Here is a 72,089-nt window from a genome sequence, read left to right on the forward strand (position 1 = left end):
AATTGTCCCTGTCTCTAGCCTCCCCCCTCCAACTTCCTCCACCCAGACCCAATCCCCTGTACCTCTGCCTATCCCAGACACACCTACAGACCAGCCTGCACACACCTCAACACCCAAGGGAAGCTCATCCAGACATAAACACCACACATCACACAAGCATTCACACAAGCAACACCACATTCAGACACACCAACACCCACTGCCTCCACTGGTTCCCCTCCTCCTCGTCTCCCTCCTCCCTCCCTGTGACATCTCCACTCACACTTGCATGCACAACATCTTCAGCCACTACGTCCATCACCAGAACACTCCGCACACGTGCAGTCACCACCCCAACTACCATTTACACGTCCCCTGTGTCCTCTCCCAGTGTGTCTGTCAACCCCTTTTCCAAACCACACAAACGCAGGCAGCCACCCACCCAACAGCCATCCACCTCACGACACCCTCCAGCCCAATCACCTGCACCCAAAGACACCAGACTTCACACTCCTACAACCACATCCTTTTCCTCCACTCCCATACCCACTACACCTAGCCGTCCCTATCTTTCCTAATTGATTTTCCTTTCCAAACTTGACCTCTTTCCAACAACTACCCCACCCCGTCCATCTCATAAGACTGCAATCAGCACCTCAGCCACCACCAAATCAGGACCTATCAAGACTGTTGTCCAAGGACTGTGGAGTCCCCCACCCTCAAGGGCAACTAGTTCTGCTAGGAGCCAAGGCACGGCCAGCCCACCCCCAGAAAAACACCCAAAGATTACCAGTGCCCGGCGCGAGAGGCCAAGGACACAAGGGACCAAAATCCCTACCCTGGCTCCGGCTGGAAGTGGTGTGCCACCTGGCACACCGCCAAAGGTGGGAAAGGGCCACAGACGACCAGGGAAGGGTGGGAAGGGCAGCACGCCCGACAAGTCCGGCAGCAGGCCAGCTGCCCAGGAGGGCCCCACCAGCCCCATCCCAGGTGTGCAGGAGGACACCCAGAGGCCCGGTACGGCAGCCCAGGAGGGCCCCGCAAGCCAACAGACAGATGGGCAGGAAGGCCCCGCCAGCCACATGTCAGGTGGCGAGTGACATCCATGCCTGGGCCAGAACCGCTGCACTGGACATTCATCTCAAGCACCGCTGAACTGGGCCCTTTCACTCAAGCACCACTCCGCTGGGCACTGCCGTGTCAAGCACTGCTGAACAGGGCACCGCCGTCTCAAGCACTGCTGAACAGGGCACCGCTGTCTCAAGCACCGCTGAACTGGGCCCTTCATCTCAAGCACCGCTGAACAGGGCACCGCCGTCTCAAGCACCGCTGAACAGGGCACCGCCGTCTCAAGCACCGCTGAACAGGGCCCTTCATCTCAAGCACCGCTGAACAGGGCACCGCCTTCTCAAGCACCGCTGAACTGGGCCCTTCATCTCAAGCACCGCTCTGCTGGGCACCGCCGTCTCAAGCACCGCTGAACTGGGCCCTTCATCTCAAGCACCGCTCCGCTGGGCACCGCCGTCTCAAGCATCGCTGAACTGGGCCCTTCATCTCAAGCACCGCTGAACAAGGCACCGCCGTCTCAAGCACCGCTGAACTGGGCCCTTGATCTCAAGCACCGCTGAACAGGGCACCGCCGTCTCAAGCACCGCTGAACTGGGCCCTTCATCTCAAGCACCGCTGAACAGGGCACCGCCGTCTCAAGCACCGCTGAACTGGGCCCTACATCTCAAGCACCGCTGAACTGGGCCCTTCATCTCAAGCACCGCTGAACAGGGCACCGCCGTCTCAAGCACCGCTGAACTGGGCCCTTCATCTCAAGCACCGCTGGCCCATTGGCGGAAGGGACAGTGCCGCATCTGTGTCGGGCAGGGCTGCACGAAGCACTCTGGGCACCAGTCCCCCTCCAGAACCAGTGGAGACATGCATCCACTTGAGAGACTGTGGCTGTGCACTCCCCAGGATGGTACAGTGGGCAAGCCACCAACTGTATGGACTTGAGAGACTGTGGCTTTGCACTCCCCAGGATGGTACAGTGGGCAAGCCACCCACTGTATGGACTTGAGAGACTGTGGCTTTCAACTCCCCAGGATGGTACAGTGGGCAAACCATCCACTGTATGGACTTGAGAGACTGTGGCTTTGCACTCCCCAGGATGGGACAGTGGCCATGGAGGCCCCTCGTGGATCTGGCGTTGTGTACTCATGTGGCTGAGGTGCCCCCCCTTCCCTTCCCCCTGAGGTGCCTGTAGTTTTTCTATCTGATGCCCCTGCAGTGTTCTCTCCGTTGGTGTCAGGTATCCTGTGTGGGCCTTGCCCATGTGATTTGGGCCCAGTGGTCCACGGACAATGACTGCTAAAAGTATCGGACTTTTAATATTTTTGTATATATTAGTTTTAAATGTGTGATAATTTTATATGCCAATAATACAATATATTCGACTGTTTATGATCATTTCATTTTGTCTTTGCATTATTCTGGGGGCTTTGGGGGTTGTAACAGTGATGTATTGCTATGCATTGATGTGTGTGTTGTAGTGGGTGAGGGTGGTGGTGGATGTGTAGCGTATGTGTGCCCGTAATATTTTCTCCTCCCCCTTCCCCTGTGTCGTAGATGCAGTACTCACCGTAGTCTTCTGCGCCGGTGTTCGTGCTCCTGGTAGAGGAGCAGGAATACAATAGCTGGTAGGATGTGTAGTTCGGGTTCCATGCTGTCCAGATTCCTTGTGGGTGTATGGAGGTGAGCGTTTTCCGTTTGAAATGTCTGTTTCCGCCATGTTTTTATCGGCGGGGCAACCGCCCCGGAAAAGGTGGCGGATTGGTGGGTTGTGATAGGGTGGGCGGTACATTGACTCCCGCCTGTCTGTTGGCGGTGACCGCCGCGCTGTTTGTTTGTCCCGCCGTGGCGGTCGGAGTGTTAATGTGGCGGTCTCTGTTGGAATGACCCCCTAAGTCTCCCACATCAATGCAAGATACTACCAGTCATACAAATGCAGAACCAGTTGAATGAGGCAGGTGAGAAAACGTGACTTAACTTTGGTCCCAAGACATTACATTTAAAACTGGAAAAGGACTATTACCAAGAGACAAATCAAGATCACTGGTAAAAACATGGACATGCCATATGTCAATTTTTATGCATGTCTCTGCAGATTTGTAATGCAGATTTTTCTTTATCGTTATTTTTTTTTTTTTTTTTTACAATTCAATTTATTTTTATAAATTATTTCTATCTCTCTTATCTTCTTTGTTTTCCCAAACTTTTCTCCTCATAATGCTGATCCTTTTTGAATAACATTTTGGCTAAATTCAGCCCTTAAAATGTGTTCACTGTATTTTATACTTTTTTTTTTTTTTTTTTCTTTTTTCTTTTTCCTCTTTCCTTCACTTTTTCTATTTTTTCTTGTTTATTGTAAAACAATATTTTTGTGTTTTCCTTATAATTTGGTCCAGACAAATAATGTTTTAGCTTTTTGATATAACTATTATAAAATTTGTTATTATGTGATGATCATATTACTGTTGGCCTTGCTGACCTCTACACCACCTTTCATTACACGCTTCCTCCCAGCTCAAAGTTTAATAGTTTAAGTTTTTTAAAAGCTACTTTTGGTTGTCTGAACATTTTTTGTGGGACGCATACTTGGTCATTTCTCATAACTTTGTAGCTTTTACTCTTTTTAGAACAATTCTCTTGAAGGTACCTAATAGTATTATATTTTGCAATCTAGACTTATTGTCTGATACTCATAATATTGTAATCTGCTACATTATCATTTTTTTATTATATACTTATTGACTAAGATTATCATCTTTTCTTAAATCTCTTACTTCAAATAATCAACAACCCACTTTAAACTGTTAGAAATCATATCTTTGTATGTACATGGATTGACACACTTCATTAAAAGAAAAAATACTCCACTTCATTAGTCATAATAAACCGGATATTGCTTGGCTACTAGAAACACATCTTACTCCACAAGAATGTGGAAAACTTGAACGGGATTGGGTTGGTCAGGTGCTTTAAGCCAGTGTAATGCTATCTGTATCTAACCACTGACGCCATCTAGACCACTGACTCCCTTTTGTGCTTAGCTTAGTCTTCAAATGCGATCACAATGGTGGCACAGGTATTTTTCCATCTTGTTAACATATTTTTGCTTTTCCCACCAGGGAATTGAACATAACGTGGTGGATGCAATATTGATAAAAATCTACAAGGCTGAGGCCACAGGTAAAGTTCCTGGAGAGGATGGGTTCCACATTGAATTTTATAAGATTAACAAAAACAATACTGTCCCAATCTTAATATCTGTTGTTTACCATCTGAATTTCTAAGGGCCCGTATTAAGGTCATACCGAAACCTGGTAAGGACTTAATGGAGTGTTTTAGTTACAGACCAATTATTTTAATAAACACAGATGATAAAATCCGAGCCAAAGTTCTAGCCAACCATCTTAGGGCCTCATAATGAGTTAGGCAGTTAAACCGCCACAACTCCATTACGGCGAGGGTAAAGCTGTCTTCAAGCCGGGGGCCTCACCCCTGTCATATCACGATGTTTCTATCTGTCAGCCCGTGGAAAAAGTGTGGCGACATAGGCCAATGCTGTTGCACACAGCACCCTTACAATGCAATAACAGACAGTGCATATTCCAAGAGTGCTAGCAGCGGGGTCCCTGCACTGCCCACGACATGAAGACTTTTGATAGTGAAATGAAGTTACTTATTTCATACCATGGAGAGAATTTGTTTTGGCAAAGATTTCATTATCCTCACTAGTGGTGTGTACCATTCACCTATGACGGTTGTTACCTGTGGGGATTCACATTTTCATACTTTAACATCCATCGTGGTACTAGACAAGGTGGTCCATTATCAACATTACTGTTTCTCTTAGCTTTAGAACCGTTAGCTATTGCTATAAGGTCTAGTACAGATATGAATGGATTTACACATCTGCTGTGGAAATCAAAGCATTTTACTACACTAATGATATTTTTCTGACACGCTTCCATTCTAATTCATCTGCAACCCGTTTAATCTATTTGTCAAATATATTTTCAAATTCATCTGGTTATAAAATTATCTGGACTAAATAGGAAGCCCTACCAATGACTCCAACTACTACTGTTGTTTCCATCAATGGTCTCCCTTTTAATTTGTTACATGTGTGTTGGAAAATGGGTTATTGGTAAGGGCAGGTAAGTACCTACACTTAGCAATAGGCCACTAACCTCCACTTAGGTCCGGTTAGGTCTCAGTAAATTAAACCCAGCTCAACCCTTGGTAGCTTGGCAACGAGCGACAAGGCTTAACTTAGGAAACAGAGTGTAAAGCATTCAAATATCATAAAACAGTAATTAAATAAAACACAGGAAACAGTTTAAAAATCCAAAACCAATTTATAGAAATAGATTATATTTTTATCTTTAAAAATGACACAAAAACAAATAAATTCTGATAAGGGGAACCGGAGATATGAATTTTTAAAGAATTAATGCTTTCTAGCGCATAGAAGCAACTAGCGCTCAAAGGGGTAACAAAAGGTCACACTGGAAAGGAACAAAGTCCAGAGTTCAGGCCACCCACGAGGTAACACTGTCACACTTACTTTCAGAAGTGTTTGATTCAGGAAAGTGGTCCACAGCACCAGCCAAGGGTTCAGAGGCTCTGGTGTGCCTCTCGGGGTCTGGGACTACAACTCCTACAATGCACCTTTTCAATTTTTGGAGTTGTTCCAAATGTCTCCAAACTTCTGGATCTTCTTCCAGAGGTCCTTTTTGTGCCCTTGAAGTGTCCACAACCTGATCCAAGGTTCCAGAAACTCTGAGTTGCTCCTTGGGAGTTGGGACTACAATTCCCAGAATGACCTGGTCAGAATCCTCAAATGGCCCCTGAACACTGGTCAGCTGGGCTCTGCTTGCAGGACTTGATACAGGGGACTCTGGGTAGCTCCTTTGTACCTGTAGCAAACAGGGAGTCCCTTCTTGAACCAGTAGAAGACAAGTAAAGTCCTTTTAGTGGTGAAGCCCAAGTGTGCAGCTGGTGCAGTCCTCTAGAGTGCAGTATCCAGGTGCAGGTCAGGGGTCCAGTAGGGCAGTCCTTTTTCTCCTGTAGTTCTTCCTTGTTGGAATCTGATAGGGATCTGAGGTGTGGGTGCAGGTCTGCCAGTTTTATCCCTGCTCCTGGGTGAAAAACAGGGGGGTCCTGGTTCTCCAATCAGGTACAGGGTTCTTCCCCCTGTGATGACCACTTCCTGGGAAGTGTGGCAAAAATCAATCCCAGGGGGCAACATTCCTCAAAAATCCATCATGTCTGAAAGTGATTTTTGGAGGTTACATCTGGCTGAGCCCACCCACTTGTGTGGCTAAAAATCCTAAGCACACCCCTCTCCTGCCTTCTCCTAATCTAATCAAGGGGGCACCTAAATGTCTGGGTTTGCAGGATGTGGGGATGTTGCTGGGTTGCTCCAAATGTCGTTCTCTGCCTTTGAAGACCAGTTTGGCAGCCCTCCCCCTTCCTGCCTAACCATCTGCTGAGGGGAGATCTCTACCACAGGCACATCTCTTTGTGTGAAGCCAGACCACTTCACACCTCATCAAGCAGCCTGGCCAGGCTGCCAGAGGCTGGCCAATCAGAGCACAGCAGCAAAAACACTGCATGGCTGAAGTTGGCAACTTTTCAGGTAAAGTTTAAAACTCTTTACCTGAACAAGTTATATTAAATCCAACAACTGGAAGTTGTGGGATTTATTATAACAATTAATTTGATACCAAACCCTTGGTATCTGTTACTTAAGGGGACTTTTTAAAATTAAAATAAAGTCTCCCCATTCTAGCCTATGGAGGCCATTTACTACAATGAGGGAAAAACAAATTTGGCTGTTTTTATCTCACCAGGGCTTATAAAACTATTTTAATAAGGTCCCTGTTTATAGTTACATGGCACCCAGCCCTAGGGGCACATAGGGCACACCTTAGGGGTGATATATGTAAAAATAAGGTAGTTTAAAACTTTGGAGATCACCTCGTCCTGCTAGGGACACCCGGGGGGAGCGCTAGCGCTCCCCCTGATGGCCAGGCACACCCCTCCCCTAGGCAGGGATGGAAGGGGAATCGCTTCCCCTTCCACCCCCACCCCCACACCCCCGTGGCGTCTGATGAAGTCAGTGCGCTTTTGCGCACTGACCTCATCAGAGGCCTTCCCTCTGGTGCTGGAAGCTCAGCAAATGCAAAGCATTTCTCCTCCAATCATGTGGAGGGGGTCAGTGAAGTCTGAAAGGAGAGGAAAGGACTTTCTGATGCGATCGGGCAGCAGAAATGCCACTAGACACCAGGGATTTGTTTTTGTTTTGTTACATGATAAGGAGAGTGGCCCCTTGGGCAAGGGCCACTCTCTGGGGGGGCAATTTGTTTTTTGGCTGGTTCTGCCCCCCCGGGGGCAGATCAGCCTAAACTTATTAGCCCGATCTGCCCCCATTTATTGTTTTTGTTTGTTTTTTTAATGTTTGGGGAGCGACCCCTTGGGCAGGGTCGCTCCGGGGGGTGGGGGAGGAATTATTATTAGGTTAATAAGCCATTTCTGCCCCCCGGGGGCATACCAGCCTCGCGATCTTGCAGAAATCCACTATACAACAGGGATTCTTTTTTTTGTTTACTTATTTTTTTTATGTTTAGGGAGCGACCCCTTAGGCAAAGGTCGCTCCCGGGGGGAGGGGGGAAATTATTCTTAGGCCATTTTGGCCATCTCCGGGGGCAGATCGATCTGCCCCCAGGTGGGCAGAAACCACAAGACACCAGGGAATTTGTATTTTTTTTATACTAACGCATAAGGGGAGCGGCCTCTTTCACAAGGGCCACTCCCCGGGGGGAGGGACAAAATATTTTTAGGCCTTTTCTGCCTAATTAATATAATTAGGTGGATCTGCCCCCGGGGATATGTATATTTTTTATTTTTTATGTATGGGGAGCGACCCCTTAGACAAGGGTTGCTCCCCTGGGGGGCAAATTGAATTTAGGCCATTTCTGCCGGGGCAGATCAGCCTATTTTTGTTAGGCCAAACCTCTAGACACCGTGGATTGGTGTGTGTGTATTTGTATGTTTTCTTTGAAGGGGGCAGCCGCATGGGCTAGGGTCTCTCCCCATGGGGGCACATTACTGTTTGCCATAACTGTCCCCCTATTTCAGAAGGCCCGTCTGCCCCCAAGGGGGGCAGAATGCCCACCAGAGACCAGGGAAGAATTTTTGTCCAAAATCAGAGGTTGGGGGGTATGGCCATACCCCCACCCGAAATAAATGGGGCCAAAGTTGTTTTGCCCACCAGTGGGCAGATTGGGCAATTACCCCCGATCCACACCCCGGGGGGACAGAAAGTCTACTAAATGCCAGGGAATAAAAAAATAAAAGAAAATAGAAAATAGTGGGGTGGTGGCTACCAACCAGTGTAGGCCTGGTTATGCCCCCACCCGAACTGAAGGGGCTAACAGTCTTTCAGCTCTCCCCCGCACACTAAAACATCTTATCTCAGATTCCAGAACTCTGTCACCAAAATGTGAGGAAAAAGTATTTTTGTTAGCCACATTTTTAGGTTTTTAAAGGATTCTGGGTAACAGAACCTGGTGAGAGCCCCACAAGTCAACCCATCCTGGATTTCCCTAGGTCTCTCGTTTTCAAAAGTGCACAGGTTTGGTAGGTCTCCTGAAGGGTAGTCCAAACCACACCGGTAAGTTGAACTTCTTTTATTCAGTTAGGAAGAATACGACAGCTTCAATACCTCCGTCCTCCTTCAGTCTCCCCCGGTACCAACCGCCCACTCGGTTTCCAAGACAAACCCCCACACCTAACATTCCATTCCACGATTCCGCACACTCTGGTTCCACTGCACGAGGAACAAAGCAGAGCACGAGAAACCCAACACATCTCTTCCCTTACAATGCAAAAACATAAAAATTACAAATACATTAATGTATAACCACCAATCAATACATGGTAATTCACAAAATATTAAATACAGAACATTAAAATGTGTAATCATCAAGTTTCTTAGGTGATTTGACAGTTCTAGTTGAACGTCTGCACGACTGCGCAGATGGAACAGGTGGAACAACAGCCTGATTACCCGAACGTTCAAGGTGCTCCGTTCTGTTTCCATTACCATTACCACTATTGACATCTTCCACAATAACAGTTTTAGTTAGAGATATTTTATCCTTGTTCCACCATTTGCCGTCTTCCAGTTTAACAGCACTGTCACCAACCTGAACAATTTTCTTCCCACAACCAAATTTGGACAAACTTTTGACCATTGTTCTCGGTGACTTCACCCGCACAACATCTCCTACCTTCCACTTAAATTTACGTTGGTGAATTTCTGAATTCTGTACATACCTTTGTTGCGCTAACCCATGTTTTTCCATGACACTCTCAACCTTGTACCACGGCACGTCAAAATGACCCATCCATTCCCTGGTTAGTTTTGAGGACGGAACGCGTCCCCGTCATAAAACAAAAGGTGATACATGTGTATCAGAATTGTTGGTCGTTCGCACGGCCCACAGCAATTTTTCCAATTCACATTTACAATGCAATCCACTTGCTTTTGCCAATTGAATATTGTCCTTAAGAACCCTATTAAACCTTTCCACTAGTCCATTACTTCTAGGATGGTACAGGGAAGTTTTTGAATGTTTGATTCCCAATAAATTCACAAATTTTCCAAACTGTCCAGAAGTAAATTGGGACCCATTGTCAGTCAAAATTTCGTCCGGAATACCTTCCCTGGCAAAAATTCCTTCTAACCATTGGATAACATTGTTCGAGTCAGGAATTTTCACAAACTTTACTTCAGGCCACCTGCTGTAAAAATCCATAAGTACTAATCCGTATTCCAAGGATCCATAGGATAAACTCACTGGCCCTATTATATCAATCGCCAGCTTGCCCCAGGGTTGCCCCATATTGAATGTACTTACAGAGTAGCTTTATTTATTACAATCTGTATTTTATGTTATTTTGATCTTCACTATGCAACAGTCTATTTCCCCACCTCCTCCTTTTGTACCTAATCCAGCTTCTCCTGACGCGGATTGGGAACAATGGAAGGAGGCATTTGAAGCATATTTGGACGCTCTTGAGGGTGAAACATTCACTCACAAGAGAAAATTTGCGATTTTGAGACACTGCCTAGGAAATGAAGGGCGGAAAATTTTGAAATATATTCCCAAGGTAACTGTTGTAACTGCAGTGGGTGAAGGTGATAGTGTTGAAGATGACTACGAAACAGCAATCAAGTCTTTGGACACAAGGTTCAAGAGGTGTAGAAATGTCACCTTGGAAAGACATCAGTTCTACAAAAGGGTTCAAGCTGAAGGCGAATCTGCGTCTGGTTATGTTGGTGCCTTGAGACTATTAGCGGTTTCATGTGATTATAAGGAATTCGAAGAAGAAATGATCAAGGATCAACTCGTAGAGAAAACTAATAATAAAAAAGTGCAAGAGGCCCTGTTATCTACACCTAATTTAACCCTACAGAAAGCATTGGAGATTGCCACCAGAATCGAAAGTACTGTATCATTCATGGAACAAATGTCAATTTCTGACAAAAGTGGTCATGTTCCAAAATCTGATGTACTTGTGGTCAAATCAAAACATAAAAAAGGATACAAAGGAACTGTACCACAATTTACAGGTGGAAAGTCTGACAAAAAATGTACAAGTTCCTTAGAGTGCTATAGATGTGGTAGTCCTGCGCATTTGGGTAATGCTAAATTTTGTCCAGCTATTGAAAAGATATGTGCCAAGTGTTATAAAAAGGGGCATTTTGCAAGAGTATGTAAAGCAAATAAGTTTAACAAAGTGGATAAATCTGTATCTTACAGAGTTAACAATGTTGCCACGAATGAATCCCCTTCATCGTGCAGTGATGGAGAGGAAGTATTCGTGGTCAATAGTGATTCCGTGAGAGGTGAATTAAGGCACTCCTATGCAAAAATACCTTTTTGTTTGGTAGAAGTAAACGGAGTCCAGGTGCAGATGATGGCTGACTCTGGATCACCCTTTACTCTTTTGAGTGAATCCAAATGGAGTGACCTGTTCAAAAATCACAGAATCACCTTAAACCAATCACTTATCCAGCCTGTTGGTTACGGTGGAAAATCTATTGATGTAATTGGTGAATTCCAGGCTGATCTCAGGTTTAAGAACAACTCAACCTTTGCTACCATATATGTGGCAAAGGATAATGCTTGTCTTTTGGGGTGGTTTGACCAAGGCAAATTGGAACTAGTTTTGGATCCGAATAACCCAGAACAAGTTATAACAAGAAAGGAATTCATGCATGTATCTTCCATTATGTGTGATAAGTGGGAGTCGTGTTATCCTGAAATTTTCAAGAAAGAGGTTGGGTTATACAAGGGTTTTTCTCACAAGATCAAAATTAACGATAATGCCCAACCAAAGGTGCACAAGGTACGGAAGGTTCCTCTCACTTTGAGGGATGATTTCAAGAAGGAATTAGACAAACTGTGTACTCTTGACATAATAGAACCAATTGAGTCCTCAGATTGGGTGGCGCCTGTGGTTTTAGCTCGTAAGGCGAATGGCACGATTAGGATGTGTGTGGACTTACGTGACCTTAATGACCAAATTTGGATCGATCAATATCCCTTACCCAACATTTCAGAAATGTTGTCTTCTGTTAAGGGAGGGAAAATATTTTCTTTGCTTGACATGACGTCTGCATATCATCAAATTAGTCTGCACCCTAGTTCAAGACATTACACTGCCTTTATCACTCCTTTTGGGTTATTTCAGTTTAAACGGATGCCATTCGGATTGGCATCTGCATCCGCTGTCTTTCAGAGGACAGTAGAAAGTATGTTTCAAGGTATGCGTGGAGTGATGGCATTTCAGGATGACATTCTGGTTTATGGAAAAGACATGCAAGAACATGATGAGAGATTGAACAAGGTGTTGGAGGTTTTGAAGTGCAAGGGCATTACCCTCAGTTCCAATAAGTGTCGCTTTGGTGTACCTACAGTGGATTACTTGGGTTTTGAGTTGTCAGCGGATGGTATCAAACCCAAGGTAAATTTAGTGAAAGCCATCCAAGAGTTTGGTTGTCCTGAGAACAAAGACCAGTTAAGGTCCTTTATGGGCTTAATAGAATTCTATGCTAAATTTGTACCCAAATGTTCAGAAAAAATGTACAATTTAAGAATGCTTCTGAAAAAGGATGCTAAATTTATGTGGGACGTTGACTGCAACCGTGAATTTAGTAATATTAAGCAAGAGATCTCCCAGGCAATTCCCTTGAAACCTTTTGACACTAGAGATCACACAATTGTAATGACCAATGCCAGTCAAAAAGGTTTAGGTGCTGTTCTGTTGCAAAAAAGAGATGGAAGGGAGGAAGTAGTTGCATTCGCTTCGAGGAGTTTGAAGGGTGCTGAAGCGACATATTCTGTGATAGAACGCGAAGCTTTGGCATGTTGGTGGGCTATCAACCATTTCAAACAGTATGTATGGGGATCAAGGTTTAGGGTTAGGACTGATCATAAGCCCTTAGTTCAACTGTTCACTGCCAAGGGTGCAGAGAAAGCTACTCCACGTATTGCTAAGTGGCAGTACAAGTTGTATGAACACAATTTCAGGTTAGAGTATGTTCCTGGCAAGAAAAATATATTAGCAGATTGTTTGTCTAGATTGTCGAGCTCTGATTCTTCGGAAGGTTTATCAATGGATTTGGGTGCCAAAGACTAAGATCGTGAAATTTTGGTTTGTTCAGTAGATGAACAATTTAATGGGGCATTAGGTGAACAAGAGTGGAGGGAAGCTTGCGATGAGGACCAGGACATGAAGGCAATTGTGGAAGGTGTTGCGTCAGGGTGGTCACAGTGGTCGCCTGATGGTGACCTAAAGATAAGTACAAACATGTTTTTAGCGAGTTGTCACTAATCAATGGTCTATTATTTAGGTCAAAGTTGTTGGTAGTACCTAAAGGCATGAGGAATAGAGTTTTGAGCCTTACGCATGAGGGCCATATTGGTATGCGTGCCATGAAAAGAAGAGTCCTTCGTCCAATACAAATATAAATGTTCAAATAGCGCAATTTAAAACGGCAGTGACGTAGGTGTGCGTGTCACCGTGACGCGCAAATTCCTGTTTGGTTAATGGAAGCTTAATAAACGCGCTCTAGATACAGAACACGTTGCAGCCACCAAAATAGCCGCCGATGGTGTGCGTGTCACCGTGACACGCAAATGCTTTAATCTAATATGGCTGCAATGCAATGACGTGCAATTGTGTCCTAAAATGGCAGCGGATGGTGTGCGTGTCACCGTGACACGCAAAAGCATACATCCAAAATGGCCGCCGGAAGAAGAAACGCACTAGTTGTCGAACACAGTACACACTCGATGCGCCAGGATTCAAGCGTACTTATCGAAAGTCTTCAAGGACTCAATGTATGCGGAAGATGAAGCTGTCAGTTGCTCACGATCGGTTGACCACGACGTAATCAGGAAAAACCTTTGCGTAATGAAGTGGAAAGATCAGTTGTTATACGCGATGATAGATGAAGAATCACTCGTCGCCACTGAAGGGTAGTCCAAACCACACCGGTAAGTTGAACTTCTTTTATTCAGTTAGGAAGAATACGACAGCTTCAATACCTCCGTCCTCCTTCAGTCTCCCCCGCTACCAACCGCCCACTCGGTTTCCAAGACAAACCCCCACACCTAACATTCCATTCCACGATTCCGCACACTCTGGTTCCACTGCGCGAGGAACAAAGCAGAGCACGAGAAACCCAACATTTCCCTAGGTGGCGGCTGAGCTAGAGGCCAAAATCCACAGGTAGGCACTTTGCAAAAAACACCTCTGTTTTCTGTAGGAAGATTTGATGTGTCCACGTTGTGTTTTGGGGCATTTACTGTTGCGGTCACTAGGCCTACCCAAACAAGTGAGGTACCATTTTTATCAGGAGACTTGGGGGAACATAGAATAGCAAAACAAGTGTTATTGCCCCTTGTCTTTCTCTACATTATTTCCTTCCAAATATAGTACAGTGTGTAAAAAAGACGTCTATTTGAGAAATGCCCTGTAATTCACATGCTAGTATGGGCACCCCAGAATTCAGAGATGTGCAAATAACCACTGATCCTCAACACCTTATCTTGTGCCCATTTTGGAAATACAAAGGTTTTCTTGATACCTATTTTTGACTCTTTATATTTCAGCTAATGTATTGCTGTATACCCGGTATAGAATGAAAACCCACTGCAAGGTGCAACTCATTTATTGGCTCTGGGTGCCTAGGGTTCTTGATGAACCTATATATCTCAGCAACCAGAAGAGTCCTTTGGTGTAACAGTATATTGCTTTCAAAAATCTGACATTGCAGAAAAAAGTTACAGAGTAAAACGTAGAGAAAAATGACTGTTTTTTTACCTCAATTTCAATATTTTTTTATTTCAGTTGTTATTTTCTGCAGGAAACCCTTGTAGGATCTACACAAATTACCCATTGCTGAATTTAGAATTTTGTCCCCCTTTCAGAAATGTTTAGGTTTCTGGGATCCAGCATTGGTTTCACACCCATTTCTGTCACTGACTGGAAGGAGGTTGAAAGCACAACAAACCGTAAAAATGGAGTATGTCCCAGTAAAATGACAAAATTATGTTGAAAAATTGGGTTTTCTCATTCACGTCTGCCTGTTCCTGAAAGCTGGGAAGCTGTTGATTTTAGCACTGCAAACCCTTAGTTGATTCCATTTTCAGGGGAAAAACCACAAGCCTTTTTCTGGAGCCCTTTTTTCCAATTTAAAATAAAAAAAATCACTGTATTTTGGCTAATTTCTTTATCTCCTTCAGGGAAACCCACAAAGTCTGGGTACCTCTAGAATCCCTAGGATGTTGGAAAAAAAAGACTCAAATCTGGCGTGGGTAGCTTATGTGGACAAAAAGTTATTAGGGCCTAAACGAGAACTATTCCAAATAGGCAAAAAAAGGCCTGGCACAGGAGGGGGAAAAGGCCTGGCAGTGAAGGGGTTAAAATGACACTGGGCACCTCAGCAGTGCACCTATGGGTGCACTACCTATACTGGGGTCCCTAAACCTACATGCCCTATCATATACTAGGGACTTATAGGTAGGTTGACTTAGCCAATTATAATTAGCCTAATTTGCATACTGATTTTACTCAGAGCACAGGCCCTGGAACTGGTTAGCAGGACCAAGGGCACCATCAGAGTCAAGAAAACACCAGCAAAAAGTGGAAAATGGGGGCAAAAAGTTAGGGGGCCTCTGCAATCAGTCCTGTTCTCTGACAATGTGAGATTATAATACTGAGGGATATATCTCAATAGTGGTCTGAAAGATATGATTACAGACAATTTCAATCCAATAGTTGAACAGACCAAAAGATATTTTCAACATTGGTCCTTTTTGAAATTGTCATTATGGGGCAGAGTACAGATTATAAAGATGAACAGGCTCCCCAAATGGAACTATATTTCTGGAATGATTCCATTCTCCATTCCTAAATGATTCTTTCAATCTATGACATCCAATATATCCCAGTTTATCTGGAGTGGTTATAAAAGATGCTTAAGTAGTTCAAAATTACACTCATTTTCAACTAAAGGTGGATTACAGCTTCTTTGTTTAGAGAACTGTTGGATCGTACAACAATTAGCCCACCCTATCTACATATTGCCTACCCACAGGAACACTTCACTTTGGATTAAACTCAAATAAACCCAACTCCATTCTACCATGGATTTAGGTATATGTTATACTAAAAGTCCACCATTTTCAAATTCCACAAACCCTATTATTCACTCTTCACAGTTAGCTTGGTAGAAAGCACACACCATCAGGAAATCTTATGTTTATTTACATTCTCAAGCACTACTCTGGAATAATGCTGTTATTGCATATAAAGGAACTGAACTGCACTCGACCAGTTGGATTAATCTTAAAACTCATCATATTACAGATGTGTTTACATAGCAACACTCTAAAACATTCACAGACCTATAGCAGGAATTTAATCTTCCCTCCTCACAAATTAATAGATATTCTCAACTTTAATCTGCCCTTGCTTTATGCATGACAAAAACTCATGAGATCACTTCCCAGTGCTAAATTGTTCATTATATACACCCTTGGAAATACTTCAAAGGTATTGGTTCAGGTCTTTATGTGATTTTGATACATTATTATTTTTCCTCAAAGACTTCACAAAATTTACGATTGTTGTGATCATCATGTTTAAATATAGAATTTACAGATAAAGATTGAATAGTTTACTTGAAAACTATAACAGACGTCTCAGAGATTCTCATCTAAAATATGACTACTTCATGATTCTTCATTGTTGGCACTTGTCCCCAGCTAAATTACACACAGTAAAACTAGTCCTGCTTCCCTTTATTGGAGATATAAAACACCAGACAATGACATTGTTCATATATTATGGGACTGTCCAAATATCCACATTTTTTGGCATCAGATTGAAGCTTATTTAAAAGGCCACTCCTCCATTAATCTTTCAAAGAGACTATCACTTTTACATGACACATCTGAATTACCACTCATGTCTGCTCATATATTTAAATGGCTCTCTACAGCCCTTAGTTTAGCTAAGGTTAACACATTTTTGGAAAAGCAATGTTATTCCGACTATTCACTCTTGGCTTGAAGATATGTTTGAAGTGGCTAAATCTGAAAAAGTGAATGGTAATTTTTTTACCAATTTGATCACATTTGGGGCCCCTTTTTAGGTTCTTGGTTGATTACTTTTTGGTTATGCTTTTATTATCGTTGAGTGATAATTACAACCATCATCAGTTTCCAGCTTAAGGTTAAAAAAATAACTGTTTTCTCTTTATTATTATCACCACATGTTTTGCATATCTTTGCACATATCTGAGATAATTGATAGCTTATGTATATATGAAATTGTGGTACAGTGATAGAAGGTTTCTCTTTTACTATTCTCTTCTTTTTTGATTATTACTCTGTATAAATTATTTTTTATAATACCATCATTCTGAATTTATCTGTTTCATGAGTATTAATACTTCTTGTTTATCTATGAATATGAAAAAAACAATAAAAAGTGTGACAAAACAGAAATTCATGAAGTTTTATTGAAAATGAACGATAATGCAAGAAACAAAAGACAAGGAGTCAGTCAGTCATTTGTCATATAAAGCATGAAGCAAGTAAAGAAGTAATAAATTAGAGGTTGAAGTGTTGCATTTTGTACATCAGGGGAGAGTAAGCCTACAACCTTCAGGATGTGGCCTCATAAATAGGAAACTACACAAAGAATCTTACATTTGGTATGAATGCACAGAGGTTGCATAGTCCCATCCAATCATATTAGAAAATAATAATTTTTAAAATCACATTTGTCACTACTATCCACTGATTCATATAATGCTGTTCCCATAGCCTATGCGCCTGATACACCTCAAGAGTTAGTAAAAACATCACCATAAATCAATGTTAAGACTCATGAGAATCACAGCATAGGAACCACATCATGGGCCCAATCAGTGAGGACTTAAAACAATTCACTTTGCTACCAAAGCATGACAAAAAAGCTTAAGAATGAAGCATAATGTTGTACATGAGAAAGGGGCATTGTGCATCATACATTGGGGGTTATTCTAACTTTGGAGGAGTGTTAATCCGTCCCAAAAGTGACGGTAAAGTGACGGATATACCACCAGCCGTATTACGAGTTCCATAGGATATAATGGACTCGTAATACGGCTGGTGGTAAATCCGTCACTTTTCCGTCACTTTTGGGACGGATTAACACCTCCTCCAAAGTTAGAATAACCCCCATTGTGTACAGAATAACTACTGTGTGCTGAGTGCATAGTGGGAAAAGGAAAGATATACTTTTGCATACAGGCAAAGATGGCTACTGATGGCAAAAACCATTTTAAAATTGAGGTATATATTTTCAATGTTAAAATAAGCACAGTTTTGCAACAACATTTCTCAAATTCATTATGTGTGAATTACATTGTGTTGATACAATTATGTGTTTTAATAAAACTCCTTTTCCCAAAGCATTAGAACTATACAGATGTTACCTAGGAAAACAATTAAAAGTGTGACAGAATCACATTTATTTTTTCCACTTTATCATTTCAGATCTTTCACCTATCTTTTTATTTACTCCAAATCACTTCCCTTTATCAAGTCCGACTGAAACTCTCTGCTACCAACATCAGAACTGATGACAGAAGGAATTGGGCATAACAGAGAATCGTGGCAGTACTGTGGACAGTGGAAACTATGATGTCATCTGATCTTTTCTCAGTCATATTTGAATGATCATTTACAAGTTCCTTGAAAGATATTGGCCCTCATTATAACTCTGGCAGTCAGAGATAAAGTGGTGGTAAGACCGCAAACAGGCTGGCGGACAAACAATTGGGATCATGACCACAGCGGAAACCGCCATCATAGACAGACACTTTAACACTCCGAACCCCAGGGCGGTAGCAACAAACACCGCGGCGCTCACCGCCAACAGACAGGCGGAAGACAATGTACCACCCACTGTATTATGACAGGCAAATCCACCAGCTTTTCCGGGGCAGTACCAACCACATCAAAAGCACGGCGGAAACAGTACACTGAAGGGGAACTACTCCCCTTTCGACACTCAACAAAGAACCAGGACGCCATGGAGCCCGAACTGCAAATCCTCCCCATGCTGGTATATCTACTAATACACCAGGAATTTGAAAGAAGGCGGCAGCGATGACGAAGGTGAGTACTGCACCTAGCACACAGGAGAGGGGGGGAAGAGAGTGACACACACACGCAACACCCCCACCCCAACCCTCACCCACAACACCATACACACAAATATATGCATCAACATTACATATACACCCCGAAACTCTCTGGAAGAATGCAAAGACAAAAGGAATTAAGTCAAATCCTTCATATATTAGAAATAGGCAGATAAAGTAAAAGATTTGAAAAAACAGTATATACAAATATTTACAATATGTACAGAACCGTACACTGTCCTTTGCAAATGTCCATGGCCCAGTGGGCAAATAAATCATGGGTGAGGCCCACACTTGACTCAAAACAGAGAGAACACTGCAGGGACATCAGGTCGAAAACACACAGGCACCTGAAGGGGAGGGGGGCACCTTAGCCGAAAGATGGTACTATGCCACTGCTCCTCGAGGAGGCAACATGCCCACAGCGATGTCCTGGGGAGTGCAAAGCCACAGTCTCTCAAGGGGGTGACATGCTCCACTGGTTCTGGAGGGGGCCTTGTGCCCAGTCTGCTTCATCCTGCCAAGGATAGGGTGAGTGGATGCATTTTTCCACTGGTTCTGGAGGGGGCATTGTGCCCAGTCTGCTTCATCCTGCCAAGGATAGGGTGAGTGGATGTATTTCTCCACTGGTTCTGGAGGGGGCCTTTGGCCCAGTCTGCTTCATCCTGCCAAGGATAGGGTGAGGGTTCTGCTTCATCCTGCCAAGGATGAGGTGAGTGGATGCATTTCTTCACTGGTTCTGGAGGGGGCCTGGTGCCCAGTGATGCTGCACCTGGTGTGTGACAGTTCACATTCCCTCACCTGGGTGTTTGAGGCACAAGATGTGTAGGGAACAGGTAGCATGATACTCCATGGCGGCAGAGCCACACTCCATCCTGCGGCAACTTAGGCTGCAAACTGCTGGCAGTGCTGGTGGTGGTGCCTCAAGTGGTGGGTGCAGGGTTCAGGACGTCTCCTGCAACCTCGGACAGATGCTCACTGGGGATGCTGCTGATGTCCAATGTAGTGGCACTGGCTGGGTATGTGGTGGTGCAAATGGCAGTGCAGGTGAGGGTGCCTTGGGTGGTGTCTGTGGCGAAGATGCTGCCGGTGCTGCCCGTGGTGCAGGTGCTTGCAATAGTGGCTGGAGACACCAGGATATCTCTAGCAGCCTCGGATGGCTGCCACCGGGGATGATGATGGTGACTGTCATTGTGGCAGCGGCGGTGCAGGGGGCGGTGCATATGCCGGGGCAGGTGGCAGTCGTTGCGGTGGTGCTCACCGTGGTACAGGTTGCTGGCCTGTCAGGACTAATGGTGGTCACCAGTCCCTCAGCTGGAGGCTCTGAGCTCTTAGGTGACTTGTTCTTGCCTTTGTGTCCCTTCCCCACCTTGGTAAACGCTGCTGGGACCTTGGCACTGTCCTCTTTGGTTTTGGATGAGGCCTTGCTGGGTGGGTGGTGCGTCTTGTCCATACTGCATGATGGCCCCTTCTTAACCTTGGCAGGTGGCGGAATCGGGTGGTCTTTAGCATCTCTATGTGGCACACTGCCAGGCCTGATGGGTACCCCCTTCAATCCTCTCGGACTTGCAGGGACCACAGTGGAAGCTGAGTTGGTGGCTGAGGTGCTGGCCTGGGATCTAGACATCCTGGCCCTAGGGGAAGGATGGAGGGGGGCCATAGGGAAGAGGTCAATGTTAGCCAGGAAAATATTTTTTGACACACTGGGATGGGAAGATGGAGGGGGTGTGGGAGTGAAGGAAGAGGTAGTGGTTGTAGGAGGTGTATGTCTGCTGAGTTTGGGTGAAGGTGCATGGGCTGGAGGCTGTTGTGAGGTGGATGGCTGTTGAGTGGGTGTGTGCATGTGTTTCTGTACTTTGGGAGGAGGGCTCACAGACACACTGGGAGAGAACACAGGGGTCGTGTGCATGGTTGTGGGGGTGGTGATTGCTCGTGAGGGGTGTGTTGTGATAGGTGTGCTAGTGATGGATATAGTGGCTGATGATGTAGTGCATGCAGTTGTGAATGGAGACGCTACTGGGAGGGAGGTGGACAAAGAGGAGGAGGGGGACACCGTGGAGGAAGTGGATGTTGGTATGTGTGCATGGGTATGGTGCTTGTGTGAGTGCCTGTGTGATGATGTGTGATGCTTATGTTTTCCTGAGCCAGTTTTGTGTGTTGATGTGTGTGCATGCTGTCTGAAGGTGTGATTGGGATAGGCTGAGGTAGAGGGGATTGGGGTAGGGTAATGGAAGTTGGAGGGGGACGCTGGACCCAGGGACAATGGCTGCCATCAGTGCTGAGGCCAGAGCCTGAAATGCTCTCTATTGGGCCGCCACGCCAGAATGAATGCCCTTCAGGTATGCATTTGTTTGTTTCAAAATGCCTCTCGACACCCTGAAAGGCATTCAGAATGGTTGACTGCCCAACAGTGAGGGATTTCAGGAGGTCAATAGCCTCCTCACTGAGGGCAGCAGGGCTGACTGGGGCAGGGCCTGAGGTGCCTGGGGTGAAGGAGATGCCTATTCTCCTGGGTGAGCAGGCACAGGAAACAAGCTGAGGGGCTGCTGGGAGGTCAGTGCTGGTAGGAGGGGTGGCGGATGTACCTATTGTTGGGGTGGGCACAGAGGTGTCCCTCACCACCAGGGAGCTTCCATTGGAGGAGAAGTTGTTGTCACTGGCATCCCTTCCTGTCCCCGTCGTGGAGCTCCCCTCGCCCTCCGTCCCACTGGTGCCTTCACCCTCAGTGGATTCGCCCTCATGGGCCATGTGGAATGCAGCTCCCTCTGTCGCTGGTGCCTCGGCTCCTCCGCCAGATGATGCTACTGCACACAAGGACAGAGTGACAAAACAAGAAGGGGGGGAAGAGACAGAGGATACACATGGTCAATGTCAGCAACAACACTACTGTTGGCATACACAACACACACTGAGCTGCCCTATGCACTAGGCCATGCCCAACCACTCACTAAGGTAGTCACCAGCCCATGGGGTAAAATGCCTAACACCAGCATCTGCACACATGACACTCACAGGACCCTGCCCAATAGGATTTGGCCACTTGTACCATAGGGGTAGGGGTGCTTCAGAGCCTGCATAATAAGGGACCTACCCTGCCATGATCACCCTGGCCTAGGGGTACCCACAGCCCACAGCCCCCACCCAGCGAGTTCCTAAAGTGTGCAAAGTCAGCTTTCTGAAATTGTACTCACCTCCTTGTGGCTGCTGCGATGCCCTCAAGCTCCCATCCGCCTCAGATAGGCCACCGCCAGGATGCGGAACATCATGGGGGTCATGGTGCGACGGGCACCCCTTCCACGTTTAGAGGCCAGCCCAAGCTGGGCCTCTGCCATCTTCTTGGTCTAGAAGCGCAGATCCTCCCATCTCTTGCAGAAGTGGGTGCACCGCATGTGATAGACCACAGGGTCCGCACCTCCTTGGCGATGGTACGCCAAATACCCTTCTTCTGGTGGGCGCTGACCTAGAGGGAAAAGACAGCGGAAATTGTAATTACTCACCTGTCTGGACCGTCATACTCATTGCCCACCAGTTCCCACCCATGCCCTGAGGCACATACAGTGACCACCTCTCATGCAGCATTCATGCCAGGACACCTTAGTACCCCCCAACACGTGGCTTACATCCACACCACTCCTAGCAGGCATTGTCCACACATCATGGTCACCGTTTACTCTCCTGTTTGTCTGAAGGACCGTAGAGTAACGTGTACTGGGGGAGGACCCCATCCACCAGTTTCTCCAACTCCTCGGCAGTGAAGGCAGGGGCCCTTTCCCCAGACACTCTAGCCATTGTCGCTTCCAGACTCAGGTAACAGCAACACTTGCAGTGTCGGTCCTCTCCTGTTGAAGGTCAGTTAGCAAGTGAGTGAATAGGTAGAAAATTGCGGTGACGTCCACGGCAGTGCATACCGTCACCGACGGTGTACATCGCCATTGGCTCCTGGGACCCATAGGGCCCAAGGATAACCAATGCTGAGTTGCATGGCGGTCATCGACCGCCTACCGTGACGCAGCACAACGCCAGCGCACTTACCTCATTTCCCCTTGCCCTCCTCACAGGTCAGGCAGCCACCATTTCAGGGGGGCACATGGCATGGCACCTAACTGCGTCAAATCACATATTGGCACATATACTGACTTTTGAATTCAAACACTCCTCCTGTGACATTAATTCTAACACAGTTGTGCTATCCATGTGGAAATACGACCTTCTGCTCACTTTTCTCCTCCATAGGCTACAACCGCCGAGGCAGATGATGAGATGGCGGCATTCTCCGGTGTACAGACCCCTGGTGGACCTGTCGACAATGGAGGGCAGACACATTATCATCACATACAGACTTGATCATGCCACAATCCAAGAACTGTGTGCCCAATTGGAGCCAGACCTGGTGTCAGCTATCCGCCAGCCCACAGGAATACTGCCTCTAGTGCAGATCCTGTCAGTGCTCCGTTTCCTGGCAACTTGCTCCTTTCAAACCACAGTGGCCATGGCATTAGGGATGTCTCAGCCAATGTTCTCCAACGTGTTAACCAGAGTGTTGTCTGCCCTGCTGAAACACATGCGCAGCTACATTGTGTTTCCCCAGGTGGATGATTTGGCCACAGTGAAAGCTGACTTCTATGCCCTTGGAGATATCCCCAACATCATTGGCGCCATTGATGGTACACATGTGGCATTTGTTCCCCTCGCAGAAATGAACAGGTGTACAGGAATAGAAAAAGCTATCATTTGATGAATGTGCAAATGGTGTGTTTGGCGGACCAGTACATCTCCCATGTGAATGCCAAATATCCTGGACCAGTGCATGACGCCTATTTACTGAGGAATAGCAGTATCCTTTATGTGATGGGCCAACTCCAGAGGCACCAGGTTTGGCTAATAGGTGAGACCAAGGTCCCCACACAGTATAAGTAGGTGTCTGGGCATGGGGTTGTCCCTAATGGTTAGTGTGTGTCTAAAGGTTGTCCCTCGATATTTGCAGGTTACTCTTATTACTCTTATTACCCCAACCTCTCCTGGCTACTGACTCCAGTGAGTAATCCCAGGACAAGGGTGGAGGAACGTTACAATGAGGCACATGGGCGAACAAGGAGGATTATGAGAGGACCATCTGCCTCCTAAAGGCCAGGTTCCGATGCCTCCATCTGACTGATGGATCTCTATACTACTCACCCAAGAAGGTATGCCAGATCATCATGGCATGCTGTATGTTGTACAACCTGGCCTTGAGACGCCAGGTGCCTTTTCTGCTGGAGGATGAGCCTGGTGATGGTCTTGTGGCAGCGGTGGAGCCTGTGGACAGTGAGAAAGAGGAGGCCAATGAAGAAGATGTGGACAACGGAACAAACATTATCCAGCAGTACTTCCAGTGACATACAGGTAAGAGACTGAAACGCCTCTTCACATTTCAGTATACTCTTGGACATTGTACATGGCAGCCTCTTACCCTCTGTCTATTGCCACTGACTGTTCCCTTTGGATTCCCTTTTTTCAGATCTGTGTACCCCATTATGGCTCCTGCTATGTGTACAGCTGCCCACCACCTCTCATACATTGGTATAATTCAATGAACATAGACATTGCAATGCTTTGAGAATGTTGTAAGAATACATCTGTACAATCATTACACTGACTCCAGTATGGTTTATATTTAAATGGTGTTTATTTTTTGTGCTAAATAGTACGGGGGTACAGGCAAGGGGCTGGGGTGATGGTGGAGGAATGTCCATGATAGAGTCGAGTCTCTTGGTATCACAGGTGCATTGTCCAATGGGGCATAGGAAGGGGAGTAATGGCAGTTCAAGTTGTACAGGGTGACATAGTGGGAAAGAAGAATCTTATTTCCTGGTGGGGGTCTTGGCAATGTTCTATGTCTTCTGCCTGGATCGCAGGGACCGTTTTTGGGGTGGTTCTCCTTCTACTGGGGGTGGGGTGCTGGTGGCCTGTTGGTCCTGTGGCAGTGCGTCCTGTACACTCGTGCCGGCGGAGGTTCCTCGGTATGGCTAGTGTCACGGACCCTTGGTTGTGCCACTGCCTCCCTCATGGTCTTGCCCATGTCAGCCAGCACCCCTGCTATAGTGACCAGGATGGAGTAGATTTTTGTGAGGTCCTCCCTAATCCCCAGCTACTGTCCCTCCTGCAGCCGCTGGGTCTCCTGTAACTTGGCCAGTACCGTGCCCATGGTCTCCTTGGAATGATGGTATGCTCCCATGATGTTGGAGAGTGCCTTGTGGAGGGTCAGTTCCCTGAGCCTGTCCTATCCCTGTCGCACAGCAGTCCTCCCAGCTTCCCTGTTGTCTTGTGCCTCTGTCCCCTGAACCGTGTGCACACTGCCACTGACCCCAGCTCCCTGATCGTCCTGTGTTTGTGGGGCTGCCTGGGGTCCCTGTAGTGGTGGACACACTGCTGATTGACGTGTGCTGGGGACAGTGGTATGGGCCCGCTGCTGCTTGGCGTGTGCTGTGCTGGTGTTTCCTGAGGGGGAGGGCTCTGTGGTGGGTTGGGACTGTGGCAGGGGAATCGACTGTCCAGGGGTCCCTGATGGGCCGGGTTGGTCATCGTAATCCAGGCGTGCAGAGCTGCTGTCATCACTGTGGGCCTCTTCTGTGGGGGGGGACTGGATGTTGGTGGCACCTCCTCTCCAGTGACATTGGGTAGGGGTCCTGTTAGGAAGCAAATGCATTGTTATTGTATCTGTGTGTGCCATCTTGTGCAATCGGTGTGTTTCCCTGTATAATTATGCTTTTCCTGTCGCCTTGGCCTTGTGTGATTGTTAATTGTGTGGGCTGGGTGATTCTCTTTCTACTGGGCATGCTGTGGTGATGGGTGTCCATGCAGGGCTGGGATGGGTGTCCATGCATTGTTGTTGCATGCAGGGCTTGGTATTGGAATGGGTGGGTTGTGATTGTGGGTTATATGTGAGGTGGTGGAGGGATGGGGGTGAGGGTAGGGGTAGGAGTTTGTGATGGCATCAGGTAGGGTGGGGGGTGATATAGTAGTAAAGATTTGCCTTACCAGAGTCCAGTCCTCCTGCTACTCCTGCTAGGCCCTCAGGATGCATGATCGCCAAGACTTGCTCTTCCCATGTTGTTAGTTGTGTGGGAGGAGGTGGGGGTCCACCGCCAGTCCTCTGTACAGCAATCTGGTGTATTGAGATCACGGAACGCACCTTCCCCCGTAGGTCGTTCCACCTCTTCCTGATGTCATCCCTGGGTCTTGGATGCTGTCCCACGGCGTTGACCCTGTCCACGATTCTCCGCCATAGCTCCATCTTCTTTGCAATGGACGTCTGCTGCACCTGTGATCCGAATAGCTGTGGCCCTACCCGGATGATTTCCTCCACCATGACCCTTAGCTCCTCTGCAGAAAACCTGGGGTGTCATTGGGGTGCCATGGATGTGGTGTGAGTGATATGTGTGGGGTGATGTGTTGGGGTGTATACTGGGATGTGCGTGGATGGTGTACGTGTGATGGTGTTCTGTGTCTCTGAGTGTGTGCTCTTTGCTTGTTTCTCTGTGCTTGGTCTCTCTTTTTTTTGTTGCAAACGGTTGTGGGTAGTGTGTGTGTGTTTTATAGTGGTGTGAGTGTGTGGGTGTGGTGGGTGTATGTGTGTCAGGTGTGTGTAGTTTGAATTGTCCAATGTGGTGTAATTTTGTAAGTGTGTGTGTATTTTGAGCACAGCGGTGTGTACCGCCAATGGTTTACAGCGGTTGAAAGACTGCTGCATTGATTCGTGGGTCGTGATACTGTTGGTGTATTCCTGGCGTGACGGTGTGGGTTTTGCTATCACCATTTTATCACTGACCTTTGGTGTGGCGGATTTGTGTGGGTGTCTGTATTGTGGTGATATTCTCCCTGTGGGTCATAATACCCATGGCGGATTACCTCCGCGGTCACAGTATTTTGGCAGCTGTCGGCACGGCGGTAAGCAGCATTTACCGCCAGGGTTGTAATGAGGGACATTGTTCCCCATAGTAAATAGTCTTCTGGATGCCCAAGAGTGTTTTTGAATGCTAGGGGTTCTGCTAGAAGAATGATTATGCTCTTGTTCTCCGTTAATTCTGAAACAGCTGTGTGTGGTAGGGTCCGGAGCTTTGCCTGTGAGTAATGTAATTTAGGAAAAAATGTCCACTTACCATACAAGTTCTCAAAAGAAGATCTCAAAGAGAACATCCTGGGCCTGATATACTATTTCCATTCGCAAACCAGGGGTGTGCAATTTCACACTAACTGGTTTGCAGGTCACATCAGAAATTATACTTTCAAGCTATTCTAAAAATAGCCTGTGTCCATTAAAGGGACTGGTGCTGCTATATTTCCAATAAATAAATAAAGTTGCCAATTTAGGATGGCATAGAAATGAGCAAGCAGTAGTCTCTGTCAATATTATCGAAGGGGGAGATGTACTATGAAGGCAGCTTCCCTCTTCTAAATCGGATACCACCCCATTTGTGCTAAATTCCATGTCACAAACCATTGCTCTGCTCTCCAAATTGCAGAAAGGAGATGGTCATCACGTTTACACCACATCATATTTGTGATTATGAAAGGGTCACAACACCCCATTTCTGAGTGGGAAAGGCTTTTCTGGCTCATAAAAGGGCTTTGGAAATAGTAAAAAGGTATTTTTCTGTTTCAAATCCTGTGATACTAATTGTGGTCTTGCAACTGTAAAATACCTTATTACATCAGGCCCCATGTCTCACTTTCTAGGCAGAATGGGGCTAACATCAACAATAAATATTATTCTGAAACAGTGAATGTGATGCCTACTATTACCAATGCCAGTGAAGGCATGTTCACTGCAAGTCAGAAAATGGCCATAGCCCAGTGCCTATATGGAAACAACCACCTTAGGGGTCAACAACAGGTTGCTAATACACTCATTATGAGCAGGCCATTGTGGTATTTCCTACGTTTGCTGCTGTTTACAGGCCTGAATTATTGAGTCCACAAACTCTGGCCGAAATAAATTTGGGACCACCGACAGTTCCCCCAGACATGACAGTGCAGTTGAAGTAACTCTGAGCAGATTGTGTGAGCAGCCCATACCTACACTTTAACTGTGAATAAAGAGAAGCAAATGTTTTCCATCACCTATTCTACCTTTCAAGTGCCTACCTCCTGATGCCACCCACAGAATGAGCCTAATAACATATTTATCACAAGTAGTTGAGGTTCTGTGTGAATCGACCTTTGAAGCTCTGTACAGAATTCCAATTAATTTAATTATAACACAGCCAAACACAGACTGATACTTGTATCATGATGTGGCCCTGGACAGGGCAGTGCACTGGTGATGATACTGGCACAAGTTGGTACTTGGGTGATGATAGCGCCATGCACAGGCTACCACTCTGGTCATGATGTGGCCATGCACAGGCCAAAATGCTGGTGCAGGGTCTGGTGGCTCAGTGGATTAATGGGCCTATGTTCAACCTCATTGCCACAGGTTCAAATTCCTGCAGGTCCACTCAGCCTTTAATCTTTCCGAAGTCAATAAAATGAGTATCATTGAGTTGGGTAACAATAAACATCTGCTATTCAGTACCTTGAGACCCCCAGGTGATATGTGCACTTTACAAATACATGTGATGTTATGGTGCAGCCAAACACCTGTTGATTCTTAGATGATGATTTGTGTAAACAATCATTTGACTCATAATGACAACTCAGACAGGGCCTCAGCAATGACTGTCTCAATCTTCATTGTTCCTACCCAGAACCACCTTTGAGAGCCTGCAGGACCACAGACACAGATCAACCCTCATCACTTTCTTTACTCTTCAACTTCTGGGTTTCCCAAAGACAAAAGAGGCATACTGCATCCCCACTCCTCCTGGACAGTCACTCCCCTTGAAGAGTTGCCAGACTTCTTCTTTTGCTAAACAGGCAGGCTTCAAGGCACTTCAGGACAGCAAGATGTCAGAGTCTGATGTTGTCCTCTCACATCTGAGAAGCTGGTTGTCCGGCAAACACAGATCTGGGTACACATCAATCAACTGAATGTTCTACAAAATACTCCATTCCTTGGCACGAGAGGAGTTGGAACTGGAAGAACAATTGGGATAGGAAAGTCTCACTTTATGCAACAAAATCAAACAGGAGCTATGTATCCACTGTCTGCATCTTCTGAATCAGTTTGGGGTGCTTCGTCTTGGAGTGTCTTTTCCAAACTTCTCCACAGACTCGGCCTTTGGGCACAGTAATGCTTCTTCTAGTCTTGTAATCTCCAGACTAGAGCATCCACCACAGGAGCACACAGAGGTGTGAGGTTTCTGTACCTTCATTATCCAACTTAAAGAGAATTCAGGAAAAAAGGCTGTCCCTCGTCTAAAGGTTCCCTTCACCTTGCACAAAAGAATAGTCATCCCTACGATCTACCAATTAGAATGCCTAATCACATTTCTGAAGAAGCTCTGTCACCACACTTCTTACCTTAGTGCCTAGATTTCAACACTCCAGCTACAGTTATGTCAGCAATACAGTTACACACTCGGGGAAAGCAACTTTACCTCCATCTTATGCAAAGTCAAGGCCTGGGGTAATCAAAATGGATACCACAATTCTCTAGTACTGTAGGTCTCCCCCCCCATACCGCACAGCCATGCAGGCTACACGCACAAACCTATATAAAATTACACTTGGGATGCTAACGCTAGGAGTTATTTAAGCACATAGCAGTGGATTTTACTTAAAATGGCCCACTGGGTCAGTAACCGAGGTAAAAATGTCTAGTCACAACTATGGATTCACAAAATACATTACGCTGCCAACACTGCTCTGTGTACTAAATCCATGACAGTGACAATAGTTCACTGTCAATAAGGGTATGGTTGGTGCACCCATCCAGGTGACGGAATACGTCCATGACAACACTCGTGAAATATGGACAAGTCTAGGCCACTGTGCACTTGCTAAGTTAGTGTGCCACTAGGACTAGCATTCAAAAGTCAGGGTAATAGCTAGACGCAGTTGGGCACTCAGGGCAGGGAAACACAACTGTACTCATTTCAGTGGGTATTTCCATCCCAACAGTTAAAGCAGAGGTTCACATCTTAGCACGTCTTCTAGCTTCACTTATGAAAGTCCAGACAGCTACAGAAGTAATATAACCCCCTTATTGAGCCAAAAAGGAAAAAAGTCGCAAATGAATTGCATTTATTATTTAGAAGCAGCGTTTTCCCATAATGTAGGAACATTCAGGAGGTTAGAGTTAAGAGTTACTTCAGTAGCCAAAATTAAAAAATAAATAATTCTCTTTCAAGGACCCAACAAATGAAAATGACTTTGTTAGGCTCAATTATGATTACATGTAAAATATTCAAGGAATCCAAAGACTCCTGCCTCCTGCTGCTAGAACACCTATCTCAAATCGGCTTCGATATCTTTGAAGAGCAGTAAGTCAATATAAACAAAATCTATAATTAAAATAACCGTCGTGAAAAAAATGTTTTTATTTTTTATTGAGCAGAAATGAAATACAAATAGAATAAGAATAACTTAAAAATATCCCGGAACCAAAGTCAGACTTTTGACAAACTTCATCAGCGCAGCATAATTTGAGAATAAAAAAAAATATATCTCGCAGCAATGTTTTCTTCTAGATTCCTAAAATACAATAACATCAAACAAACAGATGATGCCCTAAAACCCTGAATCATAAAATCCCACAGTTGAATAAAAGTGAACATGTGCTAAAGTGACCGAGTGCTTTCGTAAACATGTTCGAGTGCTAGATAAACCAATTGTAAAGTGCTGGTGTGCTAGAAAAAAAGTGGAGACCTAATACCACCTTAAAAGCAGAGACAGCCAGGACAAGAAGGATACAATCACATAAAGGATTGTACTGTCACTGTACTACTAAAGTGAACCTGTGTAAAAGTGGCAATAAGATAAAAGAGGATAACACTGTTGTGCCAAGGTTATACTATTCCACCACCACTCCGATAGCTCAGGCAATTAATACAGCACCATGCCCACAATTTACAAAAGATTGAAATGGTGCCGGGATGACCAAAATCTCTTAATCCCCACCATCCTTTTAGCACATGCCTCCTCAAACCTTCTTGTTCTGGACATTTTTTTAACCAGTCTTTAAATGGGACCCGTTCTGTAAGCCAAAACTGAAGAATCAGCTTCCGGGCCACAAAAGGTGCAATTGACAAAATAATTTGTGTGGGTTTGTCAAACAAAACCAAATAAAACCAGTGATGGTTCCCCCTCTATGCCTACTCCCAGAGCCCAGCTAAAGGCCAAAGGAAGATAATGCCAAAATGGCACCAGTTTTGGGCAGGAGTAAAAAATATGAAACCATGCACGAGTGCCCTCCTACTTACACCAAAAACAAAAGTACCAAACCCCTAAAGAGATTCTGTGGAGGGCCGCAAGGGTATAATATTCCATCCACTGAGATAAAAATGGCGTTTTCTTAAAGTTAGCCGCCCTTAAGACTTTGTGGCCTAAAGAAAGAGATCACTTTCCGGTCATCTTAAAAACGGCATTGTGTGGCTTAACCAGTCTTCTCTAGGGCAGCCATTGAGCACATCTGTGCTTCTTGATTGCATACCAGCCTATACCAGTTCTTATACCAAAAAGGCTTGTGTGTTCTTAAGTGGGAATCCAAATAACAGGATCTCAAAAAGTGATCAATCTGCATAACTGACCTCATAGAGATTCAAAAGTGTGAAACCTGATAATATTTAATTAGAATGATAAAATAATGACAAACGGGCACCCGAGCCCTGTATTAGCTTATATCTTGGATTTTTTGTATTTACGGGACCTTAGTGAAGACAAGAAGCCATGTGCCGGCCTCCCGCATCATAACGTCCATAGAAAAATAAAATGTGTCCAGCATTGGTCCCCTGCCATTGTTCTGTCCAGAATATCTAAAAGAGCTGCCTCATAGTAGGTCTGCCTTTAATCGCACTGAACAAATCAGTCAAAAAACAGTAAAAAATCTTTGGCAAAAAAATGTTAAAATTTGGCTGGAAGGCCACTGATGCTCCAGCAGCCTTCCCATTTGGAATAGCAGAGACAGCTTCCTGTATTTCCCTAAGGGACATGGTGGTGAAAAGTTTTTCGGCCTCAGAGCTGGTCATTCAGGGAAGGCTAACTGATTGAAAATAATCAGATCGCTGAGTCTGGGTAGTCTGATAGCCAGACTCATACAGTGCTTTGTAGTGCTGCAAAAATAGTTCACCAGTGGTCGGTTAGAAATAGGGTCTCTGGCTGGCGGTCAGTTGGCACTCTTTCAAAGCAGGGATCCTCATTCTAGTCAGAGTATGGGGATACACACCTAGGATAACCCCTGCTCACCCTCTTGGTAGCTTGGCACAAGCAGTCAGGCTTATCTCGGAGGCAATGTGTGAAGTATGTGTACAAACACACACAGTAACACAGTAAAAACACCACAAAAGGACTCCACACCAGTTTAGAAAACTAGCCAAAATGTATCTAAATCTAACATGACCAAAACAAAAAACAAATCCAACATACACAAGCAAATATATGAATGTTTGAAGTAAAATGAGTCTTAATCTATAGAAATAAATGGGTGCATTGTTTTAGCATGAAGTAGATGGTATAATAAAAAAATAAAGCTGCATGGTGAGCGTGCATTGGAAAAGCATACTCGCAAGTGAGGCCATGGGTTGAATCTTTCTCCACCGGGCACGTGATAATTCTTTCCTCACAGGGAAGAGATGCGTTGATTTCCGGAAACGCAGCCTCAGGTCAGTATGGTGATGATGGAGGTTTTGACACCCAGGGAGGATTTCTGGAAAATCTGAATGCACGGCAGTGATGAATCTGCACTGAGCTGGCAATGCATCGATTTTGCAAGTGATGCATCAATTTTTCTGCCTCAGTGCAAGCACTGCATCAATTTGCCTGGCGCTCGGTTATGGTGCATGGGTTTTCACCTTGGGTTCAACAGTTTCCCCTTTCAGGGGCCCAGGGACTGGACGTGGCACCACTTGACAGGGTAGGGGTCTCAACAAAGGATCCCGGGTACTGGCAGATGAAGTCTTTGATGGTCCTGAGACTTAAGAACAGGGAGCAAGCTCACTCCAAGCATTTGGAGAATCTTCACAAACAGGATACACTGCAAAGTCCAGTCTTTCTCCTCTTTCAGGCAGGAGCAGCAACTGCAGGCCAACCCAGCAATGCACACACAGCAAAGGAGCAGTTCTTATTCCAACTCTTCAGCACTTCTCCTGGGCAGAGGTTCCTCTTGATCCAAAAGTATTCTCTAACGGTCAGGAGTTTTAGCTCCACTACTTATACTCATTTCTACCTTTCAAGAAGGCAAACTTCAAAGGAAAGTCTCTGCTGTTCACAAGATCCTGCCTTGCCCAGGCCTACCCCCCCCCACACACACACACACACACTAGAAGGTTGGAGACTGCATTGTGTGAGGACAGACACAGCCCATTCATGTGTAAATGTCAGCTCCTCCCTTCCCACTCTAGCCCAGGAGACTCATTGGGATATGCAGAACACACCTCAGCTCCCTTTGTGTCACTGTCTAGAGGGAATTCAGAAACAGCCCAACTGTCAGTCTGACCCAGATGTGAAGTCCACAGGTAGGCTGAGGCACAGAATGATTAATCAAGAAAATGCCCACTTTATAAAAGTGGCAGTTTCAAACTAACAAATTAACAATCTAAAATCCAACTCTTCCAAAAGATGTATTTTTAAATTGTGAGTTCAGAGACCCCAAACTCCACATCTCTATTCCAAATGGAAACTTCACATAAAAGATATTTAAAGGCAGTCCCCGTGTTAACCTAGGGGACAGATAGGCCTTGCAATAGTGAAAAATGAATTTGGTAGGCTTTCACTAGCAGGATATGTAAAACACACCAGTACATGTCCTACCTTTTAAATACACTGCACCCTGCCATGGTGCCACCATAGAGGTGGCTTACTTGTAGTAAAATGGAAGGTTTTTGGCCTGTTAAAGAGGGTACACATGCCAGGCCAAGACTGCACACACAGACATGGCAGTACCAGGTCTGAGATGTTTACAGGGCTACGCATGTGGGTGGCTCAATCAGTGCTGCAGTTCCACTAGTAGCACTTTATTTACAGGCCCTGGGTACCTCTAGTGAACTTTTACTAGGGACTTATTAGTAAATCAAATATGCCAATCGGGGATAGCCAATCATAATCACAATTTATAAAGTGAGCACTTGCACCTTAGCACTGGTAAACAATGGTAAAGTATCTAGAGTACCAAAAACCAGCAAAAATGAAGTCCAGCACACAGTCAAAAATACAGGAAGCAAAGGAAAAAAGACAGGGGAAACCATGCCAAGGATGCCACTTCTAATGGTAGAGTAAACTAATGCCCTACCCACGAGGCTTCCTGCTTTACCCGAGTGGACCAGGCCAAGAATATTCCAATTTGCTGACTCTCTCCATACAATCTTTGTTGGTATGCCCTTGAGATCTCAATTTCCTCTAAGGTAAAAAAAATTCTCACAACTTACCCTTAGTTTTTGTGAGATTTTCATCTGTAGAGAGAGACCCGCTAATTCGGGAACTGACCCATGACACCAGGTCAACAGAAACCTGGAGCAGGGTAATTTGTTTTTTACGATTGCCATACTGCCAAGTCTGATGAGCGATTATAAGGCCCCTTGCCACAGCTTTAAAAACCTTCCACACAGAAAAAGTTGAGACAGGGCCATGATTTGACATCACAAATAAACTGCTACTTATCGGCAAGCCATGCCTCATCATATAATAAAGACCGATCTAACTTCGACCTATGCCTCTCCTTCCTGGATGTCATTACCTTTATCATAATTGAGACCATGGAGTGGTCAGAGAAAGAACTGGCCCAGGCGTCAGAGCACAGTGGAGACCAAGTAAAGTAAATGCGGGAAGCGGTGTGATATCGTCATGGAAAAACAATTAAATTGAGTGATACTGGGATGATCAAACCTTCACGGATCCAATAGAGCAAAATTATGCCTGATTACATCTAAGACCATTTTTGTATTTGGTTTCCATTGTTTTTTTTACTTTTTCGAGGTAGCCAAGGCTAAATCCTATATACAATTAAACTCTTCCCCCCCAAAACCAGGGGCCCAGTAGCTCTCAGAACAATCTTGTAAATCTGTGAAAATGTGTCTGGGTCATCAGACACTGGAGCATAGTAATTAACCAGGTTTAGTGGAGCACCATTAACTTGAACCTTCCACCATAGCCACCTGCCCTAGGGTTCTCTAATCACATCACAAGTGTGCCAGTCAAGCCCCTCCTCCAAACAAATTGCCTCCCCTTACTGCAGACCAGCAGAAGCCAAAAATAAAGTGTGTTATTTTTTAGGAATATGAATTTTTGGGCTGTTGGTCCTAAGATGAGTTTCCTGCACGAATATAACATAGGGATGGGAGGCCTCTAACTAGCTTCACACTCCCACATATTTCCATTTATTTGACATACCGTTTATATTACAAGGTATACATCTAATTTCACATCCCATTACAGATAGCATCCTGCATTTCAAAAGCAACCTTGCACTGGTCTTTGCTCAATAACACAAACTTATACTCAAATCAGCTCTTTTTATACTGCCTGAACCCCACCTCCCAAAAACAATCCACCCATTCTCCCTGAAAGGAAGAACCACCCCACCACCTAACGTGAAACAACAAAAAAGAAAACACCACAAGAAATCAAAATCCCCTAACAGGAGGAGAATAGCCTGCATTATCCCTCCTGCAATGTAGCACCTTGAACTGGGTGCCATGGATTTGCACCCTGTAGCGACTGTGATCCCCTCTCCCCTGCGTGCCATAGAAATACATTTTTTTTTGGGGTGGGGGCAATTCGACCAGTAAACATCAAACATATTAGCCAGGCTAAGGGCAATATTTACAAGAGAAAGGTGCATCATGCATGATGCATCACTTTTCTTGTGCCCCCGTACAAGCACCTAACGACACACAATAGAGTGCACTATGTCAGTCGTTAGCAAATAGCATAAAAAATGTTTATGCTGTTATGGCGCTTTGCTACACTAGCATCAAAAATGTTGACGCTAGTGCAGCAAAGCACAGGGAGACCCATTGAATATAATGGGTATGTTATTGTAACACCTGCTTTGAGCAGGCATTAAAAATGATGCAAAATAATGGTGCAGTGAAATCTTGTAAATTTCACTGCACCATTATTTCAGGCCTTCCTGTGCCGGAACGCCCCCGTGCATATATTATGTCTGACGCAGGCATAATGCAGGGCATTGGTCGCAAACATGGTGCGGCAGAAAAGCCACCTTAGCACTGCCTTAATGTAGAAAAAATTATGCTTTTGCTGTGCTAAGGTGGCGCAAGGGGCTTGTAAATATGCCCCCAAATTCCTGCACAGGGCTAAACCAAAGAAAAGATAAGCCAGCATCAAATCTTCTGATTAGCACCTCAAGGTTACACGTGGTCAATCAGAAAGCTCGTGCTGAAGCCCCTATGCCTCCGCAGTGCTGATAAAAAGCAGAAGTTGTCCCTGGCCAGAATCTAGAATTAAATTATATGTAACTAATAACCCAACCATACAAATTGAAGCATGATTTAGTAGGTAATCATAAGTCATAGGTAGTCATAAGTCCTGAAAACCTCTGATTGACACCTTAAATTGCCCACTGGGCTCATTGCAAAACTCATGCAGAAGCTGCTGTTACTCCACAACATTGTTAAACAGATGGAATTGCCCAACAGCCAAACAATTCTGTTTGGACTGTTACATTATTGATGCTTACAGGCCCTGGGCCTTAAACGAGTGCATTAGTTTCATAAAGTCTTTCCTTCTGTGGGCCGCTGTAGCAGTCATATCAGAAAAAACGTGACATTGGTGAATCTCTGGTGTGAAAAATTGTTTACGCTTGATAGCCTCTATCAACATCTGAGCTGATAGTCCATGAACTTCACCAAAATAGTACATGGGAACTTTGCGCTAAGAGGTCATTGGGGTGGCACACAATGGGCCTTTGTTATCTATAAATCCTCAGAATAATTAGGAAGGGATCTGATGAATTAGTCGATCCGCTTAACAACTTACTGGCCCTCACAACGCTCTGGGACCACCACAACACATAAATTGGAACATCAAGAATGGTTTTGGAGCTCCTCAAGCTTGACCTTAAGAGGCAAATTCTGCTTCTCAAGCTGGTTGACATGCTTTTGGATAGATGAAACCTTGTCTTCAAGTTGCAACATTCTGGCCTCCACCGACTTGAGCCTTTCCAGAAACTGTGGTGTTGAATCCTCAATTTTTGCAAGCCTTGCATGCAGAACAGCCACTTCAATAACCTGTGATGCCTTGAGATCCCTAATCTCATTGAGTATCATATTGGGCATAGTTTTGGTGTCCATTTGGATAGTTACTTCCTTTTCCGAAAAGGGTTGCAGCTGCACCTCCTGTGGTCGCACCCCATGATGGTAGGCGCAGACACCTTAGGGATTGTAGCCTGAGTACCACTCACCTGTGTCTGTATTGTGACAGGGATTGAGATAGAGGCTGATTCAGGGAAGGCTATCTGGAGGGTAGCTGGTTGCATGGGTTCCATAACACCATGGTCTATTTTACCTTGGAGAGAAGAAGAAAAAGCTGGCTCTCTGGGGGTATTAAAGAAGTCTGTAGTTTCAACCATTGCCTATGCCACCAAGGAAACCTGTGGTAGTTACACTGGGTAGCCTATCCCCTGCTCTGCAGCTCCAGCACCTTCCCCAACCTCCTGCTGACCTACCCGCTGAAGGGCATCTTCAGGGCTAGAATGAATAGAAGGCATCCTGGTTTTCTTTGAAGAGTGTGGGCTACAATTTGCTCTTGCAACAAGCTAACCCTGCACGTTTCTTGATTCCTTAGGTCAGGGCTGAAGAATCCAGGCTTCCTGCAGTTCCCTCAGACTTAAAGAGTTTCCTCATATCTTCTTCTTCTTTTTAAAATATTTATCTCTTTTTTTCTTTACCCCAGCTGAGGTCCAAAGGCAGCAGATATCATAGCACGGGGTGCGGGCTGTAGCAAGCTATTAAAAGCCCCATAGATGGGAAAACAAAGTGCTAGGGTCGATAACAGAGGCAGCAGGGGACAGAAGGCAGGCACGTTCTCAGGAAGTTAACTAAATTAATTTAAGTTACAGTCAACAATTAGGTAGTACTTGCTGAATGGAGCCAGAGGAAGCTCAGCCACAAAGTGCTTCCTCCATCGACCATAGGTATCCTGATAAGTTCTTGCCATTTCTCCTCTAGGCCTCCTTGAACCTCAGTTGAAAACCAGAGAGCGAATGACTTAATAATCTGAGTATGCCAAAGATGTCTACCCATCCACAAAGTCTTTAGGGAATTCCAAACATCCAGTACCCTTAGAAAGTTGGACGAGATGAGGCCAAGTGTTGCTGTCAGGAGGCTGTCAGCACTTTTCAACTATTAAGCTTCTTCAACGCAACCCTCCATGTGCTTCAGGGACCTCAAGACTGCAGAAACCAGAGCTGAGCCAAAACAAATTATTTGTCTCTGCCAGCATTACCCCTGTTGCTTGCCACCTGCTGCCTGTCACCTATCACTTGTTTTTGCCTTGTGGCCATACCTCCTCCAGCGTGCCTCCAGCCTCCAAACTCCAACATGTTGACTTCTTCCTCATTCCTCCTTTTTCGCAGTTGACAGCTCACCAACGCACCAGGGGCATGTCTCCTTGCAGCCTCTCAGTGCATCTTGTAGCATCTTCGATCGTGCACAGCTCCAGCATTCTAACCCAGAAGCTGTTGATGCTTGTCCGGGGAGGTTACCAGTGACCGCTTCAGTAGCGGAACATGCAGCATCCACCCACTGCCGCCAAACTGCACCAAAGGAGTCAGGAACAAATGTGAGGAAAATGGGTTGAACAAGATGAGTTTTAACAATATGAGTAGATTGAAGTGGCAAGAAAACCAGGTTCATCAAACTCAGAGATTTTTGCTGTGCTGAAACCAGGTTCAGTGGGACCTTTGGGTAAAGGTACTCATACATGTGCAGTCCTGCTCAATTACAGCCTGCAGTCTGGTCTTGCTGTTAACTTTTGAGAATCTAAAAAGGGCCGAAGTCTGGAGATAAAATATTGGACAGGTGTGAAGCATTTGATGTCAAAATCAATGGCTTCAATGAGCACTCAAAGATGATTTATCTGATTTCAAGAGACCTTTGTCAGTCTCAGCCATTGGTCTAGGCCTGCTGGAAGATTCTTGTGCTTGAAAAAGTAGACTAAGAAGCAAGGTATAAAAACATTGGCTGGCATGACAGTCTTGGTGTAGCAACTTCCATTCTTTCGTTATCAGCCTGAAATTGCATCTAGGTCCTGGTCAACATTGAATTGGCATTTTTCTCTGGCACTAATTTTTCCATGTGCTTTGTACCCTAAAAATTATATCACCTTTTTCCCTTCCCCAACTTGGGTGTTTTATGTCTTTTTGCTAATTCAGATAATTATATTGTTTTTAGTTTAATTTAGGAATGTTATTGTGAATTATGTTTTACCTTAAAATTATTGTTAGTACTTGAACATAGCATACATTTGTGCGAGTAAATTCTTGTTTTTTGCAACGGCTACCAGAGTTTTACTTAGAACGGAGTTAGGGTTATTATGTTGCTATAGGTTCCTCCTTTCCAGATTAAAGATCTACTTTCAAAGAGTGGACCAGATTGTTTTTGCATTAATGCATAATATCAAACGTCGGCATCCAAAAGATGTCCTAAATATAATAGTTTAATAATTTCAGCAGAAAGCTGCTACAGTTAAAACCAGAATGTACACGCCTAAATCCTGACCCGGCCACAATTATTTGCCAACTTCGTTTAGAAAACAAATTGCAAGTATGATAGTGATCAAACGACTGTTTAACAAAGAAAGTAGCCATTTCACTTTACTTGCGCAGACATCAAATTGCCTGTCCAAACATCTTTCGGCAGCAATGGGGTATTGTGTGAAGAATAACCTGCAAATCACCTATGATGCACTGTGCTGTACAGATTAACGAATCCAAGAGAAAAACATTCCAGTGGTTCCCTTCAAAAAATGAAACTCAAAATAAATCGATTTTCGGACTTTATTTTCTCAAATGAGGCCCTTTGGGGAAACCTCTCTCAGAAGTGGAGGCTTCGCCTGATTCTCAGAGTGTAGAAAATCTCTTCACCTATTTCCCATTTATAATGACAGCTAAAATAGATTCAACCCCTTCAACGCACATCTATATTTTGGATGTCAGAAGAATCACAAGATCTGCAGGACAATCCTAGGGGAAGGATGGAAAAGATTTGTGCAAGCATTATATTACCCTAAAAGGTGCACTGAACTAACCGATCATAGAGTGGGCTTCAGTAAGGATGTCGTACCTCCTGTTTCGAATTCTAGCATGACAATCTAAAATAAAAACCACGTAGCTAAAATAGAAGATTGCAGTGCATAGTAGTTACTTTCAAAGGTGCATCACCATACTCTAATTACTTAATGGGTTAGAAAAGCCACCAAAGTAACCAGCCTGTGATTAATGGGGCAGTTTTAGCCAGCCCATGGTAGCACCATATAATTTTACATGTTGTGGGAAAGCATTTATGATGGAGGGATACCGCAATAATAGGAGGTATAAGGAATAGTCTGTCAACAAATTGATGTACTTTTCTGCATGCACTATTTTGGGTGAGGAGCTTAAAGCAATATACAAGTAATAATTTCCTAAAACTGTATTGCTTGTTTATTTTGGGATTAGGGCACATTCCATAATCTCGCTGGTCAAAAAATGAATTAATATCTTGAAGGAGATTATTTGTAAGAAGTCGTCCCGAAACATTGATTTATATGCCTCAGTGGTGTAGAAATAAGGTTTTGATTGTGTCTATTTCCTTTTCTGATGTGAAGAATTTAGGGAGATGATTGCGCGGGTATTAGCACATCAGACGGGATTGTAGCCCTAAGGCATACCTTAAATGAACCTATGTGCTAAATAGTGCGATGACAAGCACCTTAGAAAATAACTACTATGCATTGCAATTTTCCTTTGTTTTATGTATGTGCTTAATAATAAATACATGTTGAGAAAATAAAAATAGATATTTTGTTAGTTATTTGTGGATATCACTTCATATTTGTTTAGCATGTCACTTGTTGTTGCCCAGCACAGAAATGACACTGTCATGTTACAATTTACAAACCGAATGTACAGTAACATTAATGACGACTGGTGCAAGTGCAAGGTCTTGCCCACTGCTGCTATTAAAGCTGATGGCACAGATGTGGATCTTGAGAAATATACCCAGGAACAGAGTGGTATGTTAGAAAAGCCCAATCAAAATACATTTTATAGACCTGGAGTAAATTGGTTTAGAATTTTAGCCTGTACACATTCATACATTGAATCGGGCGTAGGAGTGCTGTGGGGTCTGGTGCAGAATTTGTTATCAAAGCAATAAAGCAAAGTCGGCATTTTGAAGTCGGAACTAGGGCCTTGTTAAAGATCACCTATACGTGCTGTCTGAGTGAGAACTGGGTAAGGAAAATGGTTATGCTAGCCAATATTTATTTGAAAGATCTAATGCACCAAAAGCAGATTTTGTTAATATGACAAATCAAGAAAAAAAGTTAATGGTTTGTCCGAGACAGTATCAGAAAATAGTAAAAGAAAAACATATGGTACCAATACGAATGAGAGGTTTGCAGATGTGGCATCCTTCTCATGAGAATGTTTATATAAGTGTGTATACAGTGATTGATCTCTCCTGGTTCAATGAGATAAGGATTAGAACAATTAATGCTTGGCGAACATTCATTCCATAGACAAAATGCACCGTTGGGGCAATGGTGAAAAATAGTGTAGTTCCATCCAGTAAAGAAAAATCTAAAAACTACTCTGGAGGAATTCTATGCATAATGTTTTTCTCCCTCAATTCAATGAAGTGTTAGATCCATTAATAAAGCCTGGCATATCATAATTATTTGCTTCGTGCCCACATTTCTTGGTGTGGTTTGCAAATCATATTATTCTGAGGTGGAGTGAGCGGGTAGGAGTGTAATGTCACCAGTTTTGCGAGTGGCAGAAAATACGGTTCCCGATGCCTAGCTTTAAATATTTTCTATTAGTCTAAAAAATTCCTTTGTCACTTTTGTTTTTATACTGACATGCAATTGTTATAGGCAAATGCTACTGAGACTAAATGTGGAAAAAGAATTGTAAAAACGTACATGTAATATAAAGAATTGCATTTCAATGTGTGGAATGTGTATGGAACATGTTTGCAGTACCGCCCCACACTTTTTGCCTGGTTTTTAAATGCAACTTCAACTGAAGTGTAGTGTGTTCCTGCTGACCAAGTCCGCGGTGCTAGTGTTCCTTCTCTTAAAAAAAAAAAAAAAAGCCCCCTGTAAATCCCTAGTAAATAGTACCCCTGGTACCTAGGGCATGGGTACTGAAGAGGGCTCCTCAGAGCTGCAGCACAACTTATGTCACTCTGAGGGACCAAACTCCAGCATTATGCAGACTGCCATTGCAGGTGGCGTGATAAGGTGCTTCCAAAATTGAGAACACAATATGGCACACAGGCTGTGTGCCATGTCCCCTAAACACTGCATGCAGTATATTTGTCACCCCTCTAGCAGGCCCTACAGCCCTAAGGCATGTTGCATTATACTACATGTGAGGGCATAGCTGCATGAGCAGATATGCCCCTGCTATGTCTTTGTTGATTCTCATACATAGTAAGTGTCCAGGGAAGCCATTTTAAATGCATGTGCTGCACACTGGCCAGTACCAGTTCCCCAGCTACATGATGGCTTCTCTGAATCCTGGGATATTTGGAATAAAACATCTCAGAACAATAAACCCTGACTGGTTTATTATAAAATACACACAGACGGCACCTTAGAGGTGCCCCTGAAAACCTACCAGCTACTATGTGTTTCTGGCTCCCTAAAGTGAAAGCCAGCGCTGTCAAAGGCCTGAGACAAAGGCCTGCTCTGGGCAGAGGTGTGACCTCCTTTACAAGGCAGGATGGACATTTCCAGGACAAGCAGCTTCAAAGACCTTGCTGCCTTTGTAATGCGACCAAGGTCTCTCCAGTTGGTGGAGATGACCAACCCCCTTGTCCTAAATCCATGTGTTGGCCGCAGCACAGGTGGGAAAATTAGCTAAATTAGGAGAGGGCCCACTTCATGTCAGTCCCACTCCTAAGGTGGATGAGCTGAAGTGAACCCTACTTTTTATATTCCTCCATCTTGTTGGGATGGAATTAGGCCACTAGGGTTGGGGTTATGGCCACTTCCTAACAGAAGTGGTTATAGAAAGGGTGTAGTCACCCTAAAGGTGGTCATCAAATTAGCTACTGCCTGTCACTCCCTGTAACACCCCTAAACTGAGTAGTTAGATGGCACCCCTGAACCATAGAACTCAGATCCTGACTGCCTATGAAGAAGGAGGACAAAGAAGAGTCACCCCAGCAGAAGAAGAGGACGAAGAAGCAGCTGACCCGGTACCAACTATTTCAGCCTGCCGGCTGACCTTACCATAATCTGCACAAAAAGACCTGTACTGCAGCTGCATGAAACTCACTAAGCCTGTCTGCCTTCTAAAAAGACTCAGGGGGTGATTCTGACCTCGGCGGTAAAATGCCCTTACCGCCGGTCAGAAGACCGCCATAACACCGCCGCGGCCGCGGTCAACCGCCACGGTCATTCTGACCCACAACGGCCAAACCTCCAAAAATCCGTCCTCCACTGCAGCCCGCTACATCGGCGGGCAGCGATAAACTGGAGATGACCAAACCTCCACCGTCACGCCAACAGAAATACACCCATGCCATTACGACCCGCGAATCCACACGGCGGTCATTCAAACGCGGTATTCCATTGGCGCTACACACCGCCGCGGTCAGAATACACACACATCACCAAAACACAGCCACATTGGACAATTTGAAAAACACACACCTGATACACATACACACACCACTCCCACACAATCAACCAACTATAAAACACACACCCACATCACCCACAAACCCCTGCGACCCCAATTACTGAGAGAAGGAGAGAGAGACACAGCAGACAATCCAAAGCAAGACACACTGAGGCACACTACACCATCACACACACCACATAGTAGCACAAAGCACCACTCACCAACACACTCCTCATCACATACACCACCCCACACCTCACCCACACCACCCCATGGCACCCCAAAGGCATCCACGATTTTCGGACCAAGAACTCCGGGTCATGGTGGAGGAAATCCTAAGAGTGGAACCCCAGCTCTTCGGCTCGCAGGTGCAGCACACCAGTATAGCCAGGAAGGCGGAGCTATGGCAGCGGATCGTGGACAGGGTCAACGCGGTGGGACAGCATCCCAGGAATAGGGAGGACATCCGCAAAAGATGGAACGACCTACGGGGGAAGGTCCGATCGATGGTCTCCAGGCACAACATCGCGGTCCAGAAGACTGGCGGCGGACCCCCACCCACCCCTCCCGAATTTACATCGTGGGAGCAAGAGGTCTTGACCATCCTGCATCCTCAGGGCCTCGCAGGAGTAGCCGGAGGAATGGACTCTGGTAAGTCCCATCTCAACTACTATATCCCCCCCACCCCACCAGCATGCCAACCCACACCCCCACCCTCACCCCTAACCCCCCAGCACACATCCTTCCTGACAATGTCTCACCAGCACAACCCACCCATCCCAACACCAACTCCTGCATGCCAACACAAACCATGGGCACCCATCACCTAAGCATGACCACTGCACTAACGCCTCCCCCCCACTAAATACCCTCACAACACCTCCCTCCAGGGAATGCCTGCACTGGGGGACAAGGGCACCCACAACACGCATGCTATTGCACACACAGAAACAATAACCAAACTCTCTTACCCCATGCAGGACCCGAACGACAACACACCAGCCAGGAGGGTCCAGAAGTGTCCATCCCACCACCGGAACAGGCCCACACTGAGGATAGCAGCTTTGTCGACAGTGAACCTGATGACCAGCCCGGACCATCGGGGACCTCTGGGCAGTCGGTTCCCCTCACCCAGACACAGGCCACACCAGACCCGACCCCCTCTGCCGACACCAGCACAGCTTCCACCCAGCGGGCCCATGCCTCTGACTCTAGGACAGCTCAATCAGCGGTGTGTCTGCCACTACAGGGCACCCAGGCTAACCCGACACCCCAACAACAACAGGGACCTGGGGGCAGTGGGAGCGGGCACACCGGCCAGGGGACAGAGGCCGGGGGAAACCGGGCAGTTCGGAGGGCTGCTGTGCGACAGGGGGGGGAGGAGAGGCCCAGGGAACCCACTCTCCAAGAGGCCCTCACCACCATCATGGGGGCATACCACCACTCCCAAGAAACGATGGCGACGGTACTGGCCAGGTTCACTGAGATCCAGGCACAGCAGGAAGAACGCTACATGGGGTTCAGGGAGGAGCTGAGAATCATCGGGACCGCAATGGGGACCATCGTCCTGGCCCTCCACAGGATAGAGGACGCGTTGCGGGACCATGGTGCACCACACAGGGCCCTTGTCACTAGGCCGGACCAGGAACAGCCTACCACCTCCGCCGGCGCTAGTGGACAGGAGGTCCCAACACCTCGACAGCCCCCCAGAACCCCACCTCCTGCTGAAGAACAACCACCCCGTAAGAGGAGCCTGAGACCAAAGAAAAAGACAGAGTAGGATGTCAAGACCCCCGCCAGCAGGACATACCCCCTCAAGTCTTCCCACTGTCCCACATTGCCACCCTGTCCAACCATGAACTGCCTATGCTCCATCCTTCCACAGGCAAAAGAACAATGCACCTGTGAGACTGAGAACTGGACTCTGCCATGGATATTCCTCCACCCCCACCCATCACCCTTAGAATCACATGTACCGATATCTAGCACTGTAAATAAATCACATTTTGCACACAAACCTGTTTTGAGTCATGCTGTATTATTAACAAATGGATAACATATTACTGTTCAATTTCTGTTCTGTCAATTAGTCATGACAACATACCAATGTCAATACGCTGTATTTCATGGGCGAACCAAGCAGAAGTCAGGTACTGAGTCAGACAGCACTGAGAAGGGAAGGGAAAGGCATAAATTAATAAAAAACATCTGTGGGGAACTACAGAAAGTACAGATGCAGGAGGCTAGAAGCAATTGTGAAATGGCGTGGGTGATTCTTACCTGGGTGTTACTGGAAATACTGTTGTATCACTCTGTCCCTATTGTCTGTGTCGTCCTCAGAGTCTTCCTCCTCTTCACTCTCCACAGGCTCCACGGCTTCTACAACACCACCATCTGGACCATCCTCCGGCAGGAAAGGCACCTGGCGTCGCAAAGCCAGGTTGTGAAGCATACAGCACGCCACGATGATATGGCACACCTTCTTTGGTGAGTACATTAGGGATCCACCAGTCATATGCAGGCACCTAAACCTGGCCTTCAGGAGGCCAAAGGTTCGCTCAATCACCCTCCTTGTACGCCCATGGGCCTCATTGTAGCGTTCCTCTGCCCTTGTCCGGGGATTCCTTACTGGGGTCAGTAGCCACGGCAGGTTGGGGTAACCAGAGTCACCTATTAGCCACACACGTTGTCTCTGTATCTGCTCCATCACATAGGGGATGCTGCTATTTCGCATCACATACGCGTCATGCACTGACCCTGGGAACTTGGCATTTACATGGGAGATGTACTGGTCAGCCAAAAAGACCACCTGGACATTCATCGAATGATAATTTTTTCTGTTTCGGTACACCTGCTCATCGTCTTTTGGGGGTACCAAAGCCACATGGGTCCCATCAATGGCACCAATGATGTTGGGGATATGTCCAAGGGCATAGAAATCACCCTTCACTGTGGGCAAGTCACCCTCCTCGGGGAAAATGATGTAGCTCCGCATGAGTTTCATCAGGGCAGACAACACTCTACTCAAAATCTTAGAAAACATAGGCTGAGACATTCCAGATGACATGGCCACTGTGGTCTGGAATGACCCACTGGCCAAAAAATGGAGGACTGACAAAACCTGCACCAGAGGGGGAATCCCTGTGGGTTGGCGGATGGGGGACATCAGGGCTGGCTCCAGCTGGGCACACAGTTCATGGATAGTGGCACGGTCAAGTCGGTATCGAAGTATTATATGGCGTTCTTCCATTGTCGACAGGTCCACCAGCGGTCGGTACACGCGAGGATTCCTCCTTCTCATCCCAAGTCCCAGCGGACGGTGCCTAGGAAGGACAACATGGAGCACAGAGTCAGCCAAACCACAGGTACGTACAGACAGCTTGCACAGTTAAAGAATGGCAATGGGTTGAAAGGCGTGTATGTGTGGCAATGCAAGGCCTAGGCCTGTGTGTCGCAGTCAAAATTAAGCCATGTGGGCCCTTGAAATGGCGGCTGCCTGACCTGTGAAGTGGGACAATGGGATGTGAGGTCACTGCGCTGGCGGGGCACACCGTGGCGGTAGGCGGTCGAAGACCGTGGCGCAAAGCCGCATTGGTTAACATTGAAGCCTATGGGTTTCAGGAGCCAATAACGAAGTGCGCCGGCGGTCGCGGTACGCACCGCCGCGGTACGCACCGCCGCGGACGTGACCGCCATTTTCTATTTGCTTAATCACTCGAGACCTGATCATCCACAGGAGAGGACCTATACTGCAAGTGCTGCTGTGACCTCGGTCTGGAAGATACAATGGCTGCTGCGACTGGGGAAAGGGCCCCTGCCTTCACGTCTGAAGAATTGGACAAGCTCGTGGATGGGGTCCTCCCCCAGTATGCGCTACTCTACGGTCCTCCAGACCAACAAGTGAGTACACCGGGTGCTAATGGAATGGGCTATGCCTGTGTGGATTGGGGTGGATGTAAGTTGGTGGGGTGGGGGGCGAATGAGGAGTGCAACGCCCGACAGATGAGAGCATGTGCCATATGGCAAAGTGGGTGGGGGGGGCCAATTACATCTAACATGCAGGCCATTGATGATTTCCTCCTTTCCACCCTGTACATGTCTAATAGGTCAGCGCCCATCAGAAGATCGAGATTTGGCGTGCCATCGCCAAGGAAGTCCGGACCTTGGGGGTCCACAACAGACGGGGCACCCACTGCCGCAAGAGGTGGGAGGACATCCGCCGCGGAACAAGGAAGACCGCAGAAACACTGCTGGGGATGGCCTCCCAACCTAGGAGGGGTGCCAGTCGCACCATGATCCCCCTGATGTCCCGGATCCTGGCGGTGGCCTACCCTGAATTGGATGGGCGCTTTAAGACATCACAGCAGACACAAGGGGGTGAGTATCAGCACATTCTCCTATCTTTCTGCGCAGTGGAGGCGTCTGGGTGGGGGAGGAGGGCTGTGGGTGACATTAGGCCAGGGCGCTTTCTGTAGTGTAGTCCTCTCCCTTAGGCATGGCCCTGTGCCCCCGGCCCCCACCTCGGTAGGGTGACAAGTACAGCCATTGAAGGTCCAGCATCTCCCATGTGCGCGTTTGACGTCTCTTGGCCTGTTGTCTTAGTCAGTAGTACTGAGTAGTGTACCCCGAATGCGCGGCTTAGTGCATTAGGCACCTGTGTCTGTCCTCTCCGCCAACGGTGTTGACATTGCATGCACTCAACCTGGTCTTCTTTTTTCTCCCCCCACCCTTTCTCTCCATCTTCTTGTGCATGTGTGAAACCTGACACCAAGGGACATCCCTGCATCCATCGCCTCTGGGCTCTGCAGACAAGGACCAAAGGTAAACCTACCTTCCTGGACATCTCAAGTTTTTGATCAACCTGCTTTTGTCCCTGACTGACTTCCTAGCCAGAGCCTGCAGCCTGTCTTCACAAGGACCAAATTCCCGCAGGAAACCATAGGGCACCTGATGCCGAGTGCAGAGGTGCAGTAAGGCCACCCCAGTGCTGCCCGGTGTGAGTTGTTGGTATGGTTCTGATTAGTGCCCAATGCTTAACTTAATTCCCCGAGGTTGTCGTCGTAAGTCGTTGTTAACCCTATGTTTACTGAACATTGTTTTTCCTCCATAGTTCAACATTGAGAGAACTCTGAAAATTGCACTGACTCCATTTTTGAAACTGCAAAGTATTTATGCTTAAAAGTCTAACTACCTTATTACAAAGTTCTTGGTTTTGAAACATATATAAAAATATTTGTTATTTTTCTAATTTGGTCTTGGATTTATTCTTTGAGTGTGTGTCTCATTTATTGCCTCTGTGAGTATAACAAGTGCTTTGCACAACCTTCTGATAAGCCTAACTGCTTGCCCATACTACCACAAATAGAGCATTAGTCCTACCTACTTTTGCCTCTGCAATACCAATCGGGGATCCACTGGACTCTCTGCATAGTGTACTTCATTTTAGTGCACTATATAGAGAGTCAGCTTCCTACAGTGTTACACCAGTTCCCAGTGCATTTCTGCAAATGAAGTTTAGTTGGTTCTTTGTACTCATATTTCAGTAGTTTCAGTAAATAAAAAACTGCTCAGCCTCGATTAGATATCTCTTGACATGACAGAATGTGACAGGTTGTATTGTCCTGTCCTTGTTAGGCAAGAGTAGTCCTTCACTTGTCTGGCACTTATATGTTGAGGTTTAAGTGCAACTTGTCCAGTAAGTTAGTTGACTTCTTCAAGTTGAAAAGGGCACCTTCAATATTTCAGATGTGTGCAATGCATACTGATTACATTGCATGAGTCCCTTTGCCATGCATTATAGTAAACTCAGTTCAATTAGTGCATGTTACTCATTTTTAATTGTTTGTGCAACCAAGTTCCTGCCTAGCCAGAGCTGGAAATCTCCTGAAAAAGGTCTGCTGCAATCAAAACCTTTTTGTGGACAATTTCTATACATCAGTACAGCTGGCCGTGAGCTGAACAGTGCTGGTAGTGTGGTGGGAGGTCAAGTTTAAAATGACCACAAATGATTCCTTCAGAAGCATTTTTGTAAGAAGTTCCAAATGACTAGGCACTGCAACAAACTGCTGAATGTGAAATTCTCAGATAGGCAGGAAGTACATGTGCTCAATATACATCATGAAGAGAGTACTTCTCCAGTCACAGTATGTCATCAATTAGTAAAACATCACAAACCCAGCTCTTTATTTGATTGCATAAAAGCTATAGGCAGAATGGATTGAAATGGCCAGCTACTGCAACTATATGATGCTTCTCTTAAAACTTGCACATAGTACAAGAAGCTGGCTATGCATCTAATCCAGTTGGCAGCGTACATTTCATATGTTATATATTGTCAGAGTACCATAGAAAGACTGTCCTCCCTTGATTTGAGTTGGCATTATTGATGATCGTTCTGTGGGAAAAGCAGTAGCTTGTACATCATCTATTGTGAAGGATATTGCGAGGCTGTGGATTGTGACTTTGCCAACAAAATTCCCATTGCCCATCTCAGCTAGACCTATGTTTTCCGACTTGCTTCACTTTATAGCACACAAACCTGAATGTCTAAGAAACTGTTTGAATTGGAGCATTAGGAATTAACATTATGAATAATATATGACTTTTTAAATAGCTGTGCATGGATGCATACTTTTCATGGCCTACTGCTTGATGTGCTATCGCAACATTTCAATTTGTTCCATCTAATCTGCAAAATGTTTCCAAATCCAAATCAGTGTCCTAATCCAAAACTGTATTTCTTCCAAAATGAATTGATTAGAGCCACTGTGTTTTTACTGACTTCCGTAAATAGATACACATTTGTCATACTTGTGAACTGATTTCCACCTTCATTCTCCTTGAAAACATGGTGGATGTTCCATCCTCCTTATTCTCAAATGTTTTATAGTCAATGCACTATATGAAACAGTGGGTGGATCATCCTGTATTCTGAAAGAGCACCCTGGCAACTTAGGCGAGTTGGCCTGTTAATGTTTATCTCAGTCTGACACTCTGATGTATTGGTCAACAAGACATCGACAGATAACCTGGTAACTACTACTGAAGGAGATGGGGTTAGCGCAATGAGTGTGCTAAAGGCACATGAAAGACAAATCTTCTTGCACCTAAGAAACTGCCAGGGTGAGGTGCAAATTTTTACCTGACTGCTGCACAATATTAGTGATACGTTGACTTGAAGAGGTAGGCAAAGCTGAGCCAAGGCTTTTTGTCATAGGAACCTTTATTACTATACCCACCACTACTCAAAGTGCTGCTTGCTTCCTTCATTGTCCATCAAAACTTGGTGAATGTTCTGTGTACCGTATTTAAAGGTACTACAGTTCATTCACTGTACATAATGATGGATGGGACATCAGCTTCATTTTGACAGTGTTCATATGTGCAATCTTACATAGCGGGGACAGTATCCAAGGGTATTAGACTGCTTTACTGTAGAAACTAAACATTACATGGGAATTACACGATCAATTAACAAATATTGAGTAGGAAGGTGAAAGCAGGTATGGCACTACGACCAGAGCATTACATAGGAGTGGCAAGATTTGAACAGGTATGAGGGTAAATGAAATATAATGTACAATTATAGTAGAGAAGTAACCTTGAATGCAGTTTAAATGGGAAGCCAAATGAGTGTCAACAATAATGGAGAGACATTGGCCCTCATTACAACCCTGGCGTTCGGTGTTAAAGCGGTGGTAATACCGCCAACAGGCCAGCGGGAAAAAAAATGGCATTACGACCACGGCGGAAACCGCCAACATAGACAGCCACTTTAACACTCCGACTGCCACAGCGGTAGAAACAAACAGCGCAGCAGTAACCGCCAACAGACAGGTGGAAGACAATGTACCGCCCACCCTATCACAACACTGCAATCCGCCACCTTTTCCGGGGCCGAACCAATGTGAATAAAAACACAGAAGAAACAGTACACAGAAGGGAACACACTCACCTCTCCACACCCCACGAGGAACCAGGACGCCATGGAGCCAGAACTGCAGATCCTGCTGGCGATGGTCTTCCTGCTCCTCTATCAGGAGCTCCAATGACGACGACGGCGACGACGACCACGGTGAGTACTGCAACTACAACACAGGGAGGGGGGAGGGAAAAGAGAGTGACACACACATGCAACACCCCCACCCTCACTCACAATACCATACACACAAATACATGCTGCAACATTACATATACACCCCCCCCACCCTCCCTGGAAGAACACAAGTAAATGATTGTAACTATTGTAATCAATAATCATAAAAAATCCAGTAGTCAAAAGTCAAAATCCAGTATATACAATTATGTACACCAACTACACAAGTCCGGATAATGCACAAATCGCTGTCCGTTGACCACTGGGCCCAAAATGCATGGGCGATGCCCACACTAGATGCCTGACTCAAAACAGAGAGAACACTGTTGGGGCATCAGATCGAAAATATACAGTCACCTCAGGGGGGGGGGCACCTCAGCCTGATGAACGCACAACACCACTGCTCCACGAGGGGGCTCCATGCCCGTGGATGTATTCTGGGGAGTGCAAAGCCACAGTCTCTCAAATCTCTCAAGTGGGTGGGTTGCCCACTTCTTTATCCTGGGGAGTGCAAAGCCACAGTCTCAAGTCCTTCCAGTGGGTGGGCTGCCCACTGCTTTATCCTGGGGAGTGCAAAGCAACAGTCTCAAGTGGATAACAGTCTCCACTGGTTCTGGAGGGGGCTTTGTGCCCAGAGTGCTTCATCCTGCCAAGGACTGAGGTAGTAGATGTCATTCTCCACTGGTTCTGGAGGGCTCTGCGGCGGCGGTGCTGGTTGTGGGCTCTGAGGCAGCGGTGCTGGTGGCAGGCTCTGTGGCGGCGATGCTGGTTGCGGGCTCTGTGGCAGCGGTGCTGGTGGCGGGGTCTGTGGCAACAGTGCTGGTGGCGGTGCAGGTGGCAGTGCAGGTGGCGGTCTTCTCCGCCGTACAGGTTGGCGTCAATGTGGAAAGAAGGTGTGACACTGGTCCCTCAGTCGGTGCCACCATGCCCTCTCCTGACCTGCCCTTCAATTTCTGGCCCTTCCCCACCTTTGATGGTGGTGCAGCTGTCTTGCCACTATCCCCTTTCGTTTTGCCTGACCCCTTGGTGGCAGGTGTTTTCTGCTTCTCCCTCCGGGATGTGGGCAACTTTTTTAGCTTGGCAGGTGGCGGAATGTCCTTGCCCTCGCTCAGTGGCACACTGGAAGCCCTGATGGTTGGCACACTCCAATAGCCCGCCGTTGCTGTCACCACTGTGCCTGGGGATGTGGTGGCTGAGGTGCTGGTTTGGACCTGGAAAGCCTGGCCCTAGGTGACGGACGGGGGCGAGGTGTAGGGAAGAGATCATTATGAGCCAGGAAAAGTTTTTTAGACACACTGGGACGGGTAGATGGAGAGGGTTTGGTTGTAGGAGTGTACGTCTGCTGAATTTAGGTGATGGTGCATGGGCTGGAGTCTGTTGTGAGGTGGATGGCTGTTGGGTGGGTGTGTGCCTGCGTTTGTGTACTTTGGGAGGAGGGCTCACTGACATACTGGGAGAGGACACTGGGGATGTATGAATGGTAGTGGGGTGGTGAGTGTCATGAGCAGTGTGTGGTGATGGGCGTACTAGTGATGGAGGTAGTGGCTGAAGATATATTGCATGCAGGTGTGAGTGGAGCGAGACTGGGAGGGAGGAGGGAGACGTGGAGGAGGGGGACACAGTGGAGGAAGTGGATGTTGGTATGTCTGTATGGGTTTGATGCTTGTGTGAGTGCCTGTGGGATGTGTGGTGCTTATGTTTGCCTGAGCCACCTTTGTGTGTTGAGGTGTGTGCATGCTGGTCTGATGGTGTGCTTGGGATAGGCTGAGGTACAGGGGATTGGGTCTGGGTGGAGGAAGTTGGAGGGAGGAGGCTGGACACAGGGACAATGGCTGCCATCAGTGCTGAGGTCAGAGCCTGAAATGCTCTCTGTTGGGCTGCCTGGCCAGAATGAATGCCCTCCAGGTATGCATTTGCTTGTTGCAAATGCCTCTCAACACCCTGGATGGCATTCAGAATGGTAGACTGCCCAACAGTGAGGGAACTCAGGAGGTCAATAGCCTCCTCACTGAGGGCCGCAGGGCTGACTGGGGCAGGGCCTGCGGTGCCGGGGCAAAGGAGATGGCTATCCTCCTGGGTGAGCGGGCATGGGACACACGCTGAGGGGCTGCTGGGAAGGCTGTGCTGGTAGGGGGGTGACAGCTGTACCTGTTGATGCGGGGGGCACAGAGGGGCCCGCCACCGCGAGGGAGCTCCCATCATAGGAGGAGTCGCTGTCACCTCCTGTCCCCGCCGTGGAGCTCCCCTCGCCCTCTGTCCCGCTGGTGGCTTCAGACTCCGTTGTTTCTCCCTCCAGGGCCAAGTGGGATGCAGCTCCCTCCTTCTCCGGTGCCACTGCTCCTCCGCCTGATGATGCCACTAAAAGGGGGGGGGGGAGACAGAAGAAAGACATGTTCAGTGCATGCAACACCACTACCGTTGGCGGACACTACAGACACAGCAGCCCTCTGCACTACGCCATGCACTTATAGTTCCTAGATTATTCACATGCCCATGGGGTACAAGGCCTAAGCCCAATTGCTGCACATATAGAAGTCACAGGAGCCTGACTAGGTGTGGATGGCACTAACCACTAGTGGGGTTGGGGTTCCACTGAACCTGCCTCACAAAGGACCTTGCCTACCAAGCTCGCCCTGGCCTAGGCGAACCCACTGCCCACCTCCCCCACCCAGACACCTCATAATGCACCCAGAGTCAGATGAATGTGACTGTACTCACCCCCTTCTAGCTGCTGTGATGCACTCAAGCGCCCATCCAACTCCAGATACGCCACCACCAGGATCCGGAACATCAGGGGGGTCATGGTGCGACAGGCACCCCTCCCACATTGGGAGGCCATCCTAAGCTGGGCCTCCGCCGTCTTCTTGCTCCAGCGGTGAATGTCCTCCCATTTTCTCCGGCAGTGGGTGCTCTGTCTGGAGTCAACCCCCAGGGTCCGGACGTCCTTGGCGATGGCACGCCAAAAATCCTTTTTCTGGTGGGCGCTGACCTAGAGGAATAGTACAGGGGAAAAGGAAAATCTTTACCCGTCCGGACCGTCATACTTATTGGCCCACGTTCCCACCCTTGCCCTGATGCACATACACCCACTGTCCTCTCATGCAGGCCTCATTACCTCCCTTGTATCTTCCATCCACACCACTCCAAACAGGCATTGCCCATGCAGCAGGCTCACAGTGTACTCACCTGTTTGTCTGGAGGACCGTACAGTTGTGTGTACTGGGGGAGGACCCCATCCACTTATTTCTCCAACACCTCCGGAGTGAAGGCAGGGGTCTTTTCCCCAGACACATGAGCCATCGTCACTTCCAGACTGAGGTCACAGCAGCAATTGCAGTGTAGGTCCTCTCCTGTTGAAGGTCAGGTATCAAGTGAGTGGACAGACATAAAATGGCGGTCACGTACACGGCGGTGCGTACCGTCACCGCCCGACGTACATTGTAATTGGCTCCTGGGACCCATAGGGTCCAATGTTAACCAATGCAGGGTTGCGCCTCGGTCTTCGACCGCCTACCGCGACAGTGTAGAACGCCAGCGCAGTTAGCTCATATCCCTTGTCCCACCTTATAGGTCAGGCTGCCACCATTTCAGGGGGCCACATGGCATTAATAATAACTGTCACACCTATCTAGGCCTTGCATACACACAGTAACAGGCATATTGCGGATTAATAAATGTGTGCAAATGACATTTTGTGATACCTCAGTGTTGGCTGACTCTCTGCTCACTGTTCTCCTCCGTAGGGCACGTCCGCTGGGGCAGGTGATGAGATGGCGGCATCCTCCGGTGTACAGACCATTGGTGGACCTGTCGACAATGGAAGTGAGACACGTAATAGTCACCTACAGACTTAATTTTGCAACAATCCATGAACTGTGTGCCCAGTTGGAGCCAGACTGATGTCAGCTATCCGCCATCCCACAGGGATACCCCCTCTAGTGCAGGTCCTGTCAGTACTCCATTTCCTGGCAAGTGGGTCTTTTCATACAACAGTGGCCATTGCATCAGGGATGTCCCAGCCAATGTTCTCTAACATGCTGTCCAGAGTGTTGTCTGCCCTGCTGAAACACATGCGCAGCTACATCGTTTTCCCACAGGTGGAGGATTTGCCTACAGTGAAAGGTGACTTCTATGCCCTGGGACATATCCCCAACATCATAGGTGCCATTGATGGGACACATGTAGTCTTGGTACCCACCGCAGGAGTGAACAGGTGTACAGAAACCGGAAGAGCTACCATTCGATGAATGTGCAGATGGTGTGTTTGGCCGACCAGTATATCTTGCATGTGAATGCCAAATTTCCTGGCTCAGTGCATGACGCTTACATTCTGAGGAATAGCAGCATCCCATATGTGATGGGGCAGCTCCAGAGGCACCGTGTGTGGCTAATAGTTGAGGACAAGGACCCTATACAGTGTGAATAGTTGTCTGGGTATGGGGTTTTCCCTATGGGTTAGTGTGTGTCTAACAGTTGTCCCTCGACATTTGCAGGTGACTCTGGGTCCCTTAACCTGTCATGGCTACTGACCCCAGTGGAAAATCCCAGGACAAGGGCAGAGGAACGCTACAATGAGGCACATGGGCGAACTAGGAGGGTGATTGAACAGACCTTCGGCCTCCTGAAGGCCAGGTTCCTCCATATGACAGGTGGTTCTCTCTACTACTCACCAAAGAAGGTGTGCCAGATCATCATGGCCTGCTGTATGCTACACAACCTGGCTTTGCAACGACAGGTGCCTTTTCTGCAGGAGGATGGTCCAGCTGGAGGTCTTGTGGCAGCTGTGGAGCCTGTGGACAGTGAAGAAGAGGAGGCAGAAGAAGAGGATATTGACAACCGAAACAAAGTTATCCAGCAATACTTCCATTGAGACACAGGTAAGAAGATATCACTGCCTCACACATCTCATACTATTGTTTGAGCTATCATAAGTCTGTCATTTACACTCATTGTATGGACCCTGACTTGTCACTTTGCCTTTCCATTTAACAGATCCCACTTTGTGACCTCTGCTATATTTCCTCCAGCCCTACAGCTTCATTGGTAAATGGACAATTACATTGACATTGCTGTATTCCATAGTTATTGCAATTACACATTTGTGAAAGCACAGACTGACTCCAGATTGTTTTGTGATTAATGGGTATTTATTTCTGTGCAAATAAGTGAAGGGGGTTGTGAAATGGGTAGGGGGGATGTTGGAGGAATGTCCATGGCAGAGTCCAGTCTATTGGTTTCACAGGTGCATTGTTCAAAGGGGCATAGGAAGTGGGGCAAGGGCAGTTGAAGGATGGACAGGGTGACAAAGTGGGGCAGAAGAGTGACATTTAGGGGGGTCTAATTTCCTGGTGGGGGTCTTGGCAATGTTCTCTGTCTTGTTCCTGGATCTCAGGGACCATTTGCTGGGTGGCTTTCCATCTGCAGGGGGTGGGGTGCTGGTGTCGTGGTCCTGTCGTGGTGCCTCCAGTCCACTAGCGCCGGTGGAGGTGGAGGGCTGTTCATCGTCCAGGCTAGTGTCAGGGGCCCCTTGTTGTGCCACAGTGTCCCTCCTGGTGTTGACAAGGTCCTGCAGCACCCCTACAATGGTGACCAAGGTGGTGATAATAGACTTCAGTTCCTCCCTGATCCCCAGATAGTGTTCCTCCTGCAGCCGCTGGGTCTTCTAAAAGTTGGCCAGTACCGTTGCCATCGTCTCCTGGGAATGATGGTATACTCCCATGATGTTGGAGAGGGCCTCATGGAGAGTGGGTTCCCTGGGCCTGTCCTCCCCCTGTCGCACAGCTGTCCTCCCAGTTCCCCTGTTTTCCTGTTCCTCTGTCCCCTGAATCGTGTGCCCACTGCCACTGACCCCGGGTCCCTGATTTTCTTGGGTTTGTGGGTTTGCCTGGGTTCCCTGTAGTGGTGGACACACTGCTGCTTGACATGTCCTGGGGACAGAGGGATGGGCCCGCTGGGTGGGTGCTGTGGTGGTGTTTCCTGAGGGGGGAGTCTTTGTGGTGGCTTGAGCCAGTGTCAGGGGAACCGACTGTCCTGAGGTCCCAGATGGGCCGGGCTGGTCATCTTGATCCAGTTGTGCAGAGCTGCTGTCATCACTGTGGAACTCTTCTGTGGGTGGACTGGATATGTCTGGAACCTCCTGTGCGGTGACGTTGGTTAGGAGTCCTGCAGGGGTGTAAAGGCATGATTATTGCATCTGTGTGTGCCATCATGTGCAATGGGTGAGTGACCCTCTACTCCAGTGCTTGCATTCTTGTCTAGGTCCTTGTGTGATATTTGGTTTGGAGTTTGTGTGGGTATCTGTAGTGGACATGCTTTGATGATCAATGTCCCTGCTTTGGTGTTGCATGCAGCGCTTGGTGTTGGGATGGGTGGGTTGTGATAGTGGGACATATGTGAGGTGTTGTAGTGATGGGGGTGAGGGTGAGGGTGGGGGTATGTGATGGCATGCAGGTAGGGTGGGGGATATAATATATACGATTTGACTTACCAGAGTCCATTCCTCCTGCTACTCCTGCGAGGCCCTCAGGATGCAGTATTGCCAAGACTTGCTCCTCCCATGTTGTTAGTTGTGGGGGAGGAGGTGGGGGTCCACCGCCAGTCCTCTGTACTGCAATCTGGTGTCTTGAGACCACGGAATGCACCTTCCCCCGTAGGTCGTTCCACCTGTTCCTGATGTCATCCCTAGTTCTTGGATGCTGTCCCACTGCGTTGACTCTGTCGACAATTCTGCACCATAGCTCCATCTTCCTTGCAATGGAGGTGTGCTGCACATGTGATCCGAATAGCTGTGGCTCTACCCGGACGATTTCCTCCACCATGACCCTGAGCTCCTCCTCAGAGAACCTCAGGTGTCGTTTTTAATGTGCCATGATGTGGTGTGGATGATGTGTGAGGTGGTGTGTGTTGTGATGTGTGAGGGGATGTGTTTTGTGTGTTGTTTGAGGTGCGTGGATGTTAGTGTTGATGTTGTGTGTCTGTGGATGCTAATGTTATTTCTGGTGGTGTCTCTCTCTGGCTTTCTTTCGGAATTTTTGGTAATAAGGGTTTGTGGGTGATATGGGTGTGTGATTTATATTGGATTGGGTGTGTGGGAGTGGAGGTTTGTATGTGTATCAGGTGTGTGTATTCCGAATTGTTCAATGTGGTGGTGTTTTGTAAATGTGTGTGTATTTTGAGCGTGGCGGTGTGTACCGCCAATGGAATGCCGCGATTGAAAGACCGCCGCGTGGATTCGTAGGTCGTGATAGTGTTGGCGTATTCCTGGTTGTGTTACGGTGCAGGTTTTGTTATCACCAGTTTATCACTGACCTGTGTGGCAGACTTGTGTGGATGTCTGGATTATGGTGGATTCCGAGCTGTGGGTCGTAATAGCTGTAGCGGAATTCCGCCGCCGCAGCGGTGTGTTGGTGGTCTTCTGCACGGCGGTAAGCGGCATTTACCGCCAATGTTGTAATGAGGGCCATTGTCATTTATGTTGGCCTCTGAGACAAAGCTACATTAAGGACTGCTTTTAGTAAAGTGAGATGTATTTTGGGAAGACTGGTTCACAGAAAACTGAAGTAGTTGAGTCAATAGCATCAGTGACTGCACAAGCATTTTGAGATTAAGGGCCTGATCTATCAAATGGTTTCCCATTCTGTGTCTATGCAAACATTCTTTAGTACATATGTAAACTAGTTCCAGAACAAAGCATCAAATGTCCCATAGCAGACACATGCCCTCATTATGACATTGGCGGTAAATCCTGCTTACTGCCACGTTGACGGCCATCAACTTACCACCGCGGTGGCTGATATCCGTTCACCATATTATGACCCATACACACCAATCCAACAGAATTCAGCCACATACACAAATCCGCCAGACCAAAGGTCAGTGCAAAAGTGGCTGTCCCAAAACCCATACCGTTACGCCAACAAAACAACGCCCACTACATTATGACCCACGAATCACCACGGCAGACATTCAACTGCAGTTAACATTCGTGGTACATACCGCCGTACTCAGAATGGACACCCACAGACAAACAACACCACATTATCCAATACTAAAGACACACACCTGACACCCATACACACACCACACCTACACCACCATAAAACACACATCCACATTAGCCACAACCTTTACAAACAACAATTGCTACCAGGAGACTGAGAAGAGCACCGAGACAACTAGACAAACACACACTTACACCAATACACCCCTCATGCACTCCTCAGCACACACCCCACCACATTACCCAACACAACCTTACCAACACACATCACACAACACCCATGGCACCACAAAGGCATTCCTGTTTCACTGAGGAGAAGTTAAGGGTCATGGTGGAGGAAATTGTCGGGGTAGAGCCACAGCTCTTTGGAGTACAGGTACAGTAGATTTCCATTGCAAGGAAGATGGAGCTATGGCAAAAAATTGTGGACAGGGTCAACGCCGTGGGACAGCACCCAAGAACAAGGGACGACATCAGGAAGAGGTGGAATGACCTACAGGTGAAGGTACGTTCCATAGCACCTATACAACACCTCACCATACAGAGGACTGGTGGTGGACCCCCAACTCCTTCCCCACAGCTCACAGCTTGGGAGGAGAAAGTACTGGCAATACTGCATCCTGAGGGACTCGCTGGAGTTGCCGGAGGACTGGACACTGGTAAGTCAACATTTAACACTTATCACCCCCCATATCTGCATGCCACCTCACACCCACAGCCCCACTCCCATCACTCCACTCCATCCCACACACTGCACCCACATGTCTCACTAATCACAAAGCCAAGCCCTGCATGCCATACCAATGCATTGACACCCCTCACAGCCCTACATTGACACCCATCACTAAAGAATGTACAGCATAGGGAAACAAACATAACCACAATACATCACCATACACAAGCAAAAGCTGGCAGGGTAACACCAACCATAAAGGGGAAGCTACAGAAGCACAAATGTCATACACCTGGAGCATAATACATCATTTACATCCCCACAGGTACCCCAGCAAATGTCAGTGGAGAGGAGGTGCCACCACAATTCAGTCCCCCAACAGAGAATCGCAGTGATGACAGTAACTCTGGACTTCTGGATCTGTAGGACCTACCTGGCTCATCAGGGACCACTGGACAGGCGGTCACCCAAGCCCACTCTCAGAACACCACTCACAGACATCCTCCATCAGGAACCAACACCACAGCACCCACCCAGCGTACCCACACCTCTGTCTCCTGGAAAAATCAATCAGCAGTGTGCCTACCTGTACAGGGACCCCAGTCCACACCTCACCCCCAAGGCAATCAGGGACCTGGGGTCAGTGGCAGTGGGCACACCATTCAGGGGACAGAGGCACAGGCCAACAGGGACCCTGGAAGGACTGCTGTGCACCAGGGGGAGGACCAGAGTAGGGAATTGACTCTCCAGAAGGCACTCTCCGAGATCCTGGGAGCCTACTAACATGGGCCAGATCCTTGACAATGTGCAGGAGAACAGGCGGCTGCAGAAAGGACAGTATCAGGGGATCAGGGAGGACTTGCAGGCCATAAACAACACCGTGATCTCAATAGCAGGGGTGCTGGCAGACATGGCCAACCTCATGAGGGAGGTAACAGCACACCAGTAGGCCCCTACTACTAGCCAGTCCATCGACCAACCCTCCACTTCCTCTGCTGCTAGTGGGCAGGAAGCCCCACCACAGGACCCACAGGCCACCAGCATCCCTCCCGTTGCAGAAGGTAAACCACCCCGCAAACATTCCCTGCGACCCAGATAGAAGCCATAGTCAATTGCCAAGACCGCGTCCAGGAAATGACTCTCCTAATTGTCCCCCTTGTGTCCCACTCTGTCACCTTGTCCACCTTGAACTGCCATTGCTCCTCTTCCTATGTTCCCTTTGGACACTGCACCTGTGCTACAAACTGATTGGAACAATACCCTGGACCTTCCTCCATCATCACCCCATTCCATTGCACCTTCCCCTCAATATCTTAGTACTACAATAAACACCCTTGGACAAACTTTGACTACTAGTATTTCATGTATTGCAAATTTGTATTGATTGAAACAGCTACATCCATTACAAATGAACTGTACATAGTGAGAGCATAGAATGACTGACCTGTTGCTGGCTGTTGTGATCACATCAGGACATTGTCATATCACCAACATCTGTAAATTGAGAATCCATGGGTAACAGTAGGTAGGGGAAATAAGTGGGTAAGGCCAGCATGCCAACGCCACACAGAATCCAACAATAGTCATGTAACTGTGAAGTTACACTGTCTCACCTGTGTGTCATTGGAAGTACTGACGGATCAATAATGTTCTGTTGTCCACGTCCTCATCCTCTGCCTCCTCATCCTCACTGTCCTCAGGGTCCACTGCTGCCACACGGGCATCTCCAGTCTCTTCCTCCTGCAGAAAAGGTACATGACGTCTGAGGGCCAGTTTGTGCAGCATGCCACTACTATCTGACAGACCTTCTTGGGTGAGTAGCACAGGGATTCACCTGTCAGATGGAGGCACCTGAACCTGGCCTTCCGGAGGCTAAAGGTCCTTTCAATTATCCTTCTGTTTCACCCATGTGCCTCATTATAACGTTCCTCAGCCCTTGTCCTGTATTCCTCACAGGGGTCAGCAACCACAATAGGTTTGGGTAACCAGATTCACTTGCAAATATTGAGGGACAACATTTAGCCACACACTATTCTATGAGGTTAACACTAGAGGCATATACTAACATACACTGGGTGGGGACCAAGGCTCACCTATTAGCCACACCCTGTGCCTCTGTAGATGGGCCATCACATTTGGGATGCTGCTTTTCCTCAGGACAAAGGCATCATGCACAGACCCTGTTTATTTAGCATTGGCATGGGAGATGTACTGGTCCGCCAGGCACACCATCTGCACATTCATTGAGTGGAAACTCCTACAATTCCTGTACACCTGTTCATTTTGCCTGTGGGGGACAAACGTCAATCATTATTGGGGATATGTCCCATTGCATAAAACCCGGCCTTCACAGTGGCCAAATCCTCAACCTGGGGGAAAGAAATGTAGCTGCACATGTATTTTATCAGGGTGGACAAGACTCTTGCCAGCACTGTTGGGAACATTGGCTGTGACATTCCTGCTGCCAAGCCCACTGTTACTTGGAAGGAACCACTTGCCAGGAAATGGAGCACTGATAGAACTTGCACAAGAGGGGGGATCCCAGTGGGATGAGGGATAGTTGATATCAGGTCAAGCTACAACTGGACACACAGCTCTGTGATTGTGGCCCTGTCCAGTCTATAGGTGAGTATTATGTGCCTGTTCTCCAGTGTAGCCAAGTCCACAAGGGGTCTGTATACGGGGGTATGTCTCCATCTCCTAAGCGCCCCGGATGTGACCACCGTTTTGTTTCTCAATCATCACTTGTTTCCTGACCTTCAACAGGAGAAGACCTTCACTGCATTTGCTGCTGTGACCTGTGTCTGGAACCTACCATGGCCAGTTTGACCGGGGAAAGGACCCCAGCTTTAACTTCTGAGGAGATGGAGTCACTGGTGGATGGGGTCCTACCTCAGTACAGACTGCAGTATGGGCCTTCAGACCAACAGGTGAGTACACTGTGGGCACGTTGCATGTGGCATGAATGCACGGAGTTGTGTGTGAAGGCATTGTGTAAGGGTGGGTCCGGTGTGGCTGGATTTCCTCTTGGCGGTGTACATGTTGTGAGCTTGCCTATGTGTTTTTCAATGTTGATGGGATCGGGTATGGTGGGCCATGTGTATGACGGGCTGGACTGTTTGTTTAATGGAGTTCTCCTGTATATATTACCTCTGCAGGTCAGTGTCCATCAAAAGAAGGGATTATGGCATGCCATCGCCAAAGAGGTGCAGACCCTGGGGGTCTATGGCAGGTGGAGAACCCACTGTCACAAATGGCATCCCACAGGATCCTGGAGGGAACTAGTGGTACAGAGGGAGAGGGGAGCACCACGGCAGATACTTGAGGGGACAACACAGACTCTGATACCCCCTCAGATGGGCGCTTTCTGGTGGTGGTGGATACCTCTGTAACCACCCTAGCTACAGGTACAGCCGCCACCCCTGTATCAGCACCGCCCTCCCAATAGCCCCTCAGTAAGTTGCCCGTGCCCACTCACCCAGGAGGGTGGGCATCTCCTTTGCCCCAGGCACCCCAGGCCCATCCCCAATGAGCCCTGCTGCCCTGGGTGAGGAGGCTATTGACCTCCTGAGATCCATCTCTGTAGGGCAAACAGCCATTGTTAATGCCATCCAGAAGCGGGCATCCCTGAGGCAGCAATGCATTCTTGGAGGGTATTTATGGTGTATTGGCTGCCTAACAGAGAGATCGATTCAGGCTCTGGCCTCCTCTCTGATGGCAGCCATTGTCCCTGTGTCTACCTCCTCCCCCTCCAACTTCCAGTTCCCAGGCCCATTCTCCCCAACCCCAACCCATCCCAAGAACACAAACAGATGAGCATGCACACAAGACAACACCCAAGAGTGGCACAGGCAAACACAAGCACCACACTTTATCCCACAGGCACTCACACAAATACAATACTGTTGCAGACATGACAACATCCACTGCCTCCACTTCCTCCTTCTCCTCCTCCAACTCCCTCCCAGTTATGTCCACACTCACACTTGCATGCAGTAGATCAACATCCACTACCAGTATCACCACACCAAGCAGAACACACACCTCACTGGCAGACACCTCCACAACATCCATGCACACGTCTCTTGTGTCCTCTCCCACCGTATCTGCCCCCCCTTAAAGGAGACAAATGCGAGCACTCATATACCCAACAGCCATCCACCTCACATCAGCATACAGCCCATGCACCTGCACCCAAATCCAGAAGACATACACCTTCAACAACCACTCCTTCATCCTCCACTCCCATTACTCCTCCCTCCTCCCACCTCAATGTCCCTAAAAAAGCTTTTCCTTTCCCAACTTGACCTCTTCCCTCCCCCCGTCCTGCACGTATGGGCAGGATACCAAGGGCACAGCCCAGCACCTCAGCCAAACAGTCCACAGAGACAGTGGTAGCACCACCTAGTCGTGGTGGTAAGGATACAAGACCTACAACACTGAAGGGGAAGGAGCCAGCAACACCAGGGATGAAAGGGAAGAGTCACACACCAGCTGTGAGGAAGGGGAAGGAGCCTGCACCAGCTGTGAGGAAGGGGAAGGAGCCTGCACCAGCTGTGAGGAAGGAGCCTACACCAGCTGTGAGGAAGGGGAAGGAGCCTTCACCACAATTCAGAGAGAGCAGGAACCCATCCACCCCTGCAAGGAAGGGTAAGGGATCCCCGAGCCATGAACAGGAGGACAAGAGGCACTCTACGCCAGCGGAAGCTGTCTGGCTAACACTGCCATCAGCTGTCACGGGCCCCCACCACTAGCCGTAGATGTGCAGCCATCAGTGAGTGCAGGGGCTGCCCAGGCGCCTCCTCCAACAACCACCACCATGAAGCCAAGAGTGAGTTCAGGGGCTGACCAGGAGCCTCCTCCAAAAGCCACCACTATGCAGCCAACAGTGAGCGCAGGGGCTGCCCAGGAGCCTCCCCCAATCACCACCACAATGCAGCCATCACCGCCGGTAGATGCCATGTAATCCACCTCTCTAGGGGCTACTGTGCGGGCTGCCCCCTCCAGAACCAGTGAGCAAGTCACCCACTTGAGAGACTGTGGCCTTGCACTCCCCAGGACAAAGCAATGGGCATGTTGCTCCTACCAGAACCAGTGGGCAAGTCACCCACTTGAGAGACTGTGGTCTTGCACTCCCCAGGACAAAGCAATGGGCAGAACCGGTGGGCTTGTTCCCACATCCGGCTGAGATGCCCTCCCCTCTACTCCCCTCCCCCTCAGGTGCCTGCCTATTTGCAAACTGATGCCCCTGCAGTGTTCTATCCGGATGTGCTCAGGATTCGAGTTGGGCCTTAGACTGTGCCCTGTGTACATATGGGCCCTTTGAACTATGGACTGGGCAGTGTCCCTTTTTTTAACATATCTACATATCTGATTCATTGCCAAATCGACTTACTAATTTTGATGTTGATCTGATTACAATCACTTTAGTCATTTCCTGTTGTGCTTATTCTGTCGTTTTTCGGGGACAAATTGCTTTTCTTATGCAGCTAGTTGTGTGTATAGTGTGTGTTTGTCGGGTGTGTGTTGTGCGTGTGTGTGTCACTTTTGTTTTCTTCCCTCCCTCCCTTGTGTGCTAGGCGGCTGTACTCACCGTCGTCGTCGTTGGTGGTCCAGGGTGGAGCATAACGTAGAAGATCATCGGGAAACCTTGCAGTTCTGGTTCCATGGCTGCGTAGTTCTTCACTGTGTCTCCTATGTTGAGTCCTTTCACTTCTGAGCTCTGTTTCCACCAGGCTTTTGTTGGCATTGGTACCGCCCCTGAAAAGGTGGTGGAGTGCTGTGTCATAATATGGTGGGAGGTACTTTTTCTTCCGCCTGGCTGTTGGCGGCTACTGCTGTGGTGACTGTTGTTTCTGCCCTGTCGGTGGGTGTGGTACATTGGCTGTCTATGGGAGATATCACCGCCATGATCATAATTTGATGCTACTTACTTTCATCCTGTTGGTGGCATTACCACCACTTTATCACCCACCACCAGGGTCATAATGAGGGCCACAGTTTGGCTGTGGTATTTACTTGTGTCTTTAGATTGAGGTTTTTCTCAGTCACAACTCAAAGATTTGGTACTTTCACTGATTGTAGGCTTGTAGTACTGCATGCTGATGGAATCCATCCATGAGTGTATTGGCAGTGATGTTTGAGACATGGAGAAACGGAGATATTCTGTTTGTGTAATGAGTTCGGCTCATCTAGATTAAGGGTGTTACAAGTCAGACAACATTGTCAGAGGTACTCTCATCTGCAGAGATTATTTGTAATTACCCAGAGCCTTAACCTGATCCCAGAAAACAAAAGATGGGCACAATGTTTGGTGTTTAAGATTGGTGTAAGAAAGTGAATTAATAAATGATCTGGATGGTAAACTATCGCATGAAATAAAGACATGCAATAAGGACACTAACCTGTTACGTTCTGTCAAAGGTTTTTATCGTTCATACCTGAGGTTGACACTGTGGCTATTGCACAGAACAGACATGCTTATCTTAGAAAAACACACATAACACATTTAGGAGTATCAAAATAATTAAAAAGCCAAAGACAACAATAAAAATACCATTCTACTTTATAAATGTAAAGAAACAAAATATGCGAAATGGTAAAAATCCAAGAATGAGAACTGGATATTTGAATTTTTAAAGGTTGAAGTAAAAATAGCACCAAAAACATACAGGGACCATGATAACATTTGAAGCAGTGACCAGTACCTATACATTAGAGGCCATACTTGATGTGTGTTCAACCAACGTTTCAAAGAATATTGGTCCCAGTAAATGTCTGGAAGTCAAAAAGTTCAAAACTTCAGAAAAGACTGTGCCAATTTTTGAGAAAAGTACTCCCAAAATGATCTGCCAGTGAAATTGTAGCTATCACTGTGAAACGAAAGGGCGGATAGTTTAGCCGGGGCGATCCCCTGGAGCTTTAGGAACTTCTCACTGAAATATTTCCCAACACAGAATACGACTTAATGTTTTTTTCAGGGGTGCTGAAATCCTTGCCTTGGAAATAAAGCTGAACTTTATTCTAGTGGTTTGTACTGCCAATTGAATAGTTTCTGCAGCAGACACCCCTTAAGCACTGGATTAAGGGGGTCATTCTGACCCTGGGGGTCGGTGATAAAGCGGCGGCCAACCCGCCAACAGGCCGGCGGTCCAAAAAATGCAATTCTGACCCTGGCGGGAACCGCCAACACAACCCGCCGCATTAACACTCCGACCGCCACGGCGGAACAAACAAACAGCGCGGCGGTCACCGCCAACAGCCAGGCGGCAGACAATGTACCGCCCACCCTATCACGACCCACCAATCCGCCACCTTTTCCGGGGCGGGAGCCCCGCAGATAAAAACACGGCGGAAACAGACATTTCCAATGGAAAACGCTCACCTCGAGACACTCCACGCGGAATCCGGACAGCATGGAACCCGAATTGAACATCATACCTGCTCTCGTCTACCTGCTCATCTACCACGAGTACGAACTCCGGCGCAGACGTCAACGGTGAGTACTGCACCTACGACACACGGGAGGGGGGAGGAAGAAAGGTTATGGGCATACACATATGCGACCCCCCCCACCCCCCCAATATGTACACACCAATGCAGAGCAGGAAGTCACAGTGACACCACACAAAGACCCTTTAAAAATACAATGACACAACCAAATTTGGAATAAATTTTCATGTACAAAAAAAGCACCTGGAAATAATTGAGCAACCGTGACAAATATTTACAAAAACCAAAAAGATATACACATCAGTGTATCACTGAAGTAACAAGTCCTGCACATCCTACGAATCTAACATGTCCGTGGGCCAAGGTTCTGCGAAACAAGGGCAAATCCCACACACGAGACCCGAGTCCTTTGGAGAGAACACTGCAGGGGCATCTGATGTCAAAACTACAGGCACCTCAGGGGGAAGGGAAGGGGGGGCCACCACAGCCACATGAGTCCACGACGCCAGATCCACGAGGAGCCACCATGCCCACTGTACCATCCTGGGGAGTGCAAAGCCACAGTCTCTCAATGTCTCTACAGTGGGTGGGTGGGTTGCCCACTGTACCATCCTGGGGAGTGCAAAGCCACAGTCTCTCAAGTCTCTGCAGTGGGTGGGTTGCCCACTGGACCATCCTGGGGAGTGCAAAGCCACAGTCTCTCAATGTCTCTACAGTGGGTGGGTTGCCCACTGTACCATCCTGGGGAGTGCAAAGCCACAGTCTCTCAAGTCTCTACAGTGGGTGGATTGCCCACTGTGCCATCCTGGGGAGTGCAAAGCCACAGTCTCTCAATGTCTCTATAGTGGGTGGGTTGCCCACTGTACCATCCTGGGGAGTGCAAAGCCACAGTCTCTCAAGTCTCTGCAGTGGGTGGGTTGCCCACTGGACCATCCTGGGGAGTGCAAAGCCACAGTCTCTCAATGTCTCTACAGTGGGTGGGTTGCCCACTGTACCATCCTGGGGAGTGCAAAGCCACAGTCTCTCAAGTCTCTGCAGTGGGTGGGTTGCCCACTGGACCATCCTGGGGAGTGCAAAGCCACAGTCTCTCAATGTCTCTACAGTGGGTGGGTTGCCCACTGTACCATCCTGGGGAGTGCAAAGCCACAGTCTCTCAAGTCTCTACAGTGGGTGGATTGCCCACTGTGCCATCCTGGGGAGTGCAAAGCCACAGTCTCTCAGGTGGATTACAGAGTCCACTGGTCAAGGAGGAGGCATGGTGGGCACAGTGAACCATAAACAGTGCCTGAGACGGCGGGACCCAGCGCAGAGGTGCATGACATGGCGATGTCCAGCGGAGCGGTGCTTGACAGGAAGGGTCCAGCGGAGCGGTGCTTGACAGGAAGGGCCCAGCGGAGCGGTGCTTGACAGGAAGGGCCCAGCGGAGCGGTGCTTGAGACGGCGGGGCCCTGTTCAGCGGTACCTGTCTTCACGGCGGGGCCCTGTTCAGCGGTGCTCTTCTGCACGGCGGGGCCCTGTTCAGCGGTGCTCTTCTGCACGGCGGGGCCCTGTTCAGCGGTGCTCTTCTGCACGGCGGGGCCCTGTTCAGCGGTGCTCTTCTGCACGGCGGGGCCCTGTTCAGCGGTACCTGTCTTCACGGCGGGGCCCTGTTCAGCGGTACCTGTCTTCACGGCGGGGCCCTGTTCAGCGGTACCTGTCTTCACGGCGGGGCCCTGTTCAGCGGTACCTGTCTTCACGGCGGGGCCCTGTTCAGCGGTGCTCTTCTGCACGGCGGGGCCCTGTTCAGCGGTGCTCTTCTGCACGGCGGGGCCCTGTTCAGCGGTGCTCTTCTGCACGGCGGGGCCCTGTTCAGCGGTACCTGTCTTCACGGCGGGGCCCTGTTCAGCGGTACCTGTCTTCACGGCCGGGCCCTGTTCAGAGGTACCTGTCTTCACGGCGGGGCCCTGTTCAGCGGTGCTCTTCTGCACGGCGGGGCCCTGTTCAGCGGTACCTGTCTTCACGGCGGGGCCCTGTTCAGCGGTGCTCTTCTGCACGGCGGGGCCCTGTTCAGCGGTGCTCTTCTGCATGGCGGGGCCCTGTTCAGCGGTACCTGTCTTCACGGCGGGGCCCTGTTCAGCGGTACCTGTCTTCACGGTGGGGCCCTGTTCAGCGGTACCTGTCTTCACGGCGGGCCCTGTTCAGCGGTGCTCTTCTGCACGGCGGGGCCCTGTTCAGCGGTACCTGTCTTCACGGCGGGGCCCTGTTCAGCGGTGCTCTTGCAGTATGTCAAGGGAGTCATACCTGGCCTGGACACCCTGCTCACTCGCCCTCCGACCGTGCTGTGTCAGGCCCCTTCGGGGAGTGAGTCCTGGGCCCTTTGGTGTCGTCCCTTGCAGCCGGGATGGGGCTTGTGGGGCCCTCCTGCTCCGCGCTCCTGGTGGTTGTCCTCTCCGCCCTGCTGTCCTTCCGCTCCTTAGATAGGGCTCTCGGGCCCTTGCCTCCCCTGGCTGCTGTGGCCGGTGAAGTGGCCGGAGTCACCTCCTTGGGGGCAGCCGTCTCTGTCCGCTCACGGCGGCCCTTCAATTTCCGGGTCCTCTTGCCTGGGGGGGGGCTGGCTGTCCCCTTGCTGCTCACCGAAGTGTTACTGCCGCCAAAGGGTGGACTCCACATGCCATGCACCACTTGCACTGTAGAAGTTGGGCTGGTGGTGGCTGAGGTGCCCTTGGGACTTTTCCCAGTTGGAGGGGGTGGGTCGGGGGAGGGAAAGAGGTCAAAACTGGAGAGGTAATTTTTCTTGGGACCAAGGTAAGGGGTAGGAGTAGTGGTGAGAGAAGTGGAGGAAGAGGATGTGGTTGTATGAGAGCCAGGTGTGCTGTCCTTGGCTGCAGGTGACTGGGACGTAGGCTGTGGTGAGGTGGTTGGCTGTTGTTTGGGTGTCTGCCTGCGTTTATGTGTCTTGGAAGAGGGGGTGACAGACACAGTGGGAGAGGCCACAGGGGACGCGTAAATGCCAGTGGGGGTGGTGACTGCAGGTGTGCGGACTGTAGTGGAGGGTTTGCTGGTGGTGGAAGAACTGGCTGATGTTGGGGTGCATGCAGGTGTGAGTGTAGACGTCACAGGGAGGGAGGAGGGAGACGAGGAGGACGGGGACACAGAGGTGGTAGTGACTGTTGATATGTCTGCATCTGTGTGTTGCTTGGGTGAATGCTTGTGTTTTCTGTGGTGCTTATGTTTGGATGAGCTGGCCTTGGGTGTTGAGGTGTGTGCAGGCTGGTCTGATGGTGTGGATGGGATAGGTTGAGGTACAGGAGACAGAGAAAGGGTGGAGGCAGATAGAAGAGGGAGACTGGAGACAGGGACAATGGCTGCCGTCAGTGCTGAGGCCAGAGCAGTGAACGCTCGTTGATGGGCAGCCTGACCCGAATGAATGCCCTCCAGGTAGGCATTGCTCCGATGCACCTCCCTTTCCACCCCCTGGATGGCATTCAGAAGGGTAGTCTGCCCAACAATGACCGTCCTCACCAGGTCAATGAGCTCCGCACTGAGGGCAGCAGGGGTAACAGAGGCAGGGGCTGAGGTGCCTGGGGCGAAAGAGACACGCGCCTTCCTGGCCACGGAGCGAAGACTGAGGGGCTGCTGGGAGGGCGGTGCTGGTGCGCTGGGTGGCGGCTGTACCTGTTGTTGCGGGGGACACAGATGGTGCCGCCACCGCTAGGGAGCTCCCAAACGAGGATGTGTCCGTGTCGCTGGTGTCTCCACCGGCCCCCGTTGTGGTGCTCCCCTCGCCCTCCGGATCACTGGTGCCCTCAGTGTCTGTGTCAGTGCCCACCGGGGCCTGGTGACCTGCAGCTCCCTCCTGCTCCGACGCCAAATCTCCTCCGCCTGATGATGCTAAAACACAAGAAGACAAAGATTTAGGGTGGGGGGAGAAATGAAACAAAGTTGAGTGCATGCCTTAGCAATACCCTTTGCGGAGAGGACAGACACAGGTGCCTCGTGCACTAAGTCGCGAACTTGGGGTACACTACTCAGTACTTCTGACTAGGCAAACAGGTCTAGGGACAACACACGCGCACATGTGTGATGCTGGAGCATGGGTAGCTGCACTTGGCATCCTACAGAGGTGGGGGGCGGGGGCACAGGGCCATGCCT

Source organism: Pleurodeles waltl, chromosome 5, assembly GCF_031143425.1.
Source record: "Pleurodeles waltl isolate 20211129_DDA chromosome 5, aPleWal1.hap1.20221129, whole genome shotgun sequence".
In the NCBI taxonomy this organism is placed as follows: domain Eukaryota; kingdom Metazoa; phylum Chordata; class Amphibia; order Caudata; family Salamandridae; genus Pleurodeles; species Pleurodeles waltl.